The 72089-nt window shown below is 44.6% G+C and overlaps 2 protein-coding genes across 10 annotated transcripts; both read right to left on the bottom strand.

The window, feature by feature from the left end:
• Positions 1-1588: 1588 nt before the first annotated feature.
• LOC100285488 (uncharacterized) lies at positions 1589-3725 on the bottom strand. The gene is made up of 2 exons (NM_001158381.1): positions 3466-3725; positions 1589-2580 (listed from the first exon to the last, which is right to left on the bottom strand). Exons 1-2 carry the CDS (start codon positions 3608-3610, stop codon positions 2048-2050), a joined length of 678 nt encoding a protein of 225 aa, NP_001151853.1. The 5' UTR covers positions 3611-3725; the 3' UTR covers positions 1589-2047.
• An 18655-nt stretch (positions 3726-22380) lies between these two features.
• On the bottom strand, positions 22381-54378 carry LOC100501283 (uncharacterized). Of its 9 annotated transcripts, none has more exons than XR_004857015.1 (16): positions 54120-54373; positions 38060-38116; positions 34955-35020; positions 34547-34680; positions 34348-34454; positions 33663-33770; positions 33281-33351; positions 33039-33098; positions 32428-32483; positions 25313-25373; positions 24947-25214; positions 24628-24809; positions 24248-24540; positions 23750-23879; positions 23469-23647; positions 22381-22564 (listed from the first exon to the last, which is right to left on the bottom strand). XR_004857015.1 is itself a non-coding variant. In XM_035966021.1 (15 exons), the coding sequence occupies exons 1-14, from the start codon at positions 54318-54320 to the stop codon at positions 23756-23758; spliced, it is 1791 nt and encodes a 596-aa protein (XP_035821914.1). In that variant the 5' UTR covers positions 54321-54351; the 3' UTR covers positions 23008-23647; positions 23750-23755. The 9 variants fall into 9 exon arrangements, 4 of the variants coding, with proteins under 4 accessions (XP_035821914.1, XP_035821916.1, XP_035821915.1 ...); XR_004857014.1 differs by having other exon boundaries at positions 34348-34457; positions 54120-54351; XR_004857016.1 differs by having other exon boundaries at positions 24628-24704; positions 34348-34457; positions 54120-54351.
• Positions 54379-72089: the final 17711 nt, after the last annotated feature.

Genomic DNA, 72089 nt, shown 5'->3' with positions numbered 1-72089 from the left:
CTTGGAGTCTCTCGCCCTTACAAATATGTTCACAAAGAAGCACGGAGTAAGAGAGGGATGAGCAACAAGACACAAAAGATCACAGCAAATACGCACACACAAGACCCAGACTTGAGCTTAAGAGACTATCACGAGTTTCACACTAGAACGGAGCTCAAATCACTAAGAATGACGAACAAGTGCGCAAGAATGAAGTGTGAGTGATCAACAATGCTCAAGGAATGCTTGGTTTTCTCCTCCACGCGCCTAGGGGTCCCTTTTATAGCCCCAAGGCAGCTAGGAGCGGTTGAGAGCAATCTGGGAATGCAATTCTTGCCTTCTGTCGCCTGGCGCACCGGACAGTCCGGTGCGGATCTCTTTCCTTATTTGGCGAAACCCACCGTTGGCAGCCTTGGAGCCGTTGGCGCACCGGACACTGTCCGGTGCACACCGGACAGTCCGGTGCCCCCTACTAGTCGTTGGCTCGGCCACGTGTCCCGCGCAGATCTCGCTGCCGACCGTTTGCCTGGCCGACCGTTGGCTCACCGGACAGTCTGGTGAATTTTAGCCGTACGCCGTTAATTACTTCCCGAGAGCAGCAAGTTCGCATGAGTCTGCCTGACGCACCGGACACTGTCCGGTGCACCCAGACTTAGCAGACTTTGGCAGAACAAAGCCATCTCTTTTCCAATTTGGTTTCTCCTGTTTCCAGCACTTAGACACAATACATCAGTCCATAAAACAATGTACTAAGTCTAGAAACATACCTTTTGACTTGATTTGCACTTTGTCCACCACTTTGCATAGATCAACACTTAGGCACTTGTGTTGGACTCTAAATCACCAAAATACTTAGAAATGGCCCAAAGGCACATTTCCCTTTCAATCTTGCCGAGCGCCACAATCTGTCTTCCTCCAAAACCACAAAGGGGGTGTGTTGCATCATGTATCTTGTCATCCGGCTCTTGCATTTGCCTGAAAGCCTTTGCAAAAATGATATCTGCTGCACTGCCTGTGTCCATCAGGACATTGTGGACCAAAAATCCCTTGATGACACAAGATATGACCATTGCATCGTTGTGAGGATAATCTTTAAACTAAAGGTCTTCCTGAGAGAAGGTAATTGGTATGTGAGACCATTTGGACCTGATGAAGGGTCCTTGCACACCAACATGATGTACCCATTCTCTGTGCTTCCTTCTTCTGCCTCTTGTTGGATGGTTCATAACTTGAGCCGCCTATGATTGGGAGCACGAGCTTCGTAGCCGAAGGTGCCACAACTTGGTTGCTTTGCGAAGCCATCATCACAGTTGTGGAAATGAGTTCATCGGAGGTGGGCGCCAATGTTCGTCACTTGTTCTCAAATGCTAAAAGCAAGAACAAGACAACACAATTGTTAATGGTTAAAGACATTCGTCCTTCGAAACATTATTTTCTCTCGGATATAATGATCTTCAAACGAATGTCATGAAGGATATACCTTCATTATTTCATCATGTTAACTTGAATGTAAATAAGAAAGCGAAAGAATATAAAAGAATAAAGAATAAGGATAATGATAATTATGTATTCATGATTCATTTATTCCTATATTCCATAAACATGAATAAACATCAACAATATTCATATTATATTGGTACTTTCGGCTTGCCAAAAGGTGAGAGAACGAGGATGATGCGAGAGTGATTACAATCCAGCGTGAATAGTACGGTCGGGGTACTGTTCATCTATTTATAGTCACGGGACGCAGCCCGGTAAAATTACATCCATGCCCTTGAACACTTGTTTACAAGTAATTAAAACCAATAAGGCCTATCTAGTCCTTTTTCCTTCCTTGCTTGATGTGGGCTGAGGCCATTGAGCTTCGGCATCTTGCACTGTCGGCTCTATACAGAGTCTTCGTCTTGAGGAGATAAATCGAGACTGAAGGTGGCTTCGGTGATCCTTTGTATCATTTTGTCGAAGATGTTTTTTAAAAGAATCTTCGACGGAAAAGAAGACCCCAATAGTGTATCGTTGAAATGTAGTGTACTAATTAATGTACCATTAGTAGCATCATTATTTTGCTTTAGATCCCGACGCCCAAGAAGTCGAAGAATTGCACGTCCTTCCTCTTTGCAAGCGCATCACCGCCATTGTCATCGTCGCCACCAAGGTCTTTGCTCATGTCATGACGATGGCCGTCGTCCAGTAATGCGACGGCAGTGGGCACATTGCAGTTCCTGACACCGCAACTTGCAGCTGGTCTGCTGAGTCCGAGCGGACCGAAACCTGCAGGCACCGCGAAGCACAGCGAGCGGGTCGGCGGCGGCGGCGAGCAGCTTCCAAAATGGAAGTACTGATGACGAGGCGGTACAACGACAGAGCCGATGGCTGCGGCCTCGCCGACGAGGGTACGGCGGCGGCGGCGCGCCATGACGACGTGCCAGTGGTTCTTGACGGCGTTGTCGGTGCGGCCCGGGAAGAGGCGGGAGATGATCGCCCAGCGGTTGCCGTGGGCGCGGTGCGCCCGCAGGAGCAGCTCCTCCTCCGCCACCGTGAAGGGCCGCCGGTTGATCCGCGGGTCAAGCTGGTTGAACCATCGTAGCCGGCAGCTCTTGCCTACGTATATATTGTGTAAGCCGTCCATGCCCATGCATGACATTACCGTGCATACGTAAATGAATCAGTCAGTAGCGTTCACGTCCGTTACAGATTATATCTCATTTCTGAACATTCATACGAAATGGAAAAACTGGCCATGGGTACGCATGCAAGAAAACCTACTAGCTACATTTACTGATGCAGCCCTTGTGATATTTAGTTTGTGCAAATGTGAATATGCATAGATAGGTCATGGATACCCTTGTATAAATATATATAACCCAACAGTTTAAACTTTATAAAACATACCCAATCAATTCACCCTACACGTATAAACTCCTCTAAATCCAACAAACAAATTACACTAACACATAACAAACCCCCAAAACCAATATTTAGGTCATCCTTTCTCCCTCGTCCCTCCGCCCTCCCTCCACAAACGTGCTGCCTCCCTCTCCCTCCTCTTTGCTCGCGCCGTCGCGGCCGCCGCCGACCCCTACCCTCACTATGAACTTGAAATGAACCAAGGTGACATTCAAATCGAATATACAACTTATTACTCATTTATATATAGATCAACTTCTTAAATATCCTCCACATATGCGTAAATAATTACATACAGATGATGCCGAACATGGATCCCACTTCTCTTGCCACTCCATCTAAAACGATCATGCTAGAATTATATTGACAAAATAAACGTGCCTAGACGAACGAGAAAGAACATCAAAATATACAAGATGAATTCAAGAAACAAATCATGCTGTGCAGGTCTCATATGGTGGGCAAGCTCAATTTCGCTTCATGTGCATGCATGTGACGTATATGCTCAACTTAGAAAACGGAGGAGAGAAGCGTATAATTAATCAGGAGAGCGAGCTTGAAAGAACCCTAGCTGGGTACCTGATCTCCCCTCCAGACTCTCAGCAATGGAGTTCCAGTTCCGCGGGCCGTACTTGTCGACGAGCTGCCGCAGCTTGTCGTCCTCGCCGGGCCGCCAGTGGCCCCTCGACGGCCTGGCCCTGGACTTCTCCTTCTCCTTCTCCATTGCGCGCGATTGTGACGTACGCGTACTGGGGTTTAATTTCCCCAAGAAACAGATGGTGAAGAAGAATACGTACGTTTGCTAGCTACTTCCATTAGTTAGCTGGATGAGAGAGCTTGCTTGGATCGATGATCGAACATGGTAAATAGGATGTTCGTTTGAAGGTTTGGATGGAGGTCACTGTTGTTTAGTTTTGCACGACAAGAGGGCGGCTTAACAAGCAGCCTCTTTCAATCCACCACCGTGTGTGTATTTTATATATATATATATATATATATATATATATATATATATATATATATATATATATATATATATATATATATATATATATATATATATCTTTATAAACTTTATTTAATTTGCGGATATATAACCAGCTACATATATCACATCTCATCTATCCATCTGACCGACCTCCAATCCATCCCTATGCGTGTTCAGCAATTGGCCCTACCACACCTCTCGTCCTAGACTAGCGTCTTGTTGCATGTTTAACTTGCTTAACAATATTCTTCCGTCATCACCGAGATATTTCTCTTATAAATATATGATGATGGTCTGCATCTACGTACGCCTCTAAAGCGCCTCTGATAAAAAAAATTATAGCATGAGATGAGTTTCATTGGAATGAAACTAGTCAACATTGTTTCAAACACCGAAATTTTCGACAGCCAAAGCCGTCAGACATAAACCCTAAACTGTCGGAAATAACTTATGTCCGACGGCTATAAGTGACCGTCGGACATAATCTTACGTCCGGCCGTCTCCAAAGAAGTCATCGGAAATAAGAAGACCATCGGAACTTTGTTATTTTCGTGTTGTGCTAGGAGTCTTAAAAATAGCAGCACGAGTGTGTTTTATGTCATCGTTTCCAAGACTCCTAATAGCATAGGAAGTTATGATCATAACTAGAGATGACAACGGGTCGGATTCGGGTCGGGTATAATAAATATCCGCACGCGACTATACCAACGGGTACTAGCCATACCCGCCCGCAACTGTACCCGCGGGTAAAAAATTGTACCCGTGCCCGTACCTGTCGGGTATCGGGTACCCGCGGGTATATATATTAAACTCAAAAAAGTCATTTCCCAGTCTAGAATAGTGATGTTCAGGAACAAACTAGCAGAGATCTGTTTATGATATATTGCCATTACGAGCAAAATGCTAGTGCAAAAGACTGCGCTATGATTTTTATAGACTTCAACTCTTTTTCTAGTGTTCACCATTGAGGAGGTCGCTGCCGGCATGCTGCACCTGCAGGCACGGCAATACTTGCTTTTACTTGCAATTTATGCTTGAGAGTCATCTATCTTTTGCCTATATATATTCTACAATATATATATATATAACCATCAAAAAATCCAGAAAACTTATGCGTACAGGGAACACTTCAAACAAGTCTTTATGAATTATGCGTTAACATAGGCATACAGAACATAATATAGGAACACTTAAAGTTTTTATGATACATGCTCACTAGTTTTTTAGTTTTTACAGATATCCACGGTTAACCCGCGGGCAACAAAAAATATCTGTATCCGACCCGATTTTATCATGGGTCGATACGGGCAAGACCCATACAAATTCATACCCGAACCCGACGGGTCGGATATCCGAACCCGCGAGTAAAATTGCCATCCCTGATCATAACTGAGAGATCTATGTTTCAAAAAGATACATCAATCCCAAGGACAAATTAAGAACAAGGGGTTTAGATCTCTAATGACAAGCAAAGTGTAGTTAGTTCCTACAACTAGGTACACAACATGATGTTACCTCTGCTTACTCCGCTATAATAAAATGGCTACAAGTAATTTAATCTTGCCACCATGGACATATAACATCATTGATATGTTACTTTCTATCCATATATGACACACATAGCAGAATACTACTACTTCCTATCTCTGTGGTGAGAAAAGGTTGCAACTATGAACATATAGTAGCAATGATCTATTACTTCTTGTCGATCTATAAGACACATAGCAAAATATTGCTACTTCATGTCTCTATGGAAAGTAAAAGTCGCAACTAAGGACATATACCAGCATTAGTTTGTTACTTTTTGTGCCTCTATGAGATACATAGCAAAATATTGCTACTAGTATTTGGGGCTAGTAAAAGTCGCAACTAAGAACATATAGAAACATTGTTCACTTGCTTCCTCTCCATCTATGAGACACATAGAAGAATACTATAGCAACATTCTTCTATTACTTCCTATCCATCTATAAGACACATAGTAGGATACACTACTTCCTGTCTCCATGGTGAGTAAAAGTCGCAACTGAGGACACATAGCAACATTGTTCCATTACTTCATCTCGATATAGCAGAATACTACTACTTTCTATCATCTTGACGAGTAAAAGTTTAGGGTTTAGGTAAAAGTTGCAACTAAAGACATATAACAACATTGTTCTATTACTTCCTGGCTGACTATAAGACACATAGCATAATATTGCTACTTTCTACCTCCATGGTGAGTAAAAGTTGCAAGTTATGACATATACTATAACATTGCTAGTTCCTATTTTTGTAACAAGTTAAGTTGCAAATCAATATACATGTAACCTTTGAGTTACTCCCCATCGATCATCAAAGCGATGCCTTCGGATCATACTAAGATTGTGGCAATGAGTAATAGAGACCAAGTACTCAATGAAGACTACATCCATTCTCCAAAATTTTCCACACAATTCAGAAATATATAAACAATGCAATAGAAGATGAGTCTCTTTTTGTTGATATTTATAAATCTATATAAGGTTACAAGGAAGAGACTCTCCAACAAATTCTAGGTTGAATACATATGCAGTAGCAATGGAGTCTACTTCCTCCTTATCTTGGTTGAACTACTCATCCATGCACCAGTATAGTTGCCCATCGACCATGGGTTAATGTCAACACTCGGGAGGTGGTTGTAGAGGAATGTCAGAACTTGTTGGATGCAAAAACTCTCCATGCCCTGCATATACGACTTTAGCCACATGGAAAGCTCCTTCACAAGATCTAGGATCAGTCGTGTATCATCGACTTACTCTGCAAATAGGTTAATAGTGTGCAACTGCCTCCGTTGGCCACTTGTTCTCAAATCTTGTGAATCGAGAGCAAGGAAACACAATTGTTAAGTATTAAGGACCTTCGTCTTCTGAAGCATTATCCTCTCACGGGTATAATGATCATCAAACGAAGGTCATGAAGGACATTGCATGCCTTTATCATATTATAGATAAATAAGAATACATAAGGATAAATGTAATGAATATAACTCATTGATCCATTCATATTTACGTCCCATGAAATATACATGAGTGTCAGCAGAATTTGTATTACATTGATACATTCGGCTTGCTCGAAGGTGTTGATGTGAAAGAGATTACAATCCATCATGAACAGTACGGTGTTACTGTTCATCTATTTATAGGCACGGGACACAGCCCGGGTAAAAGTACATTAATGTCCCTGACATTTACTTATAACTATAACATAAATCATTAAGGACTAGGTAGTCTTTTTCCCTTTCGGCCAGCATCACCATCAGCCTTCATTATCATTATAAGCTGAAGTTGTTACTCTGGCAATAGCTTCGGCATTTATTCTTATTATCTTTAGATCATATCTTCATCTCGTATGCCTTCATCATAGGGGAAGGACTTCCATCTTGAAGACGAAGCTTCCTGTAATAGCCTATATCATACTGAAAGCAAATGGTTAATTATGTTTTTGAGGACCTTTAGAAGAGTAAGGCCCCCAAAAGCCTCCTAGATCTCCTTCAACTCTGCAACCATAGAAGCTTCCTAGTCCTTTAGCTATTGAATAGCCATCATAGACTATATGAGATCTTAATCATCATCTAGGTGTACTTTCTCAAGCTAGATCCATGTCCCGTTTAATCTAGCATCGATAAGAGCTAGTGGCTCCATTACCTGGTCATGCTCTTGTGTTGTGTGATTATGCTGGAGTGTCTAGTTCTCCACACTTGCTACAAATCTCTTAGCCTTAGAAGTCTTATCTACACAAGCACACAATTACTTGATTTAGACAAATATTCACACAAAATAATGAGTAGATAAGAAGATAGACTGAAGAACTCACCTTGCAAATTGTTGGTCAAAGACTAAGCACTTCCTATTGGGCTAGCATCCTAATTTTGAAGCTTCTTGACTGTAGGCTGGAGACCTTTCTTTGTCTGCTTTCACTCTTAAACCTAGGCTTCAAGAACATTGATGTCTTCACTGTGCTCGGCCTTGACAAATGACAATCTACCAATATTTTGGGGGCCTCGTGCTCAGCTATAATCTTCTCAAATGGGAAAACAAGTCAACATAAATGTGCTCGGACTTATCAAAATCTTGTAGAGTTACATTCTATAGACAAGACAACTAAGGAGTTAATTCTCAATCCAAGTAACAATCAAATAGAGGGAAAGACTATGGAAGACTACTTACATTGACAAGTGCCTATAAGTCACTGACTTTATTGAACAAGTCATCTACCTTCTAGTATAGCTTGGACTAGAGCTCTCTCGCCCATGCTAGATCTGAGTTGAACATTAGGATGAAGAGCGCTGACTCAGGTATCGTTAGCATGCCCCTTGTTGGATCCATAGGATCTCGTTTCTCATTGGGATCGCAATGACCACTCTGCTAGTTGATGTTAGTTGGGCGCCTTGGTCAATGCCACATTTGGTTCTAATGTTATGTTCCTCGTCCAATCCCCTAAGGATGTCTAGGACCTTTGAATCAACTATCCTTAGAAGATGCTTTGAAAAAACTTTTAAGAGAATCTTTGAAGATTGCAATATTTACATAAAATACCCTCAAGCTCTTTATGCTAAACAGTAAGAGGCTTAGAGGATACATTTGTTGGTCACCTATTAAAGCTACTGCAAGCAACCATACAGGGCAACATAATTAAAACAATAATACCTTCTCCCCTTGCTATTGTGCATGAAAAGGTAAGAGGATAAGGGTTGTTGGGGGCCTTCGTCTTCCGAAGGTCCTCAAAAACATGATTTAACAATGTTTTCGGAGTTGTAATACATGAACAGGTACCTTCGGATTCGAATCAGAACCACAGTAGGAGAAGCACAAAGGATACGAAGGTTGATGCAGCGCCGAAGCTACGCGCAAGGGAGCTTCGGCATGACAGCAGGAAAGGAAACCGACTTAAAAGGGAAAAGGCTATTTGGACCTCGATGGATCACTATAGAGTCATTAGCAAATATAAAGGGCATGGGTGTAATTTTACATGGGCTGCGTACCGTGTCTATAATAGATGAACAGTGCTCCCGTATTGTTCACGCTGACTTAGCATTTGCTTTTGCATCACACTCGTACCTTTTCTGTCTATCAAGCCGAAGGTACTAAATGTAATTCAATATTGTTTTTATTTTCTCATGATGATATAATGAAGATGAGTTGATAATGCTATATGACTGTTTATTTTATCTTTTGTATTTTACACACTTCCTTCTATTACCTTCATACCTTCGATGTTCGAAGGTATGTCCTTCATGACCTTCGTCTGAAGATCATTATATCCTAAGGGAAATAATGTTTCGAAGGATGAAGGGCGTTAATATTTAACATTTTATGTTGCCTTGTTCTTGATTCATAGTATTTGAGAACAAGTCCCCAACATTGGCGCCCACCTCTGGTGAATCCTTTTTGACCACCTTCGGCAAGCACTGACCTTCGTCATGCCACCGAAGAAAGCTTCAGCGACAGGGGTTGCCGCTCTGCAGCCACTGGACCCAAACCAGGAGACCCTTTCTCTTCGAGAGGCCCAAAGCCAGAAGAGGAAGGCCACTGGTCCAACACTCCAGGAGGAGGAGTTGGACCAAGAAATCAGAAACATGGAGATGCTTCATCAACAAGTACAAAGGAAGAAGGAGAAGATGGCCCGACTAGCCGATCTTCAAAGGCAGATTGACGAAGCCACTGAAGAAGTACGCCATCTTGCCCAAGACGAACAAGAGCGAAGGCCCCAACTTAGGGAGCTTCACCAAGAAGGCTTCTTCAATGAGGATGGATGGTATGATGATTTTAATCATGATATCTTTACTTTTGACGATGCTTCTCCTTTGGCAGCAGAACTGCAGGCTATCCCATGGCCTCCGTCATACAAGCCACCTCAGCTTCCCATGTATGATGGACATTCAGATCTGAAGAAGTTTTTGATGAGTTATGAAGCAACTATATCTTCATACAGAGGCAATGCAGTTGTCATGGCCAAGTCCTTCGTCATGGTAGTTAAGAATGTGGCGCAAATGTGGTATTCTTCTCTTCGGCCAGGAACTATTACTTCATGGCAGAAGCTCAAGGATATGCTGGTAACAAGTTTCCAGGGCTTTCAGACGAAGCTAGTCATAGCTCAGGCTTTGTTTCAATGCACGCAAGATCATGAGGAGTATCTCCAAGCATACGTCCGAAGGTTCTTGCGCCTAAGAGCACAAGCGCCTACAGTGCCCAATGAAATTGTCATTGAGGCCATGATTAAGGGGCTTCGTCCAGGACCTACTGCTCAGTATTTCACTAAAGCCTCCACAGACTTTGGAGAAGTTGCTTCAAAAGATGGATGAATATATCCGGGCTGACAATGACTTTCGCCAAAGAAGGGAGGAAGCCTACAGGTTCTCTGAGATGACCAGGGGCTTCGGAGGAAGAATCCACCCAAGGCATGTCAGGTCAATCCATTCCACTCAGAGTGATGACAGAGGAAGTCAACAACAGAGGCCACAATATTCCTCGCAAGCTTCGGGGCAGCAACAAAGCTCTTTCCGGCCGCCAGCTCGAAGAGGCAGAGGTGCCAGGGGCTTCGGAGGAAGGTTTGGGGATCAGCCTAGAAAAATTTATTGCTTATTCTATGGTGAGGACAAGGGTCATACTACAAGGATGTGCCATGTCACCATTCAGAAACAAAAGGAAATAGCAGAAGCCGCAGCTCAGCAGAACCAGCCGAAGCAAGTCATGCATACTGCTTCGTATCACTCACCCTACATACTAGAGTATGTGGGTAACCATCCTGCAGCGTCTGTTGCTTCAGCTAGTCAGCCACAGGCATCCTGGCCACAGCACCCACCTCTGCCACCACTACAACATGTATATTCATGAGGCCATCAGACAGAAGGGAGTCAACAGACCCATCAGCAGCAAGATTTCAGGGAGGAGTCCGAAGCTCGCACAGTCAACAGTACTGTGCCAGAATCGAAGCATATCTATTGAGAAATATCCTACCCCTGAAACAGTTTTTACATTCATTGTCATTTCCTCTTTTACTAAGGAACAATTATTGAAAACCTAGTTTTCTTGTAATTTTCAATTTCTTGTAATAGCTTCGTTGTTGCCATAAGTGAAATATATTTTCTCCACAGACTCACGAAGTCCAAAAAGTCGCTGAAGCACAAAAGTCATTCCTAAAGGAACGCGCGGCTAAAAATCACATTACAAGTATCTCCGAAGCTACAAAAAGTCATTCTACGGAACGCAGTGTAAGTTTTCTGCTCAAAAGTCGTTCCAAAGGGAATGCAGAGCCAAATACCGCCAAAATATAAGGTGAAGTGCGAAAAGTCAACGCGAATACCATCGAAATAGAAGGCGAAGAAGTTCAAAAGACGTTTCTAAGGGAATGCAGAACTTACAGCGAAAAGTCAGCGTTGATACACCAAAAACTAAGCGGTGAAGCCGAAAAATAAGCAGCAAAGAGATTGTGTATTCCACTATGGGGGTGTGAGCGTGTGTGTCTTCGGCATAAATATCATTTTGCATAACATAACATCATCACATCATTTCGCATAGCATACCATCATACATCATATTGCATCAATGGCACAAGAAGGGGATACAATGTTGACCTTCGGAGAATGCTTCGAAAAAGTAAAATTGTGCTAAGGCACAAAATAAGTTTTGAAGAAATACAGCTTCATTAGCTCTGATGTGGAGGAAAAAATCTATTGCTGACGAAGCATTAATGTTTTTACGACGATTGGAGGATTTTTTACGAAGCATAAAAGCTCTTCTTTATGAAGCATGAAAAGAAGGGAAGGTGTTTTTTCGCCGAAGGCTCAAAAAAGGTATGTACAAAAAAGTTTCATGCGTCGCAAAGAAATGAATTACAAAACCATTCATATATTACATTCAAAACCTATGAGCACCGAATATTACAAGCATAGTCCAGCAAATGTTACATTAATATTCTAGCAATGTTTTTACAAATAGCTAGTCTTCTCTGAGGACTTTCTCTGCAGCTTCGGTTAATAATTTGGTGACAACCTCGTCCATAATAGTTTCGGTCATGCTAATAATTTCTGTTGATTCCTTTGCCTCTGGGTCGGCCAGTGACTCGAAGGGCTCTGGGGAGGAGATAGTTTAGCTGCGGTAGAAAACGTAAATCAGTTCGAAGTCACAAAAATAAGTAACAAAGTTAAAAACCATTAAGTAATACCTATTCGTTTCTCAAGCTCCGCGGCCTTTTCAGCTGCTTTTATTGACTCTCGAGTGTCATGAATATCTTTTTCGTTTTTCTTTATTATTTCATGGGCCATTCCTTGGCCACCATTTTCCCATATGTCAGTGAAAAATTTTCCACCTATTAAGCTTGCTTCGGCCGAGGGGTCCTTCGTATCATCAATGCAGAGGGCAGCTTCGGCCTGAGCCAAGGTTTTAACATGCTCACAATCTGACTTCTCCAAAATAGCTGCAATTCCCCTCGCACCAGAGAAGGCACAGACGTCCCCACGGTCACTCAAGATTTCCTCAAAAGCTTCGGCTTCGCTGCTGATCCACTCAATTGGGCCCTCAGGATCTCCTCTTATGAAGTTGTCTTCACTCGAGTACGCGCCCACGTTGGCGAAGCTAGTTTTTATCTTGTTGACACATTCTATAGATTTTTCAAAACATCTTTCTTTTGATGAGCGAAGCTCTGCAACTGCTTTTTCAAAATAACTTTTCCAGTATTCACTGGCATCTCGGTCAGCTTCGGAAATAGCGCATTTCAATTTGGCTTCGGCCAGTTGTTTTTGGAGGTTTTCAATCTCGTTTCTTTGGATTTCAGATTGGGTCTTGTAGTTAGCTTCATCCCCCTTTACTTTGTCCACCAATGTAACTAGAATTTTATCTTTTTCCAAAGCTTCGTTTCTCAGCTTAATAACCTCTGTTCGAAGGTTATTGAGAGCAATAGTGCAACTCTCATCTTCGGCATTCTTTTGCGCCCTTAAGGCGTTGCTAAGTATTAAACCCTATATAAAAGAATGAACGGGTTACTATAAGAACAAAAGAATAATTCAAAATTCATAAACTTCCAAATATACATTTTTTGTACCTTCAGACTGTTATATGCAAGGCTATCCGCAAGATCATCCTTCGTCATGGCGCAGAGGCCAGCTTCAAGCTTCGGGAACCCCATACTTCTGGCCATTTCCCGGCAGACGGATAATTCTTTGTTGTCTGGGAGGCAATACAAGAAGTCATCTTCATCTGTGCCATTGAACACTAAGGCCCCTTTTGGGTACTTCAGTTCTCGGGCATAGTGTTTAGCTTCAAAAATTTCTTCTTCAAATAATCTTTTTCCCGAAGCGTGTCGAATAATATAATTAAGAGCTTCGGAAGGCGCTTCGGGAGTAGGAGTGGCAGCTTTTTTAGGCAGAATCTGTTCTATAGCTTCTTCTTCCGCTGCCTTTTCTCCGGTTTCCAAGGATTTCTCCTTGGCGGGCTCTGAAGGCCCAGCTTCGGCGTCGGCCTGGCTCGTTGTAGCTTCAGCTTCAGTCAGCTTTGTCTCGGTTTCAATCTGCGCTTTCGAAGCCTTGGCAATTTTCCCTGGAGTAGAGCTTGAAGCTTTTATTGTCTCCAGCACATCTAGTACACTAGCCATCCTTTTTCTCTTGGGATTGTTGTTAGACCTTTTTGTGTCTTCGGCACCTCCACTCCTACCGAAGGGCTTAAAACTTCTAATGTTTTTGCCCCTTCGATTCTCGATTCTTCAATTTTGTCAATCTTCGGCATTGCAGCCGGTTCTTCAATCCTCTGCGTAAGAGCAGGTCCTTTGGCTTCAATAGCTGAACAAGTCTCACCGCCAAATTCAGGCACTGTGGCCGGTTCAATGTAGCGTGGCCGGTGAGTAAGGACCTTCAATTTTTTTTCCTCTTCGGTGCGGACTCGCTTGGAGCAGCCGAAGCAGCAGCCTTCCCAGAAGTTGCACCCTTTTTTTGCCCCCGCGGCGGGTAGCGATAATCAGGGTACACAAATCCAATAGCATCAAAAACTCTATTTAGCCTTTTCTTTTTTCGGCTCTCGAAGGCCGCAGATAGTGCATTATCTTCAGACTTGGAGTATGCTCCAAGTAGTTCGTCACTAGTATTTTCAACACACTTTAGCCAGTCATCGTCTGGTTCGATAAATTGGTCTCCAAACCTGAAGGTATATTTCAATCGAACTAAACCACCTTCGCTAGGGTTGATGATGGTCTCCTTTGGCATTTCCCAGCTGTCTATCAGTGGCCATATCCTGTAGGCCACATGTTCTTGGACTAAGTCCCTTATCCCAATAAAAGAACAGACTATGCTGAAGGCCCTTTGGCATGCCTCGGCTGCCTCATCAATCTCTACCTTCGGTTTTCGGAGCCCGAAGCGGGACCAAATGGGGCGCATGATGATCTCTTTAATATCTTCTCTCGCCTTCAAATCATTTTTTACATAGAACCACTCTTCCATCCAGGCCCCAGGCCACCTCTTCCGAAAAGTTGGCACTGGGTAGCTTGAGCCAGAACGAGCAACAAAGTTGTAGCAACCAAAATTGTTATGGTACTGTTCTTTACCCCAGGGTTTCGTTTCATAGCACAGTTCATGCATACTGCAAAAGCATTTTACACTTGGCTCCAGACCTTGACTTCTCACAACCCAGATGAAGATCCCCATTCTGATAATAGCTTCGGGAGTGATCTGGTGAAGAAAAATCCGATATGTCTTCAAAACTTCAACAACAAATCTGCTCAACGGGAACTGAAGCCCAGCTTTGAAGAAGCTTCAGTAGATCACAACTTCGTTTTCTTCGGGAGCAGGAACAGCTCTGTCTGCGTCAGCCCTCACAATAGACATATCTCGAAAGTACCTTCCTCTCATATTATCAAGATGACTCTGTTTGATAGTTTACTTCCCAAAGACTGCATGACTTGGTCGCCAAGGACGATCTTCAGAGTCTTCGCCCCCACTCTCCACATCATAGTTGTCGCTATCATCAGTATCTTCAGACAAGCCTTCTAATATCTCTTTAGTTATCTTTTCTGTGTTTGTTTTTGCAATTGACTCAATAAAACCAGCAGTCTTTTCCTCAAGGAGCTTCTCCTCCTCGCTCAGCTTCGTCTCAGCAGCAACTTTTTTGTCTTCAGACATCTTTTCTTCGGAAATGGTGAAAATGTGTCCTTAAAGCCGAAGCTTAGAAAGTCTAAGAAACCAAGCAAGCGTTGGTAGGCAAGAGCTAAAAAATTGAGCAAGCAAAGCAGGCGGCAGAATAGCGTATCAAATGTGCTCGGGGTGGGTTCTTATTTATACGCCCAGTGTGCTCCAAGTTGGAGGGCCCCGTCTGTCATTAACTTTGCTATTCTAGCAAAGGGAAGGTGTTTTTTCGGACCTTTGGCTTAGGGCCTTCATCCATATCGCAATCTGAATTCGTTATTCTAACAAATTAACCTCGCTAGGGGCTACTGTTGGGGGCCTTCGTCTTCCGAAGGTCCTCAAAAACATGATTTAACAATGTTTCTGGAGTTGTAATACATGAACAGGTACCTTCGGATTCGAATCAGAACCATAGTAGGAGAAGCACAAAGGATACGAAGGTTGATGCAGCGCCGAAGCTATGCGCAAGGGAGCTTCGGCATGACAGCAAGAAAGGAAACCGACTTAAAAGGGAAAAGGCTATTTGGACCTCGATGGATCACTATAGAGTCATTAGCAAATGTAAAGGGCATGGGTGTAATTTTACATGGGTTGCGTCCCGTGTCTATAAATAGATGAACAGTGCTCCCGTACTGTTCACGCTGACTTGGCATTTGCTTTTGCATCACACTCGTACCTTTTCTGTCTATCAAGCCGAAGGTACTAAATGTAATTCAATATTGTTTTTATTTTCTCATGATGATATAATGAAGATGAGTTGATAATGCTATATGACTGTTTATGTTATCTTTTGTATTTTACACACTTCCTTCTATTACCTTCATACCTTCGATGTTCGAAGGTATGTCCTTCATGACCTTCGTCTGAAGATCATTATGTCCTAAGGGAAATAATGTTTCGAAGGATGAAGGGCGTTAATATTTAACATTTTATGTTGCCTTGTTCTTGATTCATAGTATTTGAGAACAAGTCCCCAACAAGGGTAAAAATAATGAAAAGGGAAGACTTGTAACCGTGAACATCTCTTGTTATCAGCACCGTGAATTTAAAATGATGAGAAAAGTAACAACAATCATGTCACTGCTGAAATGGTTACTTTTTCATGCTCCCGAAGCAACTCACTTGATGATCGAGGGCAACGTACGTATCCTTACCCTAAACATCGGATAGGCCCATCAGGTTGAGCCTTACCCTTAGGACACTACTTTTGGGGAAAGGTCAAACTAGACATCGATCGCCCTCCAACTCAGTTATGGCTAACCACATACTAATCATGTCTATGAATGTAGGGCTCAAAGACCCCGTAATAAGACCCGAAGATGGGGGGCTTTGTCGAGTATGTGCTCGTCACGTGGACAAAGCGAAGTCCCCTCCCACGAGGTGAGGGTTCCGCTAGCCTTGGTTGAGGTCAAAAGACATTAGGGACCTAGACCACAGTAGGGGCTTCATGCCCTCGAGGCCGAAAGCTCTGTGGAGTTCCAGTGCCTACAGTGGACACCTTCCCCAACGTAGGCCGTGAAGATTGAAGCGAGGACTCTATCGCATGTGAATACCTCACCTCCCTCAATGTGATGTCAGAGGGCGGGCCAAGGGAACGATCATAGAGATCTTGAAGCGAAGACCCTTGGGACTTGGAGCCAGAGGACCGGGCATGAGTAACGCAGCCTAAGTGGGACAACCATCAAGCAAGGCAGGCCCACTTGTTGGCCCTAGCCACACTGCTTGGTCGCGGGTACAGTAATGGGTGTAAGTAGGATCTAAGTTGCACTGTGTTGTAATGACCCCGTTGTGTAGTACATTCCAAGGATGTAGCAGGTAGCCGAGGGCACATATGTACTTTAGTCTTTTGTCCCTCAGTTACCCTATAAATACTCCCGCCCGGAAACGAGATGGGACATGATTGACAAGACATTGAGAGCTACTATTCATCATCTGCTCACTGTTTTGCCTTGACTGCTCCCAAGTGTTTGGGTCCACCTATCAGAATCCAACACCCTCTTTTTACGTGGAACATTTTATGTTTGCGTAATTCAATTCTTACTTTTACATTACTAGAATTGACATGGTAGAATAAGGTTAGAATTTAGTGTGCAAACCTTTTGTGATAGAATAGATAACAATCTTAGGCACAAGGTGTGAAGTGGGTTATCCTATATGATTTAATTGTTGTGAGAAATTTATGATTCAATTGTTGTGAGAAATTTTAAATTAGTCCAGTCCACCCAAACACTTGTGCATCTTGATTCCTTTATCTCCTATAAATTGTTTATCATATTTTTTAACAATATTCTATGTCAGCTTATTTAATACCCATAAAACTCTCGTGAGACCCCATTTTATTATAATCGACCTGAGGAACAAAAAAGAGAGAAAAATATATATAAATGTGAGTTTGCATTAGACAAGTGGCACAACAAATAAACAAGAGTTGACATACTAGTACTAGCAAAACAAGTGGCATGCACAACAAACTTCCATCGACTTTAACATAATTATTGTTGTAGGTAGTAAATGCATTTTTTTGTATTGGTTACACCACCATTTATAAAGGGGGATTAATGATGTTGATGTAGTAACTTTGTGATTTTATTTATTAGTGGACTCACATGTAAGCATTTGCCATACAAGGTTATGATTGGTTTATCGTTTGTTCAGGCCTCAATACAAACAAATATATGAGGAGTCATTATAGGAAAGAAAGACCAAATTATTTGATGTATATTCATTTGTCATGTTGAGTACTTTTACTGATTCGAATATGTAATTGTGAATAATAGAATATTATTTAATAGTTACTTTGACAATCATGTTGCTTTCTGTTGGCACCGATCCGGGCGCCAAACACTGGAGATGGACCGTCTAGTGGTGCTCTCCGCGGACGCGCGGACGGTCCTCGGCACAGGGCCGGACGGTCCGCGACCTAGCACAGGAGCGACTCCTCCTCTGCGGACGTCCGGACGGTCCGCGCCTGGGGCTCGTACGGTCCGCGATGGTGCAGATGGTCTTCTTCTTCGCAACAGACCTAGATCTTGCCTCTCGGGAGGGACCCCGTCGGGGAGGAGAGATCGTAGGGTGTGTCTTAGCATCGGCAGGCCACCCAAGATGCCTCTAGTCAACGTACAGCCGAAGAGAGGTGAAGATTTGAGGTAGAAGGAGGCTAAACTAGAACTACTCCTAATGCATAAGGTAAAGACGAGAAATAGACTTGATTTGATCGAGTGTGGAGGGTTCAATCGGTCGTAGCCCTTCATCTATATAAAGGGGGGTCTGGATCCGCTACAAGTCGTTTCCAGAGCTAATCTCGCAGTTTTAGCTAACAAATCACACGAGAAACTCGGAACCCTAACTGATTCTGCGCATGCACTGACCATCCGCGAGGACGTTTTCTGTGCTCAACATATGCCCCTGCCTTTTGGTGGAGGTTGATGAACCAAAAGCATATGAACTAAGCCTGATGCAAGTCACCGGCTTTTCCAATCCGATATGGTGATCATTCAATAGAGCCCCAATGCATAAAGGCCATTTAGGATTGCATCTTTCTCGATCGTGACCATTTGATCAATGAATCAAAAGGAATAGAATGGAGGTGTCCCCCAGCCTGAATAGACAAAGGGAGTACGCATGTATCATGGGTTCATCGTCGTACCATTCCATATTTGAATAGGACAACACATCGACGATGAGTAGGTGGGTGGAAAGCATCCTGGCATGACAGGATGAATAGGCGATGCTTGTTGCGTCATCTTTCGGGTTGTTTTACTCGGTTGTTTTGTTTTAGTGGGTGACTAGGGTTTCTTTGTTGGTCGATCCCATAGAACGGCCTTCTTGCCAGCATATTTGGCTAGCAATTGATCGAAAGTAGGGCTAGCTTTTACCAGCCGACCATGTGCGTCATGTTGACTTTGCCCTTGCATCTCTTTCCTTGCTTTGTGTGGAGGCTGATGCTTATGGCCATGGGCGAACTGTCTGGCTGAGTCAGTCGGACCATCCGCATGAGCACCAGATCGTCCGCACCTAGGTGTTGGACAGTCTGCGATGCTCGAGTCAAGGAGTTTTGCTCGACTGCTTGGTTGAACCTGGCCCCCGGTGCCTCCGGACTTGTTAGTCTTTCTGTCCAGAGCTTTCTGAGCAATCCCTTCTTGTGATATATTTGACGTGCGAAGATCGCCAATGATGGTGTTTTGGTCTTTGTCTTTATCGGCCACTTCGGGCCGAACTAAGACCCTTTTGCATGTGGGTTCTATTGTATTGACAGGAAATGGTTGTGTGTCCACTTGTATCTCCTGAAAAGCCAACCGGTCCTCATTTATGGTCGATTGTATTTATCGAAGAAAAACATTACAATCATTGGTGGCATGGGAAAAAATTATGCCACTTACAATAAGCATGTCTCTTTAATTCCTCCATAGGATCAATATTATGAGTTAATTTAATGTTGCCATTTTTTAGTAGATCATCAAATATCCTATCGCATTTAGCAACATTAAAGGTAAATTTAATCTTTTCTTGCTGATTCTTTTGAACCGGCTGTAAAGAAGAACATACAGAAGATTTGGCCTTTGTTGGCCAAACAAACTCAGCGGTATATACATCTACGGATTCATCATCTGAACTATCACGCTCTATTAGATGTATAGTACGGGAGGCCGATTTTGATGTCTCTTTAAATCGGCTTTTAGAGGTTAAAGCCCGCTGATGTAGCTGAGCTACTGAAAAGGATTGGGTCCCATCTAATTTGTCTCTTAAGTAGGATAGCAACCCATTAAAATCCAGCCCTGCTAGCTTTTTGTCTGCGGCATGGATCTGAAAGCATCGGTTTCTAGTGTCCCGGAACCTCTAGATATAATCGTTAACCGATTCTTCGCGTCCCTGTCGGACCGAAGCTAAATCAGCTAGCCCTAATTCATATTCCCCGGAAAAGAAATGTTCATGAAATTTATTCTCTAAATCATTCCAGGAATAATGAAATTAGGAGGCAGGGCGGCGTACCATGCAAAAGCGGTACCAGTAAGGGATAAAGAAAATAAACGAACATGAAATGCTTCCCCGTCGGCCAACTCGCCTAGGTGTGCTAGGAACTGGCCTATATGTTCGTGTGTGCTTCTCACATTCTCACCAGAAAACTTAGAAAACTCCGGTATCCTTGCCCCTTGTGGATATGGGACAATGTCAAACCGGTGATCATATAACTTCTGATATGATTGCCTCACTCTAGCTACACTAACTCCGAACCTTTCTCGAAATAGTTCAACCATCTCTTCTCTAAGTTTCTCCATTGTGCCCGGTGGCAAACCACCAGACCCTAGGCTGTGGGGCTCATTCGGTCGGGCATTGTTATGCCGACCTTCTTGCCGTGATCGATCGATAATGTTGATCGGCCTGTGATCGTATGGCGTGCTGTGGTTTAAATATGTAGGGGGGGACGTACTGTTGTTGTGGTGTGTAACAATTTGGTACATAGTGTGCGACAGTAGGTTCTGCGTATGCGTATCCGGTCTGTCCGGTGGTACATCCGAACTGACCGGTTGTGTTTGTTATTATTGGGGCGCCACGCGGTAGCCCTGGTGTGGTCCCGGACTGTCCGGCAGGGAAAGCCGGACGGTCTGCGTAAGGGTTGGACTGTTCGGGCAAAAGCTCAGACGGTCCGACCGTGTCTAGGGGCACCGATCTGCCAAGCAGGACAGCGGTGGTGGTACTTGCCCTGTATATGAGTTCATCGGTATACCATATAATGGTTAGGGCTGCGAATCCCCATTTGTCGCCGATGTATTAGACATAGATATCATGTTACTAGTTTCATATGATAGAAAACTAGGAGCAACAGACTTCTCCAACGTACGCGTTAATTTTCTAATTGATTCTTCTAACCCTCCAATCTATTGTTTCATTTGATTCTGCTGATGATCTACATATTGTTTAATAAATTGGATATCGTCGGTTTACTTACGTTGGGAAGTTGAAACGAAGATAGAAGAGATGCGACGTCAGTCTCTCCAATGTTTGATAACTTTCTGGTGGCGATCCTAATGCATAAGGTAAAAACAAGAAATAGACTTGATTTGATCGATTGTGGGGGTTCAATCGGTCGTAGCACTTCATCTATATAAAGGGGAGGTCTGGATCTGCTACAAGTCGTTTCCCGAGCTAATCCCGCGGTTTTAGCTAACAAATTACGTGAGAAACTCGAAACCCTAACTGATTCTGCGCACGTGCGGACCGTCTGCGTCACCACCGCGGACCGTTCGACCTCAAGGCCGGACCGACAGTCCGCGAGGATGTTTTGTGTGCTCAACACTTTCTCCCGGATAAGATCATGATGATAACCATTGAAACATGAAAGCGCCGTTGCAAACTGCTGGTAATAGAAAAGCCATTTATTTATAGTTACCAAACCCAACCTTAAGATCGATCTGTAAGCATGACTTGGCTTTCAAAGAAGTGTATGGCACAAAAGGTGGTATGGAGTTGAACAGATGGAAGGACTACATGAATGAATTGTTGTTGCGCAACTAGCTAGTTTTCTGCTGTCTGATAGAACTATATTATATATGAATAGACAGTTCAGACTTCAGAGGCTGGTGCTGGTGCGTCGGTATCGTGCACGTCAGCAACGATTAAGCATCTGTTAGAAGGTAAACCAGCAGCACTAGTTATTAGGTAACACACCATGCTTATATAACCGAGGTTATTTTTTGGCTCTTAAAAATTTAACCATTCTTGTCCAAAGGCAACGTTGAACTGAGAGTGACAAAGCAACCAGTACTGAACTGACTGACCCGAACATGACAAAGGATACTAAGAAAACTATCGAGCTAACCAAAGTACACGTCGACAACAACCATAGGAGTTATGTTATTACTGGGATAATAATAAACAACTGAGTTCACACACCATCAATGTGAATGAGTTGGGGAATTGTATAGCTCCATAGGATGTTGGAACATTCGCTGCCTTTTAAATAAATTAACCGGATCGTATGATTTTGCTGCCTTAATAAATTAAACCGGGTGTTCACTCGATTATGACCAATCGGTGGGCTACACGCGGTGGATCTATAGTATGTTTGGTTCAGTTCAGAAAGCTGCTACGGTTGTGAGAAAACTAAAATATATTCGGTTCGACCGTCCAACAACTCGACTGCTAAATGTAGATCATGTAAGAGCATGATATTTTAGTAATATAAAGGGTAAAAATCTAAAAAAAACTTCTAGATTTCTTTTGTCAGCAAATCTAGTTTAGAAAGCTAAACCAAACATATCCTTAGTTTCTAGCATGCAAAAACTTTGTCTCTATAAATTGCAGTTCAAACAGATGACTTTAATCTAAAGCGAACAGGATATCTCAGGATCCTTGAACTTCCATCATCTGCTATAAATAATGCACAGGACATGTCTTTTATAAAAGGTATAGAAAATATTTCTTGCAATATAAGTTCGTGATATATGGCAATCAACAAAATCAATCGTGATCCCATCTACTTCCACCTCTCTCCTACCACCAATTTGTCCTTCCTTGAAACAAAGCCAAGCCAGAATATGGATTGCAAGTACACCATCAACCTGTTTATTTAAGAACTAATCAGAGAGTAGCACAGTCATGAAATGAAAAAGGTAACTGATGTTTCTGTCGCCGAAGGAAAGAAAGCCACGTAGAACTACACCCCAATTTTATACTCTCTCTGTCCTAAATTAAAATTTGTTTTAGCTAATTAATTAATAAATTCACACAATACTTCGCGTATTTTTAAGTATTTTTATATATTTATCTAGATTTATCGACTACTACCTCTGTCCCAAATTAAAATTCGTTTTAGACCATATTTATTTCCGTCATAAATTATATAAGTTAGATTATAGTATAAGGTTAGAAGATTAAAATACCACTTTATAATTACAAATAAGATAAAATAAGCTACCCAATAATAGCTTATTTCAGTTTATTTATAGTCATAATATAATATTTTACTCTCCTACTATTCCATCATAATCCAACATATATAATCTAAAAGGGAAATAAACGCACCCTTCCCTTAGTCTCTTAAAGGATTCATATAATAATTAATGTATGTATTTTGTATATATATATCTAAATTTATCATACATGAATATAAACATAAAAAATGAAGTCTAAAATGAATACTATTTTGGGAGGGAGGGATTACTATTCTGGAACGAAGGGTGTACCACCTTGGTTCTCAATATTTGTCGCTCGTTAGTTTATTTTTAAACTATACCGCAACAGATTAAAAAAATGAAGAGAGTATTATTTATACAACGAACCCACTTGAAGATTCAGTGAAAGTAACAAGCAACCATAACATCCTGGTCTAGCCATAAATAAATTAATGAATTCAACTCTCCAAGGACAGCTTGGGGTCAACAAACCCAATAGCCTGCCCGTATTTGGGATTCGTCAGGCTGGCTGCATCAGGATCAGGAGCACGTGCGTCATATTGCCATTTACCGCACTTCCGTAGGCAGTGGCCAATGTTCTTCCCCGCATGAACAGTCTCCCTGAGTGTAAATAGTAAGGGCCATATTATGAATCGAAAACATGGTCCGATACCATATAGCCGGAACTTTTGCCACCCCCCTTCTATAATGGCTGAAGCCATATCCATCAGTACATTAATCCAAAGATGCCTGTCAACAGATCAATTCAGAGATCAATTCAGAACGGTGCACTGTTCTGCTTCCAGGAAGAGGGAAAAACATGTAGGAAAAGGAGGGGATAAAGGTACTCACAGTTAGTTAATGCTTAACACAGCAGAAGCACAGAGCAACTTCGGCTTGGGCTTGTAAATCTCCCAGAGCTTGGACAATATTTTCCCGGCTATCTATTGTTTCTTCTTCATGGTGAAGCATTTTCCGCAATCTGCATCAAATAGCACAGTTTTACAATGTATATCCGTTCGGAATTGCATATGCATTAACATCCAGATTTTAATGTGGGTAACATAAGCATCATTCTTGGAGCTGTAATAGCAATTATCCAACTAAACTATATTCGACATTGCAGCACGGCACAAAGCAACAAACACAAAGTGGCCCTAAAGGCAGCATAGTCATTTCATCACTCAGTAAGCAATTGCAATTAGAACTGCTCTACAAGACAGAATACCAATGGTGCTACTAAAGGTAACATGCATGGGGCAATGATTTTGTAACGTAAAATAGCTTGTGAGCGTCTTTTACTTGTATATCTTAACAGACCAAATTATACTAGAAAGGGACTATGTATACCTTCGTACTAGAGGAGTATCACCATGGCCGGTGCATACAATAAGCATAGAATTGTCAGGTAGGGCACCATATAACTGCTTTATCTTTTTATCCAATTCACACAAAATTTCCTTTAATTCAGGACAAATTTGACTTTTTGCTTTTTTTGAAGCAGTTTTTGTATCACATGTTTTTAATGCAATAGCCTCTGCGACACATGATTTCAACTTTTCGGGATCTTCAGCTCTTCGGCGGAAGTAAGAGATCAATCCTGAGAACTGGGTCCAAATGAAAGCCACTTTGTCGTTCTTCACCTGCAGTAGGATTTCAACATATTGTTATGAAAACATCTTATAACACTTTGGGAAGAATGCATACACCTACAAATGCATTGCACCAACCTCCTTCATTGATCTGGAGAGGGCATCATCATCAGAAAAGACAGCAATTGAATTGCAAGAAGTATCTGAATATCGATCTAGAATAGACATGTCATCAATAAGGGAGCATTTTTTCCCACTCTCATGCAGTATAGATGTCAATTTCCGCCTTGACAACGATGGTTGGGAACCAAAATCAGGACCTGGTTAACAAGTTAGTAGAAAGTACCAACAAAATGATATGCTTATGCCATGTTGTCTCCCTATCCACATTAGCTATTTACAGAAATGGATGTTAGCCAAACAAAAGTGATAGCAAAAATGCCTTCTTAGTTCTTACCATGTCTTATTTTCAATATAGCAAGTTCTAGAGCAGCTCTAGCATCTTCCACACTGTCATGCCCAGATCCTGTGTTCTGGATCTCCCGGCCGAGAAATCTTTTTGTCAAGACACGCAAAGCAATCTTACAGCGAGATCCTCGATTATACTTGTACAAAACAGCTGTGTCGATGATTAAACCATGGGATATCTGCAATGCCATAAGGTCATTTTCCAAAGAATGACCAACAAGAATTGTTTCTGTATATACAAGTCCAACAAACTCTTCCTGGAAACACGAACAAAACAGTGTAAACCACAGGCAATGTTTCATGACATCCCAGTGTACACATGAAAATGTCACCCAAAAAAAATCTAAGAATTAACCTGAATTTCATGCAGGGATGTGGACACGTCAGCCAACATCTCAGCAGTGATTCCACTGAACCTGCTCTATTAAAAAGCAATTACATCACGTAATGGACACTTAACAACCCGTTCAGAATTAACAAATAATCAGCTCCTTAATATTCATAATAGAATGGACAAGCATCAAATACATCTGGCATGTATTTTGACGCAAAGCTACAAAAAAATGTGTCAAAAGAAAAGGTTGTTGATCTAATGGTAGCAACAAGGCGGATGGCAGACCTCCCACCCTCTAAGCCAGGCAGCCAGCCCTTCCCTCCCACCCTCTAACCCAGTCCTTCCCACCCAGTTCTGATGCCCCCTCCCACCTCAGCCCCTCGCCGGCCTTCTCCCCGAACTCGGCGACCACACCCACTTTTAGCCAGGCGTCAGAACCCAGTCACAGTGGTGTATCTTCTCAGGTAGGATGGTCCAAATTTCAGAGGTGGAGCGACGGAGGTGGTGGTCCATTTTCTGGTGAGCCCTGTTCCTATAAAGATGCTACACTCATCCAGTTGAGTGCAGTGCCATCCCCTCCTTCTCGGGGATCACAGTTGAGGTCTGCAAAGGAGGTGGTGGTCCGGGGTCACGTCAAGGACCTCCGGCAGGCGGTCTCTGGGCGACGTCAAGAAGGTGTGGTGCGTCATTCCCTGCCCCCGTCTCCTCGGCGGCAGGAAGTCGACGGGTGGCAAACCGTTGAAAGGCGGCGTGGGCGGCGTTTTGAGCAAGCTTCGCGTCGTCCGGTGGACCTCCGTGGGAAGTGTTTCAACTGTCTGTCCAGCAACCACTTCGTTGCTGCGTGCAGACGCCCTACTCGCTGTTTCCGCTGTCGTCTTCTTGGGCATCAAGCAAGGAGGTGTCCCTCTCTTCTCCCGGTAGAGAAAGGGACGTCTGGAAAGCCACCAAGTGTGCAAGGCGGGCGTGTTCAGGTTTGGCAGCGGCTGGGTCCACCGGTTCCATCCTCTGTGCTCAATCACAGGATGTCTGTGTGGCAGAGAATTGGCCCTCAGCTACCGCCGTCGAAGTTTTCTCATTCTCCGGCAGCAGAGGCAAGCTTGGTGGAGAGCAATATCTCGAGTCATTCTGGTAAGAAGAGGAGGCGGGCTAAACGTCATAAGGAGGTTTCTTGGCAGTCCACAGCTCCAGTGGGTGCCGCTTCGACCTTGGAGCCCTCGCCAGGAGTAGGGACGCAGTCGAGAGTGAAGACCTGTGTGCTTGAGTTCTCCACTGCTATGGCTCGGGAGGAGGCGGCTCTTCGCCGGGCTTTGTTCGTCTCTATTGTTGGCAGCAGGCCGGAGATCAGTGGAGCTGAAGTGCGGGATGAAGTGGCTCGGGCTTTTGGAATTGACGTTAATTCAATATCGATTCATCAGTCATTGCCAGAAGATTTCCTATTGTTGTTACCGGATGAAAGTTTGGCTGATAGAGTCTTCAGCGGAGGAAAATTGTTTAGGGGCCCTCTTTTCAATCTTCAATTCAGACGGTGGTCGCGGTTGGCTTATGCTGAGGCGGCTAGGTTGCCAGCACTGGTGGAAGTCGAGGTTCATGGCATCCCTGCCCACGCATGGGACCGTTCTACGGCGGAGTATCTGCTCCGTGACTCTTGCATTATCACAGACATTCATCCGGGCACGTCATTGAAGAATGATCTGTCTTCCTTCAGGCTTCGTGCATGGTGTTCGAACACAGATTTGTTCCCTCGGTCGATGAAGCTCCTCATTGTTGAGCCGGGGACGGAGGTGCAGGAGAAAAGATGTCTTTCCTATGATATTGAAGTGGCTGTTACTGCTGTGATGGTTCCGACGAATTTCGACCCCCCTCCAACTCATTCCCCTGCGGCTGATGGACGGGATCGGCATGAGGATGGCGGCGATAGGCATTCGGACGACCCCAATTCTCCACGTCCGGACGACGGGCGGCATCAGCGCCCAATTTTCCAGCGTCTGGACCCCAGGGGACAGTCAACGTTTGGTGGCCGTGGTGCTGCTTTCCAGCGCTGTGCTCTCTCGGCCGCGAGCCCGACTGAAGGAATCGAGGTGGTGGCCTCCCCAACGCGCCTGACGATTGGCGCAGGAGCCGAGGAGGACCTTGCTGCGGGGGTCGAGGAGGCGCGACGGCTGCATTGCCCCCTCCCTTCATTGCTGGTTGCTGCGGGGGTCGAGGAGGTGCCTCCCCCTGTGCGGCGGCTGGCTGTTAATTCTGTGGCGGGAGTCGAGGAGGTGGCCTCTTCAATGGGACGGGCGGTCTATTCTCCTTCATTGTTGGCGGCAGGCACAGGAACCGAGGCGCACATTGGGAGAATGCTGGCGGCCGACACAGGAACCGAGGCGCACTTTGGGGGAATGCTGGCGGTCAGCACAGGAGCCGAGGTGCACACTGGGAGCATGGTGGCCGTTCCTGCCATGGATGTGTTGGCTATCCAGATGGAACTCACGGCAGCAGACATGGGCACAGGTCTCGGGACAGACTGCTCGAAGGTTGGCCCTGTGGGCTGTGCTGTTGATGCTCCAGTTGTGCAACAGCCGCAGATGGATGGGCACAGGGGCCCCATGTGGACAAGGTTGGCTGGGTCGCTGAAATCGCTTGGGTCGGGCTCTCCCCGACAGAGGTTTGTCGGGTTGCAGAGGCTGACCAAGACCGTTTCGCCCCGCAACAGTTTCAATGTCGGGATTGAGTTGGTCCCCCGGCTGCCCTCAACTCAATCTTTGGTTGGGACGTCGGAGGCGGACAGAAACTCTCCCGCTGGAATGTCACTTGATGCTCAGGTCCTTGAGAGCCCCAGACTGAAGGTGTACTCAAGATTGAAAAAGGGCAGACTACAGATACCTACATCGGTTTCATCCCAGATGGAGGTGTCGGCACCAGTTTTGGATCTGGTACCTGCTGGTGTTTCTTCTCAGTTGGAGGAGGCGACCCCCGTTATGAAGCTGGTGGCTAATATCACTAGGGACATTGACTGCTTGCTTCCACAACCTCCAATTCAAAAAAGAAGAACTAAACAGCTTCCGCCAGATTTTGTCCCACGTCGCAGTAGTCGCTTGTCAAAGAAAAGGGAAGGCTTAAATTCAACAGTCAGACAAGTCCAGGCGGAGCTCATGTTGAAGTTGAACGTCACAAACTCACAAGTGGTTGTTACTGATGAAATGCTGGAGGAATTTGGACAGCTGTTTGACAAACCCCTTTCCAACTCTTACATCAAGGCCCTGGCAGCTTTGTTTGGATGGCCGGTCCCAGATAATGTGCAAGAATGCTTGGATGTTCCTTTGCTTAGGGAGTTAAGCATTGAAACGTGTGCTTGATGGCCTGCTGTAGCCTCACATTGTGTTGGTTGCATTTTTGTTATCAATGAATCTGTCAAAAATCCTCATTTGGAATGTCAGAGGTCTTAATAGGAAAGCTAGGAGGGATGTTGTGCGTATGATGGTTGAGTCTACTCGCCCCGACATAGTGTGTTTGCAAGAAACGAAGAAGGAATCTATATCCAGATTTATGGTCTTCTCCCTCCTTGGAAATGTGTTTGATCAGTTCACCTTTCTACCAGCCATTGGCACTCGGGGGGTATTCTGCTTGCGTGGAAAGGGGCGGTGTGCTCTGCTCTCCAGACAAGGGTGGATGAATTTTCAATTTCAGTTCAGTTCAATCATGATAGTAACCTTCCCTGGTGGTTTACTGGAGTTTATGGACCACAATCTGATGAAAAAAAGTTGCAGTTTCTGCAGGAGCTCCGCATGGTCCAGTCTATTTGTGCTGGGCCATGGGCAGTTGGGGGGGATTTTAGTCTAATCTATCGGGCTGAAGACAAAAATAACAACAACCTTGATAGGGCCATGATGGGGAGATTCCAGAGGATTATCAATGATCTGCAGTTAGTTGAGCTCCCGCTCTTGGGAAGGAAATTCACGTGGTCCAACGAAAGGTCATCCCCCACCCTTGTGCGTCTTGACAGATTTTTCTATTCCAGGGACTGGGAGGATTTATTTCCTGATTGTTTGATGCAAAGTTCCTCTTCCTCAATCTCTGATCACTGTCCACTGGTGGTGGGTTTGCACGAGTTCACTCAAGGCAAACGTCGTTTTCATTTTGAAAGTTTTTGGACTAAGTTGGAAGGTTTCATGACAGAAGTAGAAAATTCCTGGTGTCAACCAATTGCAGTGGTTTGTCCTTTGCAGCGGATGGCAGATAAATTAAAAAGGCTATCTAAACACCTCCAATCTTGGAGTAGCAAAAGGGTTGGGCATGTTAAACGGCAGCTGGTAATGTCTAATGAGATTCTGCATAGGCTGGAAGTTGCTAGAGACTCAAGAGATCTCTCCTATCATGAAGAATGGCTGCGTCGTAAACTAAAACACCACTCTTTGGGGCTGGCATCATTAGAGAGAACAATGGCCAGACATAGGAGTGGTCTGAACTGGTTGAAGGAGGGAGATGCTAACACTGCTTATTTTCATCACCATTCAAGGTATAGAAAGAGAAAAAAAAATATTGGCAAATTGAAAGTAGAGGATCGGATCGTGGTTGATCAAGCAGAAAAGAAACATGCTGTTTGGAATTTCTACAATAATCTCCTTGGGGTTGCTGCTTCTAGGGAATTTACCCTCAATTTGGGAGTCTTCCACCGACCAGCCAGCAATCTTGAAGTGCTGGATCATGGATTTAGTGAAGAAGAGGTCTGGAATACTATCAAGTCTATTCCTTCGGACAAAGCCCCGAGCCCAGATGGTTTTACTGGGCGTTTTTATAAGTGTGCCTGGACGGTTGTCAAAGGGGATTTCTTGGCAGCCCTGTCAGTAATTCTCCAGGGGGACTCTTCCAAGCTTTATCTCCTTAACTCGGCGTATGTGACTCTCTTACCAAAAAAGGCTGAGGCTGTGGAGGTAAAAGACTTCAGACCGATTAGTTTAATTCACAGTTTTGCTAAGATTCTCACCAAGATTCTGGCCAATAGGCTTGCTGCAATCCTCCCTAATTTGGTCTCCCCCAATCAGAGTGCATTCATCAAGGGAAGAAGTATTCATGACAATTTTATGATGGTTAGAGAAACAGCAAAAGCGATTCACAGGCAGAAAATTCCTAGAATCTTGCTGAAGTTAGACATTGGCAAGGCCTTCGACTCAGTTTCGTGGCCTTTCCTCCTTGAAGTTCTGGAACATGTGGGATTTGGTCTATTCTGGCATAATTTAATTGCTAAGCTATTGTGTTCCTCCTCTACTCGAGTGCTAGTTAATGGGGAACCAGGAGATCTCATTTGTCACCAGCAAGGCCTGCGGCAGGGAGATCCTCTCTCCCCAATGCTCTTTATATTAGTAATGGATGTGCTGAACTCTCTTTTTCAGAAAGCAAATGAGGTTGGGCTCTTGGGACCTTTATTAAGAAGGGGAGGGGGTCAGCGGGTCTCTCTTTACGCAGATGATGTTGTATTATTTATTCAGCCTAACAGAAATGAGCTGAGTGTGGTCAAGGAGCTGTTGAGGGTGTTTGGCAAGGCATCAGGGCTGATCACAAACATAAATAAATGCAGTATGACACCTATTCAATGCAACGAGCATATCATTGCTGCTGCTCGACAGATGTTACTCTACAATGTTGTTCCTTTTCCATGTAAATATCTAGGTCTTCCTCTCTCTGTTAAAAAGCTCCCTAGAAGATCCTTTCTGGAGCTTATTGATAAGGTGGCAGCAAAGCTTCCTGGCTGGAAAGCTGCTAATCTTAACCTGGCCGGTAGGGCAACTTTGGTTAAAGCTGTGCTCACTGCTATTCCCATTTATCATCTAATTGCTTTGCAATGTCCAAGGTGGGTAATCAAGGCAATAGACAAGATTCGCAGGGGTTTTCTTTGGAAAGGAAGAACTGACATTAGAGGAGGACATTGTGTCGTTGGGTGGTCCAAGGTCTGTCGTCCCCTCTCTCTTGGTGGGTTGGGAATTCACAATTTGGAAGTTATGGGATGGTCTTTAAATTTGAGATGGCTTTGGCTCCAGAAAATTGAACCAGCTAGGCCTTGGGCAGATTTTAAAATAAAGGTGAACAGATTTGCTTCAGCTCTCTTCGCAGCCTCTGTGTGTTCGGTGGTTGGTAATGGAGCAAACACTCTCTTCTGGACAGATAAATGGCTTCAGGGCCAATCTTTGCTCCAGATTGCCCCCGCTCTAATAAATCGGGTGCCCGCGAATATAAGGCGGCACAGATTTGTCCAAGCAGCCTTAACAGCCAATGGATGGGTGCATGATATCTCTGGAAGCCTTACGGCGCAGGTGCTGTTTGAATTTTTGTTGGTCTGGGATATACTCCAAGAGGTGCAGCTGTATCCTAATGTCGAGGATCAACATCGGTGGTTGCCATCCTCCTCGGGGCTGTATTCCGCCAGCTCTGCTTATTTGCGCTTCCATGGTGGTGCAACAACCTTTGAGCCTGCTAAAAGAATCTGGAAGACTTGGGCCCCCCCGCGCTGCAAGTATTTCATTTGGCTTGCATCTCTCAACCGATGTTGGACGGCTGATCGACTGGCACGTCATGGAATGGATCATCCAGATAGTTGTCCCTTGTGTGATCAGCAGGATGAGACAGTGCATCACTTGCTGGTGGATTGTGTTTTTACGAGGGAAGTTTGGTTTAGAACACTAAGCAGGCTAGGTTTGCAACATCTTGCTCCCACGTCTGATGCTACAGGGTTTCAAGATTGGTGGAGTGAGGCAGAAAGACTAGTGTCTAAGCATAAGAAAAAAGGTTTCAACTCTATTGTAATTTTAGTAGCTTGGCAGATTTGGAAGCATAGAAATGCGTGTGTGTTTGACAATGCTTCCCCAAACATTCACGCAATTTTGCTGTCCATCCACGATGAGGCTTTATTATGGGGTCTTGGAGGGGCTGCTGCTCTTAGGCAGGTTTGGTTGTAGTTTGATTTTTGGTTTTTTTATTTCCGGGGGTGCTTTCTAGGCACCTTTGTACTGGGTCTTTTCTAGACCTTTTTTCTTATCTTCTTAATATATTGATGTGTGGTTCTCCCACGTGTTCGAGAAAAAAAAAAGAAAAGGTTGGCATAAAAAACTCAATATGGTGCCAACTAACCATAAAGGGGAGGTAAAAGCACCATATACCTTGTATTGTAATCAATGATTGGATTAGCAGGCTTAACTAGTCTATCTAGCACCACCTGAAAAAATTAGAACAAAGTCAGAACTAATTGAACAGCAAAGTGTGAAGAAAAGAATGGATCATGCTGGAGCATGCAAAGGAAAATGTCTTCATAGTTCATACTATTGACAGGAGGCGGAATTAAGCACTAAGAAAACAATTGTTCTAAGAATTCACAGAGCAATGAGCAACATGACACAATAGAAGGTATAGATGTTGTGGAAGCATAGGAATGCCTGTGTTTGATGGTGCCCAACCTCATGAACAATCTGTCCTCTCTCAAGTGGCTGCCAAGGGCCATTTGTGGTGCCTAGACGGGACAGCCGGCCTGCAAGAGCTCATCTTAAGGAATGCGCAGACCCATCAGTTGGGTGCTACTGCTACCTAGTGTATGGTCGTGGTCGTGTTGTTTTATTTCTCTAGAGGAGTTGTGATAGTGTGTTGTGTGTTCAGGGAGGTCTCATTCATCTCTGTGTATTTGGTTCTCTTTTCTTCCTTAATGAAATGACACGCAGCTCTCCTGCGTTGTTCGAAAAAAAAGAAGGTAAGGAAACTAGGAACGAAAAGTTCATACCGATCCTTTAATGTCAATTAATGTCACTCTTGTAAGCTCAAATCCAGCTTCTGTTATGCACTGCAAAGGTTGCAAATTATCACTAAATATATTCAACAAATATTATTTGAATGTATTTATGACACCGGCAGTGCAACACAGTTGTAACAACAATAGTAATGCCTTCTCAAATATAGAAATATTGTAAAACAAAGCAATGGCTTCAAGTCATACATCATTGTGGTTATCAGGAGAAGCATTACCATTTCACAATCAAGTGCAAGAACTTTATGTGGCAAGGAACCTGAAGGAGCTGAAACAGTAGGGACAAAACCTATAATGGCAATGGTCAACAGATGTCATAAGAATAATAAGCGTTAAAGGGCAAAGAGAGGGACAACAAAATACTGCCTCCATTCCAAAATTCAGGATGTTCTAACTTTATCCATTAAACTTCTCTAGCTTTGACCAGTTTTATAGAAAAATACACCAACATCAACAATAACAAATTGTTTTCATTAAATCCACCATGAAACATCTTTATGGTCCAATTTTTTTTCAATAATTTTGGACAAAACCAAAGAAGTTTGACTTAGGACAAAACTGAAAGGACCTACATTTTGGAACAAAGGAATAGAAGGCAACCTGGTAAATTGAAGGGGTAGCCATTATCTTCCAAGTCTTTCTCTGAAAGTGTGTAATACGTAACAGGAAATGGTATGTCCCCAAGATCATCCAGACTTGATAGTTTTCCTGAGACCAAAATGAAAATATTAACCAGTTGCGCGAAACATAAATTCTCAATCTAGATCCAAAAGTGCATGTATTTCCATGGACAAAGTTATATCTACTCTAATGTCATACATATACAACAAATAAATAGAATAATCACTACAGAAACAACAGAGCATCTTCAGCTTAGAGAAGCGGATAATAAGTCAGCAAGAGATGTATATGGCTGATACTATGAGATGAGTTAGCCGTAAACTTATGCAAGATGCCATGATGACAGTACATTTTTTATGAAATATGTCAGATAAAAACACAATTAATATTTAAATAAGAGTATAAAGAAAAAATCAACTGTAATGTCAACTTAAAATGAACAATACAAAAGGATTGAAATTTTCAAAACAGTATGAGAATCTTAGAAATAAAGAGTGCCAGCTCTCTTGCATGTTCGAGTAAGAAAAAACATGCCGGACTTCATAATTAAGCTCAAATTTTCCAATGGCTATCACAATCATAACAGACCAACACCTGGCCCAATGAAGCAGAATACTGTTCATCCTGAACCACAATGACAACACATTGCTAAGTCAATACATACCATCCCTGTCAGGTTTAGATGACTGATTTGATGTTTTTACATCAAGCTTTCTCTTTACTCTGCAGGTTAGGAGTGCATCAATTGTGTGCCTATCATCCGGTATACAGCTGCTAGAATAAGATTGCATCAGCAATGCATCCGTATAGGAAGAAACTATACATTTTCCATAACTGTAGACAATAACACAAAATGCACAAACCTTGAAGCTAGAACAGGTTTTGGATTGCCACATAATTCTTTCAGAGAAGAGAGAAGTCGAGTTTGTGACATATATAAAGCTGCATCAAGGCCAGGAACATATAGTAGGACGACTTTGGGTATAAGAGGTTTGTTCTGAAAACCAACAACAGGAATATTTGTAGTGTTAATAAAGATAGTTAATATTTTTGAAAGGTGACAAATAACCTACAACTGATAGAAGAAATCAAATGCATTGAAGAGTGGGTTGATCGCTGAAGTGCAGTGAAAAAATCAGTTAAGATTCATTGACTGTGAAGAAGATAAAAGCAAAAAGTTACCAAGCACAACAAATTAAAACTAAGATAACATGTCAATACCTCAAAAAAGCAAGACATGTTTGAAAGAGCACAATCAGAAGGGAAAGTACCTTAACAAACACCCAAGAAGGCAGCATGCCGTCACCAATAACCCAAGTAACTAGACCCTGAACATCCTGCATTACAACAATATGGCTCTTTATTAGAGTAAATAAGAATAGTACTACATTATCTACCCACGTGTGGTGTTAGTTCTATGTACCCTATATAATCAGTCCATGAGGCTCAAGCTCAATGCAATACATCCATCCAATTACACCAATGACATTCTCCTACATAGTATCAATCGCCCAGGTTCAGTTTAGATCCTAACCCTAGCCGCAGATAGCTTCCACACCACGCACCCCCAAGAAGAGATTAATCTCCACCGGAGGCAGTGTCGCCCCTTTATGCGTCGAATCCTTTTGATCCCGTGCATCGACGACTGTGCTGGGCAATCTTTGTTGCGCCATCCGTCCACAGAAGTTCTTCATTCTGCTGATCATGTCTTCACCGTCAACTTGAAGCGCTATCAGTGAGTGCGAGACCATCACCACCCCTGTGCGCGAGGCCACCATTGCCCATCCACTGTCGCCGTTGTGTTAGGATTGCTCACTCCTGAGCATCCCCTCCTGCCCTGTCGGTGTTTATGACCCGACTACGCACCATGGGGTTCCCCACGTGATGCTTTTGGGTAGGATGGTGTCGTTGATGGCTACTCGATGGTACGTGCGGATGCACGTCAGATCACACACCGAGGTTTATACAGGTTTGGGCCGCTAGAATGCGTAAAACTCTACTTCATGTTGAGACTGAGTATTAGAGTATCACTAGTTTACAAGGGTCACAGATGAGATGTGAGTAGTGGAGAGTGAGTTCTCCTGCCAATCTAGTGGTGGTGTGGTTGCTGTGAGAGGGCTAATGAGCTATGAGGTGGTGACGAGCTGAGATATGATGAGTTGAGAGATGGGTTCGTAGGGGTACCCCCTCACCTTATATAGATGACCAAAGGGTTATCCCTTTACAAGTCGTGATCACTCTCTAACTGAATCCTCCTTTTAACGCAGCACGCCATCCAGCTTATCCAGTGTTCAGTTGCCCTTCATCTGAGTCATCTCCGAGTATCTAGCACTTCTAGTACGCTCAACCTCCCTGCCCGAGATAGCAGCGCATGACTCGGTCGTCCGGTCTTTGCCTCCCCAGGTCGAGCTTATCCAGCTTGGTTGCGGCCCGAGGGCATGCCTTGCTAGGCAAGTCATTGAGAGGACCATCAAGCAGCCCACAGAGCGTTTCTGCACTCACGCCCGAGGTCAGCCTCGGGCAAGTTGCAACTGCATCTCCCATCCAAGGTTAGCCTCGAGCAAGTCGTGACTGCTTCCCCGCCCAAAGATGGCTTCGGGCGAGTCGTGACTGCTTCTCTCGCCCGAGGTTGGTCTCGGGCAAGGCGAAACATCGTCGCCCGTCCAGAGAAGGCTTCAGGCGAGTCGTGGCTGCTTCTCCCGCCCGAGGTTGGTCTCGAGCGAGGCGAAACAGCATCGCCCGTCCGAGGTTGGCCTCGGGCGAGTCAGAACTATGTCTCCCATCCGAGGTTGGCCTTGGGCGAGACAAAACTGCGTCTCCCGCCCAAAGTTGGCCACGGGCGAGACGGAACTGTCTCCCATCCGATATTGGCCTCGGGCGAGACAGAACTGAGTCTCCCATACGAGGTCGGCCTCGGGCGAGACCGAACTGCGTCTCCCGCTCAGAGCTGGCCTCGGGCGAGACAGAACTGTGTCTCCCGTCCGAGGTTGGCCTCGGGCAAGACGGAATTGCGTCTCTCGCCTAAAGCTGGCCTCGGGCGAGACAGAACTGCATCCCCGTCCGAGGTTGGCCTCGGGCGAGACGAAACTACGTCTCCCGCCCAGAGGTTGGCCTCGAGCAAGACGGAACTGTATCTCCCATCCGAGGTTGGCCTCGGGCGAAACGGAACTATGTCTCACGTCCGAGGTTGGCCTCGGGTGAGACGGAACTGCATATCTCGTCCGAGGTTGGCCTCGGGCGAGACGGAACTGTCTCCCGCCCAGAGCTGGCCTCGGGCGAGACAAAACTGCGTCTCCCGCCCAGAGCTGGCCTCGGGTGAGACGGAATAGCATCTCCCGTCTGAGGTTGGCCTCGGGCGAGACGAAACAGCGTCTCCCGTCCGAGGTTGGCCTCGACCGAGACGGAACAGTGTTTCTATGCTCGTAAGGACCCGGGGGATATCTATCTCCCACATGCCCAGACTACTTGCCTTCGGGTTTGACGCATCCGCTCTCGCACTGCTTCTACTTCGTGCAACACAACCATATCGTCAGCATCGTCGTCTCATTCCCACATGCTTCTAGTCTGACAATCACATGTTACATCGACACCTATCCTGCCATTCTACACACCGCAACCATCACTAAGACATTCTTTGTTGGTCCTCGGACGTTGATGTATAGTTGGGGTCATCCAACTTGTAAATCTGGTATTAGCAACGGCGACGTGTTTTTTCGTCTCCGATGTGTTGTTGGGTTTGGCAAACCCAACCCACACCTCTGTTCAGGCAACTTGACTACATCGACACGCTCGTTCCTACCTCGATTGCATCATTGCCTTTTGTCAACAACAGCCCTAACTACGTGGACCTTGGCATCGCCCCGCCCCCCCTTCCATGGTGACTACCTCGACGTGTCTTCATCATCACCATGGCGCCTCTTGTGTGCTTGCAACTCCACCAATACAGCAACCCGACCATAACTAAATCTACCTCGGCTATCTTCAGCACAACTTCTTCGACCATGTCAAATGCTCCCTTAAGCTCAGCTACCTCGACATTAGCACAAAGGCTACCACCTTGCATGATGGCTTCTTCCCCAGCCACAGCATACATGGTGCATCACCTGTTATCGTTGTGGGGGACATTAGCTTGTCAATTTCTTCTCCAAGTCTCCGTAGTTACTGCCAGGGGATGTTAGGGTAAATAGGAATTATATCACATTGTCTACCCACGTGGGGTGTTAATCCTATGTACCCTATATAATCAGCCCATTAGGCTCAATGCAATACATCCATCCAATTACACCAATTCTATTCTCATACACTCTTTACTATACTAAAAGAACAAGAACAGTTTTCACAAGTCAAATTTCATTGAGCTTTTGTTATGAACGAACCTGCAGGTTTAGTGTAGAGTTTAAAGCAGCCTCCTTAAAAACAACATCAGGTTTCACCTGGACAGGATAAACAATTAGAGACACTATAAGTTGGCAGCACAGAAAATCAAAGAACAGCTAAAATGTCTATTAGCAAAGCAAGCAGGAAGCAGCACAAGAATGAAACACCAACAAGAAGACAACTAACAGCTATCTTTTCAACTAAATGAAGGTTTGAGAGTACACTGATAAATTAATAAATAGGCACTGTGTCATCACCACCAAATTGTCAATTATTATGCCATGTCGATAGCTCTAGTACAAACTGTAACACCCCAGGTGTTGCCATGGCTGGAGCACACCTTGGCACTCAAGACTATGATCACATGTGGAAGAACTTAAGGAGCAAAAGTATAAGGGGCTTTGGAAACTAAGTTTTTACCAAGAGTTGGGAATGACCAAAGGCATTACCCTAATTGTGTGCAACTATCACCTTGGGAGAGGGGGAAAGAACCCTAGGCCTCTCTTAAACCCTATCTCCCAAAACCATGGATAAGAGGGGAAAGAGAGTGAGCAAATGTGCAAAACATGGGTAATCTTTACCCAAACCCTAAGCAACATTATAACCATCAATTAGGGGAGGGAAATATTACAAAAAGGCCCCTAGGGAAACCCCATTTCAAATCTCCAAGTGGAGAGAGAGCTAGAGCTCTCTAATTCCCTCTAAGTCCCATTTTAGCCCTAAATCAAAGATCAACCGTGTTCACTTTAAAAATGGCGCCAAAACCACTTGGGTTCTATACCAAAAATGTGCAATACCACTTAGGGCACCCACTGGAAAAAGTTGAGCTCGAGACTCGGACGTTTGACATGCCATGGCATGGCTTTTGTCGTGATATGCTCAGTATGACACACCTGTTTTGGCACCCGAAGATCTCCCTCCCTAGGCCGTATCTGCCCCGGCGTCTCACAGTTGAGTGACAGCCCTAGGTGCCAGGAAGAGGTCTGCGCCGGACTTTTGCAAAGATTCGCACGTTTGCGACCTCTGGCGACATTTGAACACTGGAAGAAACAAACCGCCACGTGTTCGACGCCGTCTGCCGCGCCAGAGCACGCCCGCGCGCGCGCCCGCGCCGCGCCCAAGCCAAGCCAGTGCCCTGGTCCGCGTCCGCGACTATAAAACGCCCAGGAGCCTTGGCCGTACCCCTCCGCACGCGCTCAAACCTCACCGGAGCTCAGTTCGCCGCCGTTTGCCCATACGCGACGTGCCCGCGGCCACCCGAGCCCCTGCCACCGTAGACCGGCCAGCCCAGCCATTCCCAACCCCGTCCAGCCCTCGGAGAAGACTGTGCACGTCTCCGTGAAGCTCCCCGAGCGAGGAATCGGGCTCTGCTTCACCGGAGAGGCCGACCCAAGGTCACCGGATTTCAACCGACCGCCGGCAACCGTGGACCGAGGTACACCGTGCACCTCTCTTCGATTCCTTGCACGGTTAGACTCCTTAGACCTCCACGAAGCTCCCTATGCCCTTGGATTGAACTATGCCATCGTGGATAGGCCGGAGCACACGCCGCCGACGAGCTCGCCCGCCTGCTCACGTGGACCGGGCGATTCCGGCCATCCCCGACGACGAGCCGTACCTCGACGTGATCGCCAGACCCTCCCCGAGCCAACCCTACCCTTCGCCGGACCTCCCTCGCCGCCGGTAAGCCGCGCCACCCTTTTCTTTCCCGCGGCTACTGTTTCAGTTGAGGGAGGGACTGCGGGTGAGAGGGAGAGAAACCCAGGGGGTTAAGTGAAAGGTCAGAGACTCAAGTGAATAGTGCCTTAAGGGTAGATCTGCGAGGTTTGAATTGTTTTAAACCCAGGGACCTCGGCGCAAACTGTTTTTCCAGGAAAACTTAATTAAAACCTAATTTAAATTCAAACAGAAACTTTAAAAACCCATAACTTCTGTTTGGTTTATCCAATTTTGGTCAAACCAATTTTGCCAGACTCTAAATCATGTAACCTATTTAGGAAAAATATAAAACCCCTTGGTGCTGTGGAAAACTTAAAAGTTCTGATTTAATGTTAACTTTGGCCAAAAGCTAAATAATAGTAAGAAAAATAGTTAGGCTATTTGACTAAGGTTAGGAAAATTTGGAGAAGTTTATATTCACCTACTAACCTGTTTAAAAATGTTAAACCCCTCTGTCCATTACATTAAGTTAGTTTTAACCCCTTATTCCAAATATGCTTAAGTTTAAGAAAAATAGGAAAAGTGACACAAATATTGAACCAGAGGGCACCCCTATTTTTGTTAAGATACTTAGTTAATGTAGTTCACTAGAAAAATATATCATACCCTGTTTTAGTGTAAAATAATTAAGATCTCTTTTATTTTAATAAAACAAGTGAAACTTAGAAAAATTCTACAAAAATAACCCCAAGGTAAAAACACCCCCACCCTTGGGATAACTATTGTTTTATTAGAAAGAACTTAGGAAAAATATGAAATCTGCTGTTTGACATTTTTCAAATAGTAATGTAGTAGAAAGAGCCTTTTTGACATGAAACTTAAGAAAAGCATAACTAAATAACCACCCCTTAGTTTTCTGTGATTTTTAGCCCAGAGGCCTATTATTGCCATAGGATGCCAACAAAAATAACCTTTAGGACAGAGCCTACCCCTAACTAAGAGGTGTAGTGTAAAATGGCCCATCTTGCCCAACTGTGGTTATTTTTTTTGTTTAAAGCCTAGCTTTTGTACTTAAGTCTCAAATTCTTAAAACAAGCTAAAACAACAAGTGACAACCCACTGTAATTTTTACAGAATTTTTAGAAATTATTAAAACCATGATGTAGTTCAAACCTACCTTAGAAACCCTAAATGGAAAATTAAATAAAGGAAAATGAATAATGTGAAATAATGATTTCCAAAACCTTGTACTCTGTCCACTAGAGTGTATCAAGACAATGCAAATTCTACTGTGTTATCCTAAAGCCAAACCTAAGCTTAAAGGGTAATAAGTCAAAGTCTATGTATACCACTAGAAGCCCCACAGAACCAGGAAACCCTAAGTTAATTCTTAACTTAGTTTCTTTAACTTAATGTTCTTAAATCTTGCATAATCATGACATACATGTTCATTGCATTTCGATAGACTGTAATCTTGCGGACGGAGAGTACATCCTCGTGCCGGAGCAAGGAGCTGCCCAGGAGGTTGCCCCCGATCCAGCACCAGAGCCTGCACCAGAGGACCTGTCTGCCACTGCTTTGGAAGGCAAGCCCCGGTTTTATGCATAACCTGTTATTTATGCTATTTTACTTCACTTAATGATTGTAGGTTTGATTGTGCACTTAGGTGTAGGAGTTGTTTGAAACCCTAGTTGCATGATCTCAGGAATCCCTTTTGAGGTGAATACTAGTATGACAGGTCGAGTAGTTGCTTTATTTAATCAGGATCTCGGTAGAAGACGAGTGATTTTTCTAGCACTCGCGCGAGATCAGGAAATTGATTGCACCCACTTTTCACACTGTCATGATACTAGTTGGTGGACAACAATCCATGGGGATTGGTTGTTTACGAGATAGAAAATGGAATAAGGATTAACGTGCGGATACCTGTGTCAAGCGTTTGAACGTACTAAACACATACCGAGAAATATGGTAAATCGGTAAGCCTAGTACCTGAGTGAACCTGCCCGCAGACATATCCCCTCACGCGACCTGAGACGAGGTCTCCCATTCCGGTTATGGTGGGTACAAGTGCGGCCACTGCACGACGGCCAGTCGGGGTCAGTGGGGCATTGTACGCCAAGGCGGTGAGCCCTGATCTGTTGCCAGGGAATCGATAGGGACGGTTGATGTGTGTGGGGACGGAGTGCCCCTACATGTCGTGTGTTTAGGTTTACCTTGCAAGGATAAAAACTCGATTCGAATCGTCTGCTTCTCGCAGCTAATGAGACTGCTTGATCCATTGTACTACATTGAGTAATAAGTGGAAGAATGATGAGTTGAGATAAGATGTTGATTGTTAATAATGCTTGCTACCATGTATGAGTAGATAGTTCACCTTTAGCCTTAAGAGAGTCACACTTAACTTTGATTAAGTTAAAATCTTGATTTAGAAACTCAGCTAGTGCTTTTGGCAACCAAACCCCACAGCCAAACAGCTGCATGTCTAGAGGTAGAGGAGTAGACTCCTCACACCGGGTAAGTCTAGCTGAGTATTAGTATACTCAGCCTTGCTTGTGGCATAATTTTTTACAGGTTCTCTGGAGGACATGGTTGCTGGAGTGACTTGGCCGTCCACCTTGCCACCGGGTTGGACTGTTGAGTGGGACCCCGCCTCGGCTGAGGAGGAGCATGAGGAGTGATGGGACAGGCTTCCCCATCTCTCTGTTTAATTATCGTTAGTTTTATTCCGCTGCACTTCGAACAATGATGGGTACTTTTGCAAAAACTCCGATGATGATGATGGTGATGTAATAATTTAACATTGTGACACGTATGGTTTTATGCTTTATTGTATTTGATCTGTGACTCACCATCGAGTGAGATTGTGGTACTTGATCCTGTCAGTGGCCGTGTCGGACTAGATCCGAGGGATTGACGGGTTATTCCCATTTAAGTGTGGTCTAGCCTCTAAGGCAGGGCTTAGGCACTTAAGTCGGAATAATTCGGGCAGTTCCGCCACAGCTCGTATCGGAGTTTGTACCACCACAGAGGAATCAATAAAATGTAAATACCATCAATTTTTCCAAGTAAAATTTGATAGAAACAAGGTTGGATAGAAAGTAGGACGAGCAAGATAGACCTAGGTCGTGAAGCCTTAGGTAAATAGAAGGGTAGCTAGGTGGCTAAGTAACTAGGCCCTACAGGCCACTTTTACAGGATAGGAGTTCCTCCCTATTCCTTTTATCTTGTTGTGAGGCCGTGCAGGACGAGCATGCATGCATTCATAATTAAGCAATGGATAACTGAGTAAAGGACTTAAAAACAAGATAGCAACCAACTAGGTCTCCATTGCCTTTTCATTAACTAAAGAAGGGCTGAGTTTTATTTTCCTTGTTCTTTTTATAATTATTTTCTTTTACTTACGCTTAACCGTACACAGATGACTTCCCACGGATCCTCCGATGACGGAAATGCACTGACCCACACTGACGGACTTGCACGAGAGGGCTTCCCCCGCATTTTGTGGGAGGTACTTCAGGGGGCTGGATACACGACACCCCCTCAGTACGCGGTGCAGCAGTTCGAGAAGCACCGAGTGTCCCGCTGTAGGGTGAGGATGACTTTGGAGCCTCATCCCCTGCAGCCAGGCTGGCGCTCCTTGGACTCAGAGTCTTTTGGGTACCGGGCAAAGGACACAATCGAGGCGATCGCTCTGCATGGATTGACTACCTTCTGCGGGTTCCATCCCTTGGAGCTGGCTACCCATCCCATTGGCTTGTTCCCCGCTGAGAAGGAGGACGACCCAATGTGGAAGGATCGGGTGGAACATGCCAAGGACATCTGGGCCATCTACCCAGGACAGACTGCGCACTTGACAGTACGGTGCATGAATGCTCTGTACCGTCTGCAAGTGATGCGCGGTGAGGCAATGTCCCATTTGATGGCACTGCTGGAGGCAACAAAGATCACGCTGGATAACCGAGAGGAGCTTGTGGTTGACCTATCTCAGGAAATGGTGGAAAAGGACTTGCAGGTGGAGCAGCTATCCACTGATATTCAGGAGTTGGAGGAACTGGTGGGCACCAGGGAGAACACCATCGAGGTTCTCGAGGATCAGCTCCTTAACACTCAGCAACAGCTTGCTGAGGCTAACGAGCACCTGGACATGCATCACCAGGAGATCCAGGACCAGGAGGCCAACGAGGACGTCGACATTGAGGGAGGAGATGAGCCTGCCTCCAGTGTGGACACTGCTGGCTCGGGAAGACCACCTTCCCCCGAGTCGAGTGTTGCTTCGTTCGCCCACTAGGTGTCCAGGGTAGGCTTAGAATGTTGGATAGTCGGACTCCTCGCAGCTAGCTTAGCTTTTGCACCCTTGGGGTACTAGGCTAGATAGAGTTGAGTCATTTTGGAACAATTTGATGTAATCATGTTTAACTCTCTTGGGAGCTTGTTTGATGGATGCTGTTATCAGTTAAAATTAGAAGGAAGAATTTATGCCTCTTTAAAATCCTCTTGTTGAAGTCAGAGTCTAGCATATTTATTTTAATTTTTCACCGTGATAAAATATTGAACTTGGAGATATGGTGTTAAGCATGTATGTGGTTTTTCAGATGGCCGGGAGGCAGCGTCGTGGCCAGAATGAGCACGTTCCTCCACCGCCGCCACCACCTCCCACTCTGCAGGAGCTCATGGCTCAGCAGAATGAAATCCTGAGGCAGCTGGCTCAACGTCAGCCACCACCTCAGCATTATGGTGGTGGGGACCATCAGCGTCACCCCGCGGCAGCTACATACCAGGAATTCCTTAGCACCCAGCCTCCATTGTTCACAAGGGCGGAAGACCCACTTGACGCAGATGTATGGCTGCGAGTGGTGGAATCCAAATTCCCACTGCTCCATGGAGTTTGCTCAGAGGTCACCAAAGTCAGGTTCGCCACCCAGCAGCTTCGCGGACCTGCAAGGACTTGGTGGGATCATTTTCTTGCTATGCAGCCAGAGGACCGAGAGGTGGAGTGGAGGGAGTTTAAGGCAGCTTTTAGAGGACACCATATACCAGCCGGGATCATGGACAGGAAGCTCAATGAGTTCTTGGCACTCACTCAGGGCAACAGGACAGTGTTGCAGTATGCCCAGGCCTTTAATGACTTGTGCCAGTATGCGGGATATCATGCGGATACAGATGAGAAGAAGAGGGACAGATTCAGAAGGGGGCTCAGCACTAAGCTCCGGGATCGTCTCAACGCCGTCAGGGCCAACAGCTACAATGAGTTAGTCAACATGGCCATCTCCCAAGAGGACTGCATTACCGCTAGGCAGGCAGAGAAGAAAAGGAAGACCCCTGTGGCAGGACCCTCAGCTCAGCCACAGCGTTTCCGGATTGTGTCCGACACCCAGGGCAGAGGACCCCAGCAGCAGCAAGGGCGATGGGTAATTCGACCTCAGCAGCAGCAGCAGCAGCAGCAGGCACCCAACCGCAATCAATTTCCAGCACAGCGGAATAATCAGCAGCAGCAGTACCGCCAAGCCAATGACAACAGGTGCTTCACTTGTGGCAACACTGGGCATTATGCCAAGAATTGCCCCAGGAACCAGCAGAGGCAGGGGCAGAATGTCAATCAGAACCAAGGCAAGAGACAGAGGGTGCAAGTGAGGCAGGGCAGGCTGAATTTCACCACGATGGCTGACATTCCAGAGGGAGCACCCGTCATGACTGGTATCTTTACAGTTTTGAATTATCCTGCTATTATTCTATTTGATTCTGGTGCATCGCATAGTTTTATCAGTGCCAAATTTAGTGCCAAATGCCAGTTGCCCTTTCACCATACCGATGGGGGCATTACAATTTCAACACCAGGAGGCAGAGTTGCCACTTATCAAGTCAACAGGCAAGTGCCTATAAAATTTGGTAGTCTGGTAATTAGAACCACCCTTCTCATCTTAGGATTGGATAGCGTGGATATTATTTTGGGAGCTGACTGGTTGACCAGGCATCAGGCAGTATTGGACATTGCAGCCAGAGCCATTGAAATCCATTCCCCTGCTTATGGCGAGACTGTTTTATATTTACCCGACCAGGGATGCACCCGTTCTTGTGCCTTTGTTATGATAGAATCCCCAGTGGAAAAGATCCCAGTGGTCTGTGACTATCCAGATGTTTTTCCGGATGAATTGCCAGGAATGCCACCTGACCGAGATATTGAGTTCGCCATCGAATTGCAACCCGGGACTGCTCCTATCTCCAAGAGACCTTATAGGATGCCTCCCGCGGAATTGGCAGAATTAAAGAAACAATTGCAAGAGTTGTTGGACAAGGGGTTTATTCGTCCAAGCACTTCACCATGGGGATGTCCAGCATTATTTGTGAAGAAAAAGGATGAGAGTTTGAGGATGTGTGTTGACTACCGTCCTCTCAATGCGGTGACTATAAAGAACAAATACCCACTGCCCCGCATTGATGTTCTGTTTGATCAGTTGGTAGGAGCCAAGGTATTCTCCAAGATAGACCTTCGCTCGGGATACCATCAAATAAAGATCCGTGCCAGCGACATTCCCAAGACGGCTTTCTCTACCAGATATGGACTGTATGAATTTTTGGTGATGTCTTTTGGGCTGACCAATGCCCCGGCCTATTTCATGTACCTGATGAACTCAGTGTTTATGCCAGAATTGGATAAGTTCGTGGTTGTTTTCATTGATGATATACTGGTTTATTCCAAGAATGAAGCCGAGCACACTAAACACTTGCATACTGTACTTCAGAGACTGCGTGATCATCAGTTGTATGCTAAGCTGAGTAAGTGTGAGTTTTGGCTAAAAGAGATCAAATTCTTGGGTCACACAATTTCTCAGGATGGGATATCAGTTGATCCTGAGAAGGTACAAGAGGTAATGGATTGGAAACCCCCGACTACAGTGAAGCAGATTCGGAGTTTTCTGGGATTGGCAGGGTATTATCGACGATTTATTCCGGATTTCTCCAGAATTGCCAAGCCAATGACTGAACTGTTGAAGAAGGGAGTCAAATTTGAGTGGAGCCAAAAGTGTGAAGGTGCCTTTCATACCTTGAGGCAGCATTTGACAACAGCCCCAGTACTAGCCCAACCTGACAACACCAAGCCATTTGAAGTTTATTGTGATGCTTCTGGTACTGGTTTGGGATGTGTCTTGATGCAAGAGAACAGAGTGATTGCTTATGCTTCCCGGGCACTCAGGCCCCATGAACAGAACTACCCTACACATGATCTAGAATTGGCAGCTGTAGTTCATGCTCTTAAAATATGGAGACACTACTTGATGGGAGCTCACTGTAACATCTACACTGATCACAAGAGTCTCAAATACATCTTCACTCAGGCAGATCTGAACATGAGGCAAAGGAGATGGTTGGAGTTGATCAAGGACTATGATTAGGAAGTACATTACCATCCTGGTAAGGCCAATGTTGTGGCAGATGCTTTGAGCAGAAAGGCTCAGTGCAATTGTATGAACATGGATGTAGGAGTGACCACCCTGTGTGATGAGTTGTGCAGATTGAACCTGGAAGTTGTTTCTTCGGGTGACCTAAGCTATATCTCGGTAGAGCCCACCTTGCAAGAGCAGATCATCAGGGCACAGGTTGAGGATAAGGGTGTTCAGGTTATCAAGGATATGATCAAGCAAAAGGCAGAGAAATACAAGTGTTTCCGACAGGACAACAAGGGAATTCTATGGTTTGGAGATCGATTGGTTGTTCCTAAGGACCCTGAGCTCAGAAAGAAGATACTGGACGAAGCTCACCTTTCCAAATTCTCCATGCACCCTGGTAGCAACAAGATGTACCATGACCTCAGATCTTTATATTGGTAGACTAGAATGAAAAGGGAAATTGCCAAGTATATATCCGAGTGTGATACTTGCCAGAGGATAAAGGCTAGTCACTTGAAGGCAGCAGGCCCTCTGCAACCCCTTCCCATACCATCTTGGAAATGGGAGGACATTTGCATGGACTTCATAGTGGGATTACCCAATACCTCCAGGCACCATGATTCTATTTGGGTTATCGTGGACAGATTGACCAAGACTGCTCATTTCTTGCCCGTGCACACCACCCACAAGACCGAGAAGTATGCTGAGATTTATGTTGATCAGATAGTGAGATTGCATGGTATTCCCAAGACCATTATATCTGACAGAGGAGCACTGTTTGTGGCACGCTTTTGGGAGAAACTGCAAGAATCACTTGGGACCCATGTCATCCAAAGCTCAGCATACCACCCACAAACCGATGGCCAGACAGAAAGGGTGAATCAAATTTTGGAAGATATGTTGCGAGCCTGTGCACTACATTATGGAAAGGATTGGGACAAGTGTCTGTCTTTGGCAGAGTTCTCTTACAACAATAGCTATCAGTCCAGTCTGAAGATGGCACCTTTTGAGGCATTATATGGGAGAAGGTGTAGGACCCCACTGAATTGGTCTCAAGCAGGAGAAACGGAAATTTTTGGGCCAGACTTAGTACTCGAGGCAGAGGCAAAGGTCAGGGTCATTACCAAGAACTTGGAAGCTGCTCAGGCCAGGCAAAGGAGCTATCATGATAAGAGGCGGAAGCCTCTACAGTTTGAGGTGGGAGATCATGTCTATCTTAAGGTATCACCCACCAAGGGTGTTCAGAGATTCGGGATCAAGGGCAAGTTAGCCCCTCGCTACATTGGACCCTATGAGATCAAGGCAAGTTGTGGACCCGTAGCTTACCAATTGGAATTGCCACCTCACATGTCAGCAGTGCATAATGTGTTCCATGTATCTCAGCTGCGGAAATGCGTTCGTCTACCCACTGAAGTACTCCCGGAACCAGACATTGAGATAGAACCAGATTTATCCTACCAAGAGTACCCCGTCAAGGTATTAGATCAAAAGGAGAGATCAACTCGGGCAAGGACAGTAAGAATGTATAAGGTTCAGTGGAGTCACCATTCAACAGAAGAAGCTACATGGGAGACTGAGGATTTTCTACGCTCTCGCTTCCCCGACTTTCTACCCAAAAGAGTCGGTATGTAACCACAGAACCCCACCCCACCTGCCCTTTGAAATCAATTATAAGGGAAACTAAGATAGCAAGAATAGACTAAGTTGTGAATTCAACTTAAGAAGGGCTTCCTTCTGAAGTTGCAAAGAGAATGACATTCGAAGAGCAGTTAACAAGAGAAACTTGAGTATAAAGAAAGAGTAGCACCAACACACCTTCCAGCACCCTCCAAGGGACTCTACCTCAAATCTCGGGACGAGATTCCTTTAAGGGGGGAGGGCTGTAACACCCCAGGTGTTGCCATGGCTGGAGCACACCTTGGCACTCAAGACTATGATCACATGTGGAAGAACTTAAGGAGCAAAAGTATAAGGGGCTTTGGAAACTAAGTTTTTACCAAGAGTTGGGAATGACCAAAGGCATTACCCTAATTGTGTGCAACTATCACCTTGGGAGAGGGGGAAAGAACCCTAGGCCTCTCTTAAACCCTATCTCCCAAAACCATGGATAAGAGGGGAAAGAGAGTGAGCAAATGTGCAAAACATGGGTAATCTTTACCCAAACCCTAAGCAACATTATAACCATCAATTAGGGGAGGGAAATATTACAAAAAGGCCCCTAGGGAAACCCCATTTCAAATCTCCAAGTGGAGAGAGAGCTAGAGCTCTCTAATTCCCTCTAAGTCCCATTTTAGCCCTAAATCAAAGATCAACCGTGTTCACTTTAAAAATGGCGCCAAAACCACTTGGGTTCTATACCAAAAATGTGCAATACCACTTAGGGCACCCACTGGAAAAAGTTGAGCTCGAGACTCGGACGTTTGACATGCCATGGCATGGCTTTTGTCGTGATATGCTCAGTATGACACCTGTTTTGGCACCCGAAGATCTCCCTCCCTAGGCCGTATCTGCCCCGGCGTCTCACAGTTGAGTGACAGCCCTAGGTGCCAGGAAGAGGTCTGCGCCGGACTTTTGCAAAGATTCGCACGTTTGCGACCTCTGGCGACATTTGAACACTGGAAGAAACAAACCGCCACGTGTTCGACGCCGTCTGCCGCGCCAGAGCACGCCCGCGCGCGCGCGCCCACGCCGCGCCCAAGCCAAGCCAGTGCCCTGGTCCGCGTCCGCGACTATAAAACGCCCAGGAGCCTTGGCCGTACCCCTCCGCACGCGCTCAAGCCTCACCGGAGCTCAGTTCGCCGCCGTTTGCCCATACGCGACGTGCCCGCGGCCACCCGAGCCCCTGCCACCGTAGACCGGCCAGCCCAGCCATTCCCAACCCCGTCCAGCCCTCGGAGAAGACTGTGCACGTCTCCGTGAAGCTCCCCGAGCGAGGAATCGGGCTTTGCTTCACAGGAGAGGCCGGCCCAAGGTCACCGGATTTCAACCGACCGCCGGCAACCGTGGACCGAGGTACACCGTGCACCTCTCTTCGATTCCTTGCACGGTTAGACTCCTTAGACCTCCACGAAGCTCCCTATGCCCTTGGATTGAACTATGCCGCCGTGGATAGGCCGGAGCACACGCCGCCGACGAGCTCGCCCGCCTGCTCACGTGGACCGGGCGATTCCGGCCATCCCCGACGATGAGCCGTACCTCGACGTGATCGCCAGACCCTCCCCGAGCCAACCCTACCCTTCGCCGGACCTCCCTCGCCGCCGGTAAGCCGCGCCACCCTTTTCTTTCCCGCGGCTACTGTTTCAGTTGAGGGAGGGACTGCGGGTGAGAGGGAGAGAAACCCAGGGGGTTAAGTGAAAGGTCAGAGACTCAAGTGAATAGTGCCTTAAGGGTAGATCTGCGAGGTTTGAATTGTTTTAAACCCAGGGACCTCGGCGCAAACTGTTTTTCCAGGAAAACTTAATTAAAACCTAATTTAAATTCAAACAGAAACTTTAAAAACCCATAACTTCTGTTTGGTTTATCCAATTTTGGTCAAACCAATTTTGCCAGACTCTAAATCATGTAACCTATTTAGGAAAAATATAAAACCCCTTGGTGCTGTGGAAAACTTAAAAGTTCTGATTTAATGTTAACTTTGGCCAAAAGCTAAATAATAGTAAGAAAAATAGTTAGGCTATTTGACTAAGGTTAGGAAAATTTGGAGAAGTTTATATTCACCTACTAACCTGTTTAAAAATGTTAAACCCCTCTGTCCATTACATTAAGTTAGTTTTAACCCCTTATTCCAAATATGCTTAAGTTTAAGAAAAATAGGAAAAGTGACACAAATATTGAACCAGAGGGCACCCCTATTTTTGTTAAGATACTTAGTTAATGTAGTTCACTAGAAAAATATATCATACCCTGTTTTAGTGTAAAATAATTAAGATCTCTTTTATTTTAATAAAACAAGTGAAACTTAGAAAAATTCTACAAAAATAACCCCAAGGTAAAAACACCCCCACCCTTGGGATAACTATTGTTTTATTAGAAAGAACTTAGGAAAAATATGAAATCTGCTGTTTGACATTTTTCAAATAGTAATGTAGTAGAAAGAGCCTTTTTGACATGAAACTTAAGAAAAGCATAACTAAATAACCACCCCTTAGTTTTCTGTGATTTTTAGCCCAGAGGCCTATTATTACCATAGGATGCCAACAAAAATAACCTTTAGGACAGAGCCTACCCCTAACTAAGAGGTGTAGTGTAAAATGGCCCATCTTGCCCAACTGTGGTTATTTTTTTTGTTTAAAGCCTAGCTTTTGTACTTAAGTCTCAAATTCTTAAAACAAGCTAAAACAACAAGTGACAACCCACTGTAATTTTTACAGAATTTTTAGAAATTATTAAAACCATGATGTAGTTCAAACCTACCTTAGAAACCCTAAATGGAAAATTAAATAAAGGAAAATGAATAATGTGAAATAATGATTTCCAAAACCTTGTACTCTGTCCACTAGAGTGTATCAAGACAATGCAAATTCTACTGTGTTATCCTAAAGCCAAACCTAAGCTTAAAGGGTAATAAGTCAAAGTCTATGTATACCACTAGAAGCCCCACAGAACCAGGAAACCCTAAGTTAATTCTTAACTTAGTTTCTTTAACTTAATGTTCTTAAATCTTGCATAATCATGACATACATGTTCATTGCATTTCGATAGACTGTAATCTTGCGGACGGAGAGTACATCCTCGTGCCGGAGCAAGGAGCTGCCCAGGAGGTTGCCCCCGATCCAGCACCAGAGCCTGCACCAGAGGACCTGCCTGCCACTGCTTTGGAAGGCAAGCCCCGGTTTTATGCATAACCTGTTATTTATGCTATTTTACTTCACTTAATGATTGTAGGTTTGATTGTGCACTTAGGTGTAGGAGTTGTTTGAAACCCTAGTTGCATGATCTCAGGAATCCCTTTTGAGGTGAATACTAGTATGACAGGTCGAGTAGTTGCTTTATTTAATCAGGATCTCGGTAGAAGACGAGTGATTTTTCTAGCACTCGCGCGAGATCAGGAAATTGATTGCACCCACTTTTCACACTGTCATGATACTAGTTGGTGGACAACAATCCATGGGGATTGGTTGTTTACGAGATAGAAAATGGAATAAGGATTAACGTGCGGATACCTGTGTCAAGCGTTTGAACGTACTAAACACATACCGAGAAATATGGTAAATCGGTAAGCCTAGTACCTGAGTGAACCTGCCCGCAGACATATCCCCTCACGCGACCTGAGACGAGGTCTCCCATTCCGGTTATGGTGGGTACAAGTGCGGCCACTGCACGACGGCCAGTCAGGGTCAGTGGGGCATTGTACGCCAAGGCGGTGAGCCCTGATCTGTTGCCAGGGAATCGATGGGGACGGTTGATGTGTGTGGGGACGGAGTGCCCCTACATGTCGTGTGTTTAGGTTTACCTTGCAAGGATAAAAACTCGATTCGAATCGTCTGCTTCTCGCAGCTAATGAGACTGCTTGATCCATTGTACTACATTGAGTAATAAGTGGAAGAATGATGAGTTGAGATAAGATGTTGATTGTTAATAATGCTTGCTACCATGTATGAGTAGATAGTTCACCTTTAGCCTTAAGAGAGTCACACTTAACTTTGATTAAGTTAAAATCTTGATTTAGAAACTCAGCTAGTGCTTTTGGCAACCAAACCCCACAGCCAAACAGCTGCATGTCTAGAGGTAGAGGAGTAGACTCCTCACACCGGGTAAGTCTAGCTGAGTATTAGTATACTCAGCCTTGCTTGTGGCATAATTTTTTACAGGTTCTCTGGAGGACATGGTTGCTGGAGTGACTTGGCCGTCCACCTTGCCACCGGGTTGGACTGTTGAGTGGGACCCCGCCTCGGCTGAGGAGGAGCATGAGGAGTGATGGGACAGGCTTCCCCATCTCTCTGTTTAATTATCGTTAGTTTTATTCCGCTGCACTTCGAACAATGATGGGTACTTTTGCAAAAACTCCGATGATGATGATGGTGATGTAATAATTTAACATTGTGACACGTATGGTTTTATGCTTTATTGTATTTGATCTGTGACTCACCATCGAGTGAGATTGTGGTACTTGATCCTGTCAGTGGCCGTGTCGGACTAGATCCGAGGGATTGACGGGTTATTCCCATTTAAGTGTGGTCTAGCCTCTAAGGCAGGGCTTAGGCACTTAAGTCGGAATAATTCGGGCAGTTCCGCCACACAAACAAGTGATTTTGGATTCAACTTAGGAAGTCCCTAATTTGATGAGTGGTCCCTAAGTTGATGAGCAGGCTCTGAAGTTTGAACACAGTACAGATAGCATTACTCCAAGTGTAGCATCACTTCACTGCTCGAACAAGAGGAGCCTCACTTCGCTACCCCTCAAGCAATCAGTCAGGTTCACACCTTCGAAATGCAGAGTATAAACCTAAGTAAAGAAGCTACGGAAGTTTTCAAGCTGTGTCCTTGAAAAATGTTGAGCTAGCTCAAGGTTGATGGATGGATGAATCCAGTAAGCCCTCATAGTCTCCCAACCTATCGCACAAATTTGCTTTGAAACAACAGCGCAAACTTCATGGGTACAGCTCAAGCCCACGGAACAGTAGCAGCATTTACCCAAAACCACCCTCACTACAAATTCCACGGTAATTCAACCAACACGATACCAGTCGCAATCCCATCAGTCACGATGCAATGCAACATCCCCTGTTTCAGTCTCAGCAGGACTACTACTCGAAGGATTCCAATCAATCAAATTAACATACTCGTAGCTAAAACCCCCGCAGGCTGCAGCAGCACCCAATTTTGCCATGCAGTGGGGGTTAAAAAAATCCACTAACAGAGCAACAGAGAACGAGAAACTGCGATATTTTTTCAATGATGAGCCAACTCAGCTCTACTTGATGACAAGTTCTCCTCCATGCCACACCGAAACCTTAATATGCCGAAAGGGGAGGGGGGGCGGGGGAAGGCGAAGAAACAAGAGAGCAAGTACGTTGGGACCGTATAAGCCATAGAGCGCGGAGGAGGCGCCGCCGCCGTTCCCGTTGCTGCCCGACATGGAGGCCGCCGCCGCCACCGCCGAGGTGGATGCCCTAGTGCTTCGCCGCCCTCGAAACTTACAGGAAAGCCCTCCGAGTGTCGTCTTCTTTTCGGTTGTTGGACTTGGATTGGGACCTTTCTGCAAATATAGCATTTCGTTTGGGGAGGAGGGGCGGATGAGGGCCTGGAGTCCGAAGGTAACTCTACAACAGTACAACACCGCTCTATATTGGCGACGCGTGGCGTCTAGAATTTCAAGAAGAAAACGCCCCAATCGCCATCGGCTCTTCGCTCTCGGCTCGGGCTAAGATTTTCTCGGCTCTTCGCTCGGCTCTGAACATTCCAAGAAGAAAACGCCCCAATCGCCCATCAGTACGGTGCTGTTTGGTTCAGCTTTTTTCTGACCAGCTTTTCTGAGAATCTGGTTGTGAGGAGAATCTGGCTGTGGGGAAAATCTAAGTATTATTAGAATTACGTGCGGAGGAAGATAAAGATGTTCATAGGGCTCAGGATTTAGAAAGTGACGGATTCCTACTATTGCAACAAATCAACCGATTATATGTTTATGTTGATTTTGAATAGTTTTTACCTAAACGAATTTTATAAAAGCTGGTTGAAAAGCTGACGCGTTTGGCAGTCCGCAGCAGCTTTTGGTGGCCAGAAGCTGCAAAAAGCTGAAACAAACAGGGGCTACGTCTGCCGTTTCATCCGACCCCAACTGACGTCGCGGCCGCCGCGAGTCAGGCGCCTTCGGCTAATTTCCTTATTATAAAAGGCGGTCCAAAATGTCGCTTTCTAACCTATCCACGTCAACTGAATTTTTACTCGCCCCTCGATCAGGAATCGACGGCTTGATGGAGCAAAATGGCACAGATATTTCCTTATTATAAAAGGCGGTCCAAAATGTCGCTTTCTAACCTATCCACGTCAACTGAATTTTTACTCGCCCCTCGATCAGGAATCGACGGCTTGATGGAGCAAAATGGCACAGATAGAGCAATACGGTCGCTTGGCTCTCTCGATTCGTCCTCTGACTCTCGAGTCCATCTCGGCTCTCTCGAAGGTTCCTCTCCAAGGCAGAGCGGGAGGGCTTCGCGCTCGAGCCCTGCCATCCATCCCGGCTCTCTCGAAGGTTCCTGTCCAAGGCGGAGCGGGAGGTCCTCGCGCTCGAGCCCTGCCATGCCACAGTCTGACCAGAGCCGCACACGCTCGACCTCCACCATCCCTTCCCCAGCCTCTACCTCCGTTGCTTCCCAGCGGCGCTCCTCTATCTATCCCCAACCCTGCTTGTCGCAGGCTCGCGGCTCCTCCAACTCCCACCGTGACCATGATAGGGAGCAGGAACAGGAGCGTAGGGATGAGGGACCGACTGGAGAAGATGGTGGAGCGGGAGTGCCAGAAGGAGCTCCACGGCGTGGTTGACGACCTGGAGGAAGCTGGCGGATAAGAGGTAATGTTCTGGTGCTATGCGTAGCAGTGCTAGAAGTTTTCTTGTGATCGTCCATTTGCAATCAAACAAAGGTCGTGAGGATGCAAGGCCCTGAATAACATCACTAGCACCAGGTTCCCTAGACATTCAAAGAGATGGTGGCTTGATAATAGTGACAGGTATTTGTGAAGGGTCATGGAATGGAAATGGGTCATGAAAAAATAAAATGTGTATGCTTCTCAAAGCAATGTTGTATCATGGATCAATTGTCATACTGTGTTCGGTATGTGATCGAATCATAATTGTTCTCGCTTTTTATTATAAGAATTTTTCGTAATAAAACAGTGTGGTCAAGTAATGATTACATCGGGAATTCTAAGAGATGTTGTTTTATTCTGCAGCACCTGCTAATAGTTTCTGCTAGAGCTCTCATTCGATGGGACTACATTTCAGAAAGAAAAGAGACCAACTGTCCACTGTTGTGGCCCCTATGGGAAATTTTCTTGGACAAAAAGAACGTGCACTCCTCAAGTTGGCGTCTTGACATTACTTTTTCATCAACTAAAGGAGAAAATATATCCAATACCTATTATGCCCTGGCACATAAACATTGTGTAGTTCCAGTATTTCCTGCATTTCATTTTTTAAATTGGGTTTCATAATCTGGTGGCCTACGGTGTGATATCTTTTATTCCTCGGAAGGATGGTTTTGTTCCGGTCGGCATGAAAACATGGTTTTATCAAGACTTAAGGAGCACTATTTTTTCAGTAAAATCTGAACTAGAATGATCCATGGTGTCTGTTTTATGGGAGTGTCTATGCATAAGCCTCACAGACAAAAATCCATTGATCATGTCTCTAGTCTAACAAGGAGTTTGCATTTGGATTCATCTTGCATTCTAGCTAGCCTGGCCAAATTTTAATCTCCCTGCAAAATATGGCCTTCATTTACATTAGGTTTCTACCAAATTTTGACATTTTGTTGGTCTGGCTTTGGCTTGTCCTAGCAAACAAACCTGACGATGTTGTCAAGAAGGCTATGGACTTTATCAAATCTACAAAAAGGTGATGTTTAATCATGCATGCTTATTCTATTTTTTGCCAATGTGTAGTGTGGATATTCTTTCAAATTTCCTTATTATGAAAGGCGGTCCAAAATGTCGCTTTCTAACCTATCCATGTCAACTGAATTTTTACTCGCCCCTCGATCAGGAATTGACGGCTTGATGGAGCAAAATGGCACAGATAGGGCAATACGGTCGCTTGGCTCTCTCGATTCGTCCTCTGACTCTCGAGTCCATCTCGGCTCTCTCGAAGGTTCCTCTCCAAGGCGGAGCGGGAGGGCTTCGCGCTCGAGCCCTGCCATCCATCCCGGCTCTCTCGAAGGTTCCTGTCCAAGGCGGAGCGAGAGGGCCTCGCGCTCGAGCCCTGCCATGCCACAGTTTGACCAGAGCCGCACGCGCTCGACCTCCACCATCCCTTCCCCAACCTCTACCTCCGTTGCTTCCCAGCGGCGCTCCTCTATCTGGCCCCAACCCTGCTTGTCGCAGGCTCGCGGCTCCTCCAACTCCCACCGTGACCATGATAGGGAGCAGGAACAGGAGCATAGGGATGAGGGACCGACCGGAGAAGATGGTGGAGCGGGAGTGCCAGAAGGAGCTCCACGGCGTGGTTGACGACCTGGAGGAAGCTGGCGGATAAGAGGTAATGTTCTGGTGCTATGCGTAGCAGTGCTAGAAGTTTTCTTGTGATCGTCCATTTGCAATCAAACAAAGGTCGTGAGGATGCAAGGCCCTGAATAACATCACTAGCACCAGGTTCCCTAGACATTAAAAGAGATGGTGGCTTGATAATAGTGACAGGTATTTGTGAAGGGTCATGGAATGGAAATGGGTCATGAAAAAATAAAATGTGTATGCTTCTCAAAGCAATGTTGTATCATGGATCAATTGTCATACTGTGTTCGGTATGTGATCGAATCATAATTGTTCTCGCTTTTTATTATAAGAATTTTTCGTAATAAAACAGTGTGGTCAAGTAATGATTACATCGGGAATTCTAAGAGATGTTGTTTTATTCTGCAGCACCTGCTAATAGTTTCTGCTAGAGCTCTCATTCGATGGGACTACATTTCAGAAAGAAAAGAGACCAACTGTCCACTGTTGTGGCCCCTAGGGGAAATTTTCTTGGACAAAAAGAACGTGCACTCCTCAAGTTGGCGACTTGACATTACTTTTTCATCAACTAAAGGAGAAAATATATCCAATACCTATTATGCCCTGGCACATAAACATTGTGTAGTTCCAGTATTTCCTGCATTTCATTTTTTAAATTGGGTTTCATAATCTGGTGGCCTACAGTGTGATATCTTTTATTCCTCGGAAGGATGGTTTTGTTCCAGTCGGCATGAAAACATGGTTTTATCAAGACTTAAGGAGCACTGTTTTTTCAGTAAAATCTGAACTAGAATGATCCATGGTGTCTGTTTTATGGGAGTGTCTATGCATAAGCCTCATAGACAAAAATCCATTGATCATGTCTCTAGTCTAACAAGGAGTTTGCATTTGGATTCATCTTGCATTCTAGCTAGCCTGGCCAAATTTTAATCTCCCTGCAAAATATGGCCTTCATTTACATTAGGTTTCTACCAAATTTTGACATTTTGTTGGTCTGGCTTTGGCTTGTCCTAGCAAACAAACCTGACGATGTTGTCAAGAAGGCTATGGACTTTATCAAATCTACAAAAAGGTGATGTTTAATCATGCATGCTTATTCTATTTTTTGCCAATGTGTAGTGTGGATATTCTTTCAAATCATTTTTTGTCAGATTTTGATGTTTTCTCTCCAGTTATTTTCAGGTTTTATGATACTCGCGACAATAGGAAGGTTGCTTTTGATTACATCTTCATATTCTTGCAAGCTCTGACAATTTCATTTATGACAGAGCAAGTGGCAGGTTTGTATTCTAGATTTCTGGTTCATTCTTGTGTTAACACACGACATAACAAAAAAATAATCCTGACTTGATTCCGTCGGTGCCTTGAACGCCTTGAATGACTGGAATTTCGTCAGTACCACAAGAAAATCTCTGCTGGATACTAGATAAAATATTAAAGTAGGTCCAAAACGGCAATGGCGAGGCTATCGACGTCGTCAAAAAAATTGAACTGTCCGATCGTCAATCAACGATTGATAGCTCCTTTGCTCCCCTGCTCCCACCGTCTCTGGATACTTCCGTTTGATTCGACGCTTGGCCATCTCTGGGAGAGGTGAGAGAGGGGGCGCACCGATATGGCGAAGGGGTCGGAGTCCATGAGGAGCCTCGAGAGCATGGTGAGGGCGGTGCGCTGCGACTTGGTGCCGACGTAGCTGCGGATGACGCGGTCGGCCGTGGCCGCCGTCACCTTGTGTTCCAGCTTCGACATGAGCCGCCGCGTTGCTCCGCCAGCTAGAGCCGCTGCCCGACGCAACCTGCTAGGCGTACAGTGATGACAGGTATGCTAAAACTAGCTTCTACATGTATTCACTTGCAGCAGCTATGACTAGAGAAATCATGCTCCTATTTTGTTTCAAGCTGTTTGCAATAGTAGATTCCCGGTTACGAAGTGTGATTCTTCCATCATGGTATTGTAGAAATTATGAAATCATATATTGGTAAAGCTGATTAGCATTAGCATTGGTTTAGCCCATGACCTTGCATTTGTCTATTTAGGAGAAAAGCATTTCTTAGTGATACCGTTTGCTTCATCTCAGATTTACCAGTACAGGTAAGTTTTCTTGCGTTTGAATATTGGAGATCTTGATGATGAGATGGTAACCTTTCTCTTATACATTTTTTCTGAAAATTTCTACATTATTATTCATTTATGAAAGTGATGCCCAAAATAAGGTGAATGATCTATATTTTGTCACCTGCACATCACAATTCACAACCTAATCTTTTGACTACATTTTGTAGCCAGCGCCTCTGAGATAAGCATGTTACAACTTTCTTAAATATCAGCTTAGTTTCATGTTAGCTAACACAATATACCTTTCCTAATTGGTTCAAAAGTTGATTCCATTACAAAGTAATTGAAAGGGAATTAGGCTTAAACCTAGTTCCTATATAATTTTGGTGGTTGAATTGCCCAACACAAATCTTTGGACTAACTAGTTTGTTCTAGTTAATAAGTTATACAGGTGTCAAAGGTTCACATCAAGCCAATTAAAAGGACCAAAGTTGGGTTCAAATAGAGAGCTAAAGGCAACCGAAGGCACCTCTGGTCTGGGGGCACCGGACTGTCCGGTGTACACCGGACAGTGTCCGGTGCGCCACCGGACATGTCCGGTGCACCAGAGGACTTCAACACAAACTCGCCACCTTCGGGAATTTCCAGAGGCAACTCCGCTATAATTCACCGGACTGTCCGGTGTGCACCGGACATGTCCGGTGCTCCAAGGAAGGGCGGCCTCCGGAACTCGCCAGCCTCGGGTTTTCACTTCAGCTGCTCCGCTAAAATTCACCGGACTGTCCGGTGTACACCGGACTGTCCGATGCATCCTCGGAGCAACGGCTACTTCGCGCCAACGGCTACCTGCGACGACATTTAATGCGCGCTGCGCGCGCACAGAAGTCAGAGTCGCCCATGCCGGCGCACCGGACAGTGAACAGTGCATGTCCGGTGCGCCAACGGACATCAAGGCGGGCCCAGAAGTCAGAACTCCAACGGTCAATTTCCAACGGCACTGATGACGTGGCGGGGGCACCGGACTGTCTGGTGCGCCATCGAACAGACAGCCTTCCAATGGCCACTTTTGGTGGTTGGGGCTATAAATACCCCAACCACCCCACCATTCATTGCATCCAAGTTTCCAGCTTCCAACCACAATACAAGAGCTAGCATTCATTGCAAAGCACACCAAAAAGAGATCAAATCCTCTCCCAACTCCACACAAAGCCCTAGTGACTAGTGAGAGTGATTTGTAGTGTTCATTTGAACTCTTGTGCTCGGATCGCTTCTTTTCTTTCGCATTCTTTCTTGTGATCAAACACTCACTTGTAATTGAAGCAAGAGGCACCAATCATGTGGTGGCCCTTGCGGGAAGTTTGATTCCCAAGTGATTTGAGAAGAGAAGCTCACTCGGTCCAAGGGACCGTTTGAGAGAGGGAAGGGTTGAAAGAGACCCGGCCTTTGTGGCCTCCTCAACGGGGAGTAGGTTTGAGAGAACCGAACCTCGGTAAAACAAATCCGCGTGTCTCACTTCATTATTTGCTTGCGATTTGTTTTCCGCCCTCTCTCGTGGACTCGATTATATTTCTAACGCTAACCCGGCTTGTAGTTGTGATTATTTTTGAGAATTTCAGTTTCGCCCTATTCACCCTCCCCTCTAGGCGACTATCAATTGGTATCAGAGCCTGGTGCTTCATTAGAGCCTAACCGCTCAAAGTGATGTCGGGAGATCTCGCCAAGAAGGAGATGGAGACCGGCGAAAAGCCCACTACAAGCCACGGGAGCACTTCATCGGAAGAGTCCCGCACCAAGAGGAAGGAGAAGAAGAAGGACTCCTCCAAACGGAAGGAGAAAAGATCTTCCTCTTCTCACCACAAAGAGAAGAAGGAAAAATCTTCTTCTCACAAGTCGCATCGGAAAGGCGACAAGCACAAGAGGATGAGGAAAGTGGTCTACTACGAGACCGACACTTCTACAACATCGACCTCCGACTCCGATGCGGCCTCCGTAACTTCTAAACGCCAAGAGCGTAAGAAGTTTAGTAAGATCCCCTTACACTATCCTCGTACATCTAGACATACTCCATTACTTTCCGTTCCATTAGGCAAACCGCCAACCTTTGACGGTGAAGATTATGCTAGGTGGAGTGATTTAATGAAATTTCATCTAACCTCACTCCACAAAAGTATATGGAATGTTGTTGAGTTTGGAGCACAGGTACCATCAATAGGGGATGAGGATTATGATGAGGACGAAGTGGCCCAAATCGAGCACTTCAACTCCCAAGCCACAACCATACTCTTGGCCTCTCTAAATAGAGAGGAGTACAACAAGGTGCAAGGGTTGAAGAGTGCAAAGGAAATTTGGGACCTCCTCAAGACCGCGCACGAGGGTGATGAACTAACAAAGATCACCAAGCGGGAAACGATCGAGGGGGAGCTCGGTCGCTTTCGACTTCGACAAGGGGAAGAGCCACAAGACATGTACAACCGGCTCAAGACTTTGGTGAACCAAGTGCGCAACCTCGGGAGCAAGAAGTGGGATGACCACGAGGTGGTTAAGGTTATCCTTAGATCACTCATTTTCCTTAACCCCACTCAAGTTCAATTAATTCGTGGTAATCCTAGATATACTCAAATGACCCCCGAGGAAGTTATCGGGAGTTTTGTGAGCTTTGAATGTATGATCAAGGGCTCAAAGAAGATCAACGAGCTTGATGAATCCTCCACGCCCGAAGCACAACCGGTGGCATTCAAGGCGACGGAGGAGAAGAAGGAGGAGTCTACACCGAGTAGACAACCAATTGACGCCTCCAAGCTCGACAATGAGGAGATGGCTTTAATCATTAAAAGCTTTCGCCAAATCCTCAAGCAACGGAAGGGGAAGGATTACAAGTCCCGTTCCAAGAAGGTTTGCTACAAGTGTGGTAAGCCCGGTCACTTTATCGCTAAATGTCCATTATCAAGTGATAGTGACAGGGATAACGACAAGAAGGGAAAGAGGAAAGAAAAGAAGAGGTACCACAAGAAGAGAGGTGGCGATGCCCACGTGTGCCGCGAGTGGGACTCCGACGAGAGCTCCACCGAGTCCTCCTCCGACGAGGACGCCGCCAACGTCGCCGTCACCAAGGGACTCCTCTTCCCAAACGTCGGCCACAAGTGCCTCATGGCAAAGGACGGCAAAAGGAAGAAGGTAAAATCAAGATCCTCTACTAAATATGAAACCTCTAGTGATGAGGATGATGCTAGCAATGAGGAGGATAACTTGCGCGTTCTTTTTGCCAACCTTAACATGGAACAAAAGGAAAAACTTAATGAGCTAATTAGTGCCATCCATGAAAAGGATGACCTATTGGACTCCCAAGAGGACTTCCTAATCAAGGAAAATAAAAAGCATGTTAAGGTTAAAAATGCTTATGCTCTAGAGGTAGAAAAATGTGAGAAATTGTCTAGTGAGCTAAGCGCTTGCCATGAGATCATTGACAACCTTAATGAAAATGCTAGATTAAATGCTAAGGTTGATTCTCATGTTTGTGATGTTTCGATTCCCAATCCTAGAGATAATAATGATGATTTGCTTGCTAGGATTGAAGATTTAAATGTTTCTCTTGCTAGCCTTAGAGTAGAAAATGAAAATTTAATTGCTAAGGCTAAAGAACTAGATGTTTGCAATGTTACAATTTCCGATCTTAGAGATAATAATGATATCTTGCGTGCTAAGATCGTTGAGCTTAATTCATGCAAACCCTCTACATCTAGTGTTGAGCATGTTTCCATTTGTACTAGATGTAGAGATATTGATATTAATGCTATTCATGATCACATGGCTTTAATTAAACAACAAAATGATCATATAGCAATATTAGATGCTAAAATTGCCGAGCATAACTTAGAAAATGAAAAATTTAAATTTGCTAGAAGTATGCTCTATAATGGGAGACGCCCTGGCATCAAGGATGGCATTGGCTTCCAAAGGGGAAACAATGTCAAACTTAGTGCCCCTCCTAAAAGATTGTCAAATTTTGTTAAGGGCAAGGCTCCCATGCCTCAGGATAACGAGGGTTACATTTTATACCCTGCCGGTTATCCCGAGGACAAAATTAGGAAAATTCATTCTAGGAAGTCTCACTCTGGTTCTAACCATGCTTTTATGTATAAGAGTGAGACATCTAGTTCTAGGCAACCAACCCGTGCTAAGTTGCCTAAGAAGAAAATTCCTATTGCATCAAATGATCATAACATTTCTTTTAAAACTTTTGATGCATCTTATGTTTTAACTAACAAATCCGGCAAGGTAGTTGCCAAATATGTTGGGGGCAAGCACAAGGGGTCAAAGACTTGTGTTTGGGTACCCAAAGTTCTTGTGTCTAATGCCAAAGGACCCAAAACCATTTGGGTACCTAAAGTCAAGAACTAAACTTGTTTTGTAGGTTTATGCATCCGGGGGCTCAAGTTGGATACTCGACAGCGGGTGCACAAACCACATGACAGGGGAGAAAAGGATGTTCTCCTCATATGAGAAAAACCAAGATCCCCAACGAGCTATCACATTCGGGGATGGAAATCAAGGTTTGGTCAAAGGTCTTGGTAAAATTGCTATATCTCCTGACCATTCCATTTCAAATGTTTTTCTTGTTGATTCATTAGATTACAATTTGCTTTCCGTATCCCAATTATGTCAAATGGGCTACAACTGTCTATTCACTGATGTAGGTGTCACTGTCTTTAGAAGAAGTGATGATTCAATAGCATTTAAGGGAGTGTTAGAGGGTCAGCTATACTTGGTAGATTTTGATAGAATTGAACTCGACACTTGCTTAATTGCTAAAACTAACATGGGATGGCTCTGGCACCGCCGACTAGCCCATGTTGGGATGAAGAATCTTCATAAGCTTCTAAAGGGAGAACACATTTTAGGATTAACAAATGTTCATTTTGAGAAAGACAGGATTTGTAGCGCATGCCAAGCAGGGAAGCAAGTTGGTGCTCATCATCCACATAAGAACATCATGACTAGTGACAGGCCACTAGAGCTCCTACACATGGACCTATTCGGCCCGATCGCTTACATAAGCATCGGCGGGAGTAAGTACTGTCTAGTTATTGTGGATGATTATTCTCGCTTCACTTGGGTATTCTTTTTACAGGAAAAATCTCAAACCCAAGAGACCTTAAAGGGATTATTGAGACGGGTTCAAAATGAGTTCGGCTTAAGGATCAAGAAAATAAGAAGCGACAACGGGACGGAGTTCAAGAACTCTCAAATTGAAAGTTTCCTTGAGGAGGAGGGCATCAAGCATGAGTTCTCCTCTCCCTACACACCTCAACAAAATGGTGTAGTGGAGAGGAAGAATCGAACTCTATTGGACATGGCAAGGATCATGCTTGATGAATACAAGACTTCAGATCGGTTTTGGGCCGAGGCGGTCAACACCGCTTGCTATGCCATCAACCGGTTATATCTACACCGAATCCTCAAGAAGACATCCTATGAACTCCTAACCGGTAAAAAGCCCAACATTTCATATTTTAGAGTTTTTGGTAGCAAATGCTTTATTCTTGTTAAGAGAGGTAGAAAATCTAAATTTGCTCCTAAAACTGTAGAAGGCTTTTTACTAGGATATGACTCAAACACAAGGGCATATAGAGTCTTTAACAAGTCCTCAGGACTTGTTGAAGTCTCATGTGACGTTGTGTTTGATGAAACTAACGGCTCTCAAGTAGAGCAAGTTGATCTTGATGAGATAGGTGAAGAACAGGCTCCATGCATAGCGCTAAGGAACATGTCCATTGGGGATGTGTGTCCTAAGGAATCCGAAGAGCCTCCACATGCACAAGATCAACCATCCTCCTCCACGCTAGCATCTCCACCAACTCAAAATGAGGATGAAGCTCAAGTTGATGAAGTAGAAGATCAAGCAAATGAGCCACCTCAAGATGACGACAATGATCAAGGGGGAGATGCAAATGATCAAGACAAGAAGGATGAAGAGCAAAGGCCGCCACACCCAAGAGTCCACCAAGCAATCCAACAAGATCACCCCGTTGACACCATCCTCGGCGACATTCATAAGGGGGTAACTACTAGATCTCGTATTGCACATTTTTGTGAACATTACTCGTTTGTTTCCTCTATTGAGCCACACAGGGTAGAGGAAGCACTACAAGATTCGGATTGGGTGGTGGCAATGCAAGAGGAGCTCAACAACTTCACTAGAAATGAGGTATGGCATTTAGTTCCACGTCCTAACCAAAATGTTGTAGGAACCAAATGGGTCTTCCGCAACAAGCAAGATGAGCATGGTGTGGTGACAAGGAACAAAGCTCGACTTGTGGCCAAGGGATACTCCCAAGTCGAAGGTTTGGATTTCGGTGAAACCTATGCACCCGTAGCTAGGCTTGAGTCAATTCGCATATTATTAGCATATGCTACTTACCATGGCTTTAAGCTTTATCAAATGGACGTGAAAAGTGCCTTCCTCAATGGACCAATCAAGGAAGAGGTCTATGTTGAGCAACCTCCCGGCTTTGAAGACAGTGAGTATCCTAACCATGTCTATAAGCTCTCTAAGGCGCTTTATGGGCTCAAGCAAGCCCCAAGAGCATGGTATGAATGCCTTAGAGATTTCCTTATTGCTAATGGCTTCAAAGTCGGAAAAGCCGATCCTACACTCTTTACTAAAACTCTTGAAAATGACTTGTTTGTATGCCAAATTTATGTTGATGATATTATATTTGGGTCTACTAACGAGTCTACATGTGAAGAGTTTAGTAGGATTATGACACAGAAATTTGAGATGTCTATGATGGGGGAGTTGAAGTATTTCTTAGGATTCCAAGTAAAGCAACTCCAAGAGGGCACCTTCATTAGCCAAACGAAGTACACTCAAGACATTCTAAACAAGTTTGGGATGAAGGATGCCAAGCCCATCAAGACACCCATGGGAACCAATGGGCATCTCGACCTCGACACGGGAGGTAAGTCCGTGGATCAAAAGGTATATCGGTCGATGATTGGTTCATTGCTTTATTTATGTGCATCTCGACCGGACATTATGCTTTCCGTTTGCATGTGTGCAAGATTCCAAGCCGACCCTAAGGAATCACACCTTACGGCCGTAAAACGAATCTTGAGATATTTGGCTTATACACCTAAGTTTGGGCTTTGGTACCCTCGGGGATCCACATTTGATTTGATTGGTTATTCGGATGCCGATTGGGCAGGGTGTAAGATTAATAGAAAGAGCACATCGGGGACTTGCCAGTTCTTGGGAAGATCCTTGGTGTCTTGGGCTTCAAAGAAGCAAAATTCGGTCGCTCTTTCTACTGCCGAAGCCGAATATATTGCCGCAGGCCATTGTTGCGCGCAATTGCTTTGGATGAGGCAAACCTTGCGGGACTACGGTTACAAATTAACCAAAGTCCCTTTGCTATGTGATAATGAAAGTGCAATTAAAATGGCCGACAATCCCGTCGAGCATAGCCGCACTAAGCACATAGCCATTCGGTATCATTTTCTTAGGGATCACCAACAAAAGGGAGATATCGAGATTGCATACATTAATACTAAAGATCAATTAGCCGATATCTTTACCAAGCCTCTTGACGAACAAACTTTTACCAAACTTAGGCATGAGCTCAATATTCTTGATTCTAGGAATTTCTTTTGCTAACTTGCCACATAGCTCCTAAATATACTTTTGATCATGTCTCTTTTGTATATGCTATGACTAATGTATTTTTTCAAGTCTATTTCAAACCAAGTCATAGGTGTATTGAAAGGGAATTGGAGTCTTCGGCGAAGACAAAGGCTTCCACTCCGTAACCCGCCGTCGCTCCGTGGCACTCTCCACGCTTGGGGGAGAAAGCATGAGCACCAAGCAAAAGGACTTCATCTTTGGTATAATCTTAACTCATTTATTTGTGACCAAAGGGGAAGATAGCACTTCGAGGGCTCTAATGATTCCGTTTTTGGCGATTCATGCCAAAGGGGGAGAAAGTATGAGCCCAAAGCAAAAGGACCGCACCCACCACCCATTTCAAAAAATTTAGTGTTTTCCAAGAGTATTTTTCAATTGGTATCTTTTTGAGTTAAAAAGGGGGAGAAAATAGTATTTCAATCATCAAAACCCTCTTGAACACTAAGAGGATGATTTCATTTAGGGGGAGTTTTGTTTAGTCAAAGGAAAAGCATTTGAAACAGGGGGAGAAAATTTCAAAATTTAAAAATGCTTTGCAAACTCTTATTCATTTACCCTTGACTATTTGCAAAAGAACTTTGAAAAGATTTACAAAAGATTTTTGCAAAAACAAAACATGTGGTGCAAGTGTGGTCCAAAATGTTAAAGAAGAAGAAACAATCCATACATATCTTGTAAGTACTTATATTGGCTCAATTCCAAGCAACCTTTGCACTTACATCATACAAACTAGTTCAATTATGCAATTCTATATTTGCTTTGGTTTGTGTTGGCATCAATCACCAAAAAGGGGGAGATTGAAAGGGAATTAGGCTTACACCTAGTTCCTATATAATTTTGGTGGTTGAATTGCCCAACACAAATCTTTGGACTAACTAGTTTGTTCTAGTTAATAAGTTATACAGGTGTCAAAGGTTCACATCAAGCCAATTAAAAGGACCAAAGTTGGGTTCAAATAGAGAGCTAAAGGCAACCGAAGGCACCTCTGGTCTGGGGGCACCGGACTGTCCGGTGTACACCGGACAGTGTCCGGTGCGCCACCGGACATGTCCGGTGCACCAGAGGACTTCAACACAAACTCGCCACCTTCGGGAATTTCCAGAGGCAACTCCGCTATAATTCACCGGACTGTCCGGTGTGCACCGGACATGTCCGGTGCTCCAAGGAAGGGCGGCCTCCGGAACTCGCCAGCCTCGGGTTTTCACTTCAGCTGCTCCGCTAAAATTCACCGGACTGTCCGGTGTACACCGGACTGTCCGGTGCATCCTCGGAGCAACGGCTACTTCGCGCCAACGACTACCTCCGACGGCATTTAATGTGCGCTGCGCGCGCACAGAAGTCAGAGTCGCCCATGCCGGCGCACCGGACAGTGAACAGTGCATGTCCGGTGCGCCAACGGACATCAAGGCGGGCCCAGAAGTCAGAACTCCAACGGTCAATTTCCAACGGCACTGATGACGTGGCGGGGGCACCGGACTGTCCGGTGCGCCATCGAACAGACAGCCTTCCAACGGCCACTTTTGGTGGTTGGGGCTATAAATACCCCAACCACCCCACCATTCATTGCATCCAAGTTTCCAGCTTCCAACCACTATACAAGAGCTATCATTCATTGCAAAGCACACCAAAAAGAGATCAAATCCTCTCCCAACTCCACACAAAGCCCTAGTGACTAGTGAGAGTGATTTGTAGTGTTCATTTGAGCTCTTGTGCTTGGATCGCTTCTTTTCTTTCGCATTCTTTCTTGTGATCAAACACTCACTTGTAATTGAAGCAAGAGGCACCAATCGTGTGGTGGCCCTTGCGGGAAGTTTGATTCCCAAGTGATTTGAGAAGAGAAGCTCACTCGGTCCAAGGGACCGTTTGAGAGAGGGAAGGGTTGAAAGAGACCCGGCCTTTGTGGCCTCCTCAACGGGGAGTAGGTTTGAGAGAACCGAACCTCGGTAAAACAAATCCGCGTGTCTCACTTCATTATTTGCTTGCGATTTGTTTTCCGCCCTCTCTCGTGGACTCGATTATATTTCTAACGCTAACCCGGCTTGTAGTTGTGATTATTTTTGAGAATTTCAGTTTCGCCCTATTCACCCCCCCTCTAGGCGACTATCAGTAATCAACTATAGAATTATTCGTTTGTGAAGAAACATAGAAGCATGCTTCATGACTGGCCATAATCAATTTTGATTAAGAGAATACAAAGGGAGGGAGGGAGACAAATATTCTTAGGTTACAAATTTGCGTATTCAAAAACAAAGGAAATTTTTTTGGTCAACTTGAACTTGATGTTTTTCTTTTTTGACGCAATATGACGAAAGACACGAATATAGAATTAAAAAGCATCATGTCAGAAGAACCTAAATATATGAGTATGTTTTCAGACTTTTCTAGGTTATATCCAAAACGGCAACGACGAAGCCAACCACGTCATCAAAAAAATTCAGACTGTCTGATCGTCAATCAACGGTTGATGGTTCCTCTCGCTCCCATGCTCCCTCCGTCTTTCGATACTTCCCACCGGCTTTGGATACTTCCGTTTGATTTGACGCTTGGCCATTGGACGCCTCTCCTCACTCCTTTCGCCTCGTCTTTCTTCCTCCTCGCTCCATCCTAGCCCAACAAAAGAAATGCTTGAGTCATTACTCTGTACCGCCTCTTCTGGTGGCCTAAATCTGAATGTGTCATCCTCAAAGGCATTAGCTAAATCACTTGATAATGCAAAGGTGAATTTTTTGTGTATTATATTACTTTTTGGATACTTCGTTATAGATGATGATGGGCTCTTATGCTGACTCTTTATTACTACATAACACGCATAGCATTGACTCTTGCTTGAGCAAGCTTCTTATAATTATGGAGAGTAGATGCATGACACAAGTAATGGAAATGAAGTCCCTATTCTAATTTACTAATTTCAATGAATCCATATAACTCTCCCTGTTGCAACACACAGGCAGTTTATTTCTGCAGTGGATATTTGACATTTTCCTAAGTACTACCATTACGGGCTTGCAGCTTTTCTTTACACTCATTTCACTTCTCCCATTCGTAGACATGCAGGTTTGTTTTCCATCCTTAGATACTCCGATGCATGAAAATAATCTCTTTGATGTGTTGTATATAATTGTGAATCTAAAGCCATTAAAGGCATGTACTTAGCTACTTTCTTCACCTGTCCTTCTAGCTCCTTAGCCTTTAGGATGATTGTAATCTAACCTTTCTTTTTGTTGATTGCATGTAGCATGAGTGAAACTGTTGCAAAAAATTTGTTGTGATTCTCTACCTATTAGTTGACTACGAAGATATAGTGATGTTTGCCATTAATGATAATCATTTTTTCTCTGAGGGAAATTTGTTTCACTTCCATAATAATCCAAGGATGAGATGCCTTACCTAGATCCTGCAGTACAAATAAGCGGACAAGAATTATTCAACTTACTAGGTTCAACACTCATAAAGACTTAGAATATTAACAAACCAAAAGCACATTTCCTCCAAAAAATGTTCAAACAAAGCCAGATTACAACATCAAGGTTCATTACGATAACATGGTATAGCCATTTGGATAACATCATGATGTCCAAACCTTCAATTTGTTTTGATGCCTCATGATGTTTCTGTTCTGCTTCATTTTTCTATCTAATAACCACAAGGTAATACTCACAGAGAAAAAACCTGCAATCCCGTCTGTAATAGAATTCTTTTTAATTGGTATGTGTTGATTTAAAGCATTTCAATTGTTTCTTTAAGCTTAGGAATTCTTTGAAAAGATTCACCTTTCCTTTTATAGAGATTGAATTTGTATTCGTTCTATCCTTTTGCAATACAATCCTGCAGTTAAGTTACTATATTTACTCTTTGAACTTCTCTCCACTGAACATAAACATAAGGGTTTAAATTGTAGGTAATGCGATCATGGTTCTATTTGCATCTTTTCGTTATGTACATTATCTTAGAATTGCTCACATTACTATGGTTGAACTACACAACAAAGTATTTGACAAACATTTTCAGCACAACTAATCTTCCTCTTATTTGTATACATGTATTTGCTTTTGCATACGTATGAATGGCTTCATCACTTTTGAATAAAAAAGCTTCTATGTACATATAAACCAGATGTTTGAGCATTTCTTAATCTGTATATATTCATGAAACCCTGGAATCGCACTGTTATTAGCTCTCGATGTACATTACTTTAATGCTACTTCATATGTATTGTAATCTCATTTCACTCTACAACTGGTGTAAGTATTACAATTCTCGTTTTAGTTTAGTCGCCAACTGCCACAAAACAATATAATTTGCCTAAGTCTTTTACTTATATACTTATACGTGCTCCATAATGACTATTCTGCATGTGCAAATGTTCACGCTACAAATATATCTTATATCTTATTAGACATGCTCATAAAAAGGTTTTATGGTATGGCTCGACACGCGCGCCTTGCGCGTGCAATACACTAGTTTCTATATTTTAAAGGAGGACGCAAATCGCGCATCTCGTGAGGCCACGCCATCATATTATATTGTAGCCATCTGTCATGTGCGGGCGCACATATAGGCGCCGCCGTGACGCACGCCGCGCTACAGAGTGCGCTGAACGCGCACAAGAGGAGGCCACAACCAGTGGATAGATTTAGAAATAAAGATAAGGCTAGAAAATAAGATTGAGATGAGAGAATTGTGGAGAGTTAGTTGGTAGTAGATAAGTCCAAGAAAATAGGAGTTAGTTGAGAGTTTATAGGAGAAGTTGGTTAGCCATAGGGCTATTTATAAGCCACATGGCAGCAGGGAATAAAGCAAGCAAGATTATTATTTCCTAATCTCTCTCTCTAAACAAGCCGACGGTTGAGGGGAAAAACCTCACCGGCGACGACGAACCGTGGCTACGAACTCTGTAGTCAGGGGCCAGCTACCCTAGGTCGGGAGGTCCTTGACAACCTGGTATCGCGATCCAGTCGTTCCTCGACTTCTTCTTCCACCCAGCCGCAATCCCAGCCAAGCCCACCAACCTTGCCGCCTTACGCCGACACCACCTCTACCATGGCCGAGCCAACCACCTCTGATTTGGCCAAGATAATCGAG

The sequence above is a fragment of the Zea mays genome, chromosome 3, assembly GCF_902167145.1.
Source record: "Zea mays cultivar B73 chromosome 3, Zm-B73-REFERENCE-NAM-5.0, whole genome shotgun sequence".
In the NCBI taxonomy this organism is placed as follows: domain Eukaryota; kingdom Viridiplantae; phylum Streptophyta; class Magnoliopsida; order Poales; family Poaceae; genus Zea; species Zea mays.
This window is presented reverse-complemented; position numbering and strand designations above follow the sequence as displayed.

Excerpts from the sequence above, each read along its gene's own strand:
- LOC100285488 (NM_001158381.1), bottom strand. The coding sequence starts at position 3,610 with ATGGAGAAGGAGAAGGAGAAGTCCAGGGCCAGGCCGTCGAGGGGCCAC. Across the intron at positions 2,581-3,465 it reads GAGTCTGGAGGGGAGATCAG|GCAAGAGCTGCCGGCTACGA; the intron begins GTACCCAGCTAG and ends ATATATACGTAG.
- LOC100501283 (XM_035966021.1), bottom strand. The coding sequence starts at position 54,320 with ATGCTATATTTGCAGAAAGGTCCCAATCCAAGTCCAACAACCGAAAAG. Across the intron at positions 33,352-33,662 it reads CTACCCCTTCAATTTACCAG|GTTTTGTCCCTACTGTTTCA; the intron begins GTTGCCTTCTAT and ends TTGCCATTATAG. Across the intron at positions 25,374-32,427 it reads ATCATTGATTACAATACAAG|GTTCAGTGGAATCACTGCTG; the intron begins GTATATGGTGCT and ends TTAATAGAGCAG.